This window comes from Theobroma cacao, chromosome 5 (genome assembly GCF_053813885.1).
Source record: "Theobroma cacao isolate CCN51 chromosome 5, ASM5381388v1, whole genome shotgun sequence".
In the NCBI taxonomy this organism is placed as follows: domain Eukaryota; kingdom Viridiplantae; phylum Streptophyta; class Magnoliopsida; order Malvales; family Malvaceae; genus Theobroma; species Theobroma cacao.
Window position 1 is genome coordinate 29,889,696 of NC_142643.1, and position 72,089 is coordinate 29,961,784.

Consider the following 72,089-nt stretch of genomic DNA (forward strand, 5'->3'; position numbering starts at 1 on the left):
TCCATGGAGGTTGGAAGCAACGTGAGATGGAAGAAGAAGAAGAAGACAAGCTGCTGGAAATTCAAGAAGTTGCTAGAAAGAGAAGATATTTATAGCCCAAGCTTATCCATTCCCTTGAAATTACCAAATTGCCCTTCCACAAATTAGCTTATTCTTCTCCAATCTTTTATGCAATCTTTTTGGTCTTTTGACACTGGGACAAGGTCCATAATGGTCTAGACATGCTCGGGTTCATGAAAACTTAAAATTCTAACCCGAGGTGAAAAATGACCATTTTGCCCCTATCGTGAAAATCATCAAAATTTTGGTTTCCTTTCCATTTTACCCAAATTTCACCATCCATTTATGCCTTAAGACTACTTAGGCCATAATATTGTTTAAAAATCTTACTTTTATGGGCTTACTAAAGAAATGACGAAATTATCCATGATCAGGGATATCGCGTATACTTCCCTTTACAAGTCTATAAAGGTCAAGGTCTCACACAAAATGTCCAACGGTCCACATGACTATGTATTGTCAACGAATAGCCACTTATACGAAAAATGATAAACTCTTGGTTCATTGTCTCCAAGATAGTTTTACAAGGTCTGCAATTAGATGGTATGTTAAATTGGACAGAAATCAAATCTAATCTTGGAAAGACCTTGTTAGAGCTTTTATAACTCAATATAGGCACGTCATAAACATGGCCTCAAATAGACTTTCTTTGTAAAGCATGGAGAAGAAAACCACAGAGAGTTTTAAAGAGTATGCTCAGAAATGGAGAAATATGGCTGCGCCAGTTCAACCACCTTTTATTAATAAGGAGATAACAAAGTTGTTCATCATATTTTGCATACTTCATATTATGAAAGGCTAATTGGCAATGCCACCAAAATTTCGTTGATATGGTAATTTCATGAGAAATTATTGAAAAAGGTATCAAGCAAGGTTGCTTTAAACTTTTTATGCACATACTGGGTAAAGAACAACCGAAATATGGTGACGAGATGCCATGGGTATATCTAGGACCATTTGGCTTGAAATGGAATAATTAGAAGGTCATTGAGTTACTTGTCACTCGTACGTCCCTTACAAAGAAATTAAGTTAAATTCTTAACGCTTATGCTTAAGAGCTTAGGGAAAGGTTTTCTGAATAATGGGCTTTTATTCTATACCATTTAAATAAAAATGACATACATGATGCATTCTCATTGTCATTTCTTTCTTTGTTTCCATATCTCTTCAAATTGTCATATCCTTGTGTACTTTAAATTTTACCCATCTTTAGGTTTCCCAACAATGAATATCTGAACAATAATGACAAAAACTCTAGATTCGATTTTGAAAAAAATACATGTGTTGATGAGCTTGATAACAAAAATAACAGTGATAATTGTCTTTTGTTTCATGACTTGCTAAGGCTAATTAAACAAAAAGAAAATTGATAAAACCTTATAATAATTTGGAAGATGTAGAGAATAGAAAAAAGAAAGAAAGAGAAGAACGAAAAAAAATAAAGCATCCTTTGTTTCATAGTTATCTAGAATTTGCTTTTTAGTGTAAGTAATCATATTTGATATGAGAAATGGCCATCTTTTATTTTTCTTTCAAAAATGAGAAATTATCAATTTGCTACCTCTTTGAGCTTATTGAATTTTTTAAAATATACTTTACTCAAGGATCACCCTCTATATTAAGGGTTAATTATAAAGGAAGACCTTGAAGAGGCATGAATCCAATCTTACATTAAGGACAAAGAAAGAATACCCTATATTAAAAAGGCAAAAACAAAGTAATTTGAGTTCTACAAAAAAAAAAAAAAAAACTTGAACTCAACCCATCAAAATGGGAAGATGTGACAAATAAAGAATAGGGATTGATGTCTTAGAGAGAATCTTTCTCACGACAATAAAAGATTTTTGGTTTGAATACCTTCAAAAACACATTTTGGGCCTATTTATCCACTTTTTCAAAACTCCTAACCCTAGCTTACATTACATACTTACAAAGTCTGTTTTGATCAAGTATGGTTACTCATGTTGAAACGCCTTTTCTTAGAAAATTTTCAAGTAGCTATCACGGCTTTGGCCTTTTTTTCCTTGCTAAAGTTATCATTTAGATGGGAAAAGTTTCAAATTCTTCTAGTGGATGATGGAACAATCGATGAAATTCTAATAAAAAGAAGAAAAAAAAAGAAGAAAATTTAAGGAGAAAATTCGAAAGTATAGTTTGAACCCAAAAAGGATTTCTAAATTGAAAATCTGAAAAGGCAACTTAGGTACAAAGATTGATAGCATGGGGGCAGCGTGATGTGCAAATGCCACAAGATAAGAGCAAAGGTCAATTGGAAATGTTCAAAAGGAATTAAGTACATCAATAGATATTTACTTTAAAGGACCTCTAGAATTAGCTTGTTCATGATTGTTCCTTTATTCATTACTTGGATATTATATGTCTCGTTAAAATCTTGAACCTTTTTATTTCATTTTTATTTTTTTCATTATTTAAAATAAAATTATGCTTTTCCTAATAATCCTATAAGTTCTTTTTCTCATGAACCAAGACAATTTGTGATTCATCATATTTGTCACAAAAGTTTGAATTATAATGAATTAAATAGACATAACAAACATAAAAGACTTTCATGAGATTTAAGGGTGACAAAAAGTTCAAAAATTGAATCCAAAAGGAATTATGAAATTTCCATTTTGAAAAAATGGAATAGATGTATTGAAGAAAAGATCAGATTATTGAATAATGTGCTGAAAGTGAGTTGACAAGAGGTTGAAGATCATGAAATTCTAAAACCTGCAAAAAACCATGAACATGGATGCCTGACATCATCCTAGCAGTTAAACATTTGCATATCATGATGGGTTGTATCACATGCATTCAATTGATGATATTTGCTTAAGTAACTAATCATTTTAAAGTTGTGTAGCCTCATTTAGAAATAAGGAGCTCTTTCAAGCATTTTAAAATTACGTAGCCTCGTTTATAAATGAAAAGCTTTTCTGATCATTTTAAAGTGGTAGTAGTCTCTTTTAGAGATGGTGAGTTTTTTTCAATCATTTTAAAGTTATATAACCTCGTTTAGAGATGATGACCTTTTTTGATTATTTTAAAGTTATGGTTAACTCTTTTAGAGATGAGATGGAAAAAAAGAGGAGCTTTTTTCAATCATTTTAAAGTTATGTAGCCTCGTTTTGAAATGAAAAGCTTTTTCAATTATTTTAAAGTTGTATAGCCTTGTTTAAAGATGATGAGCTTTTCTAATTATTTTAAAGTTGTAGTAGATTTTTTAGAGATGATGAGTGTTTTCCAATCATTTTAAAGTTGTGTAGCCTTGTTTAGAGATAAAAAAACTTTTCCAATTATTTTAAACTTGTGTAGCCTCGTTTAGAGATAAAGAGCTTTTCCAATCATTTTAAAGTTAAGTAACCTCGTTTAGAAATAAAAGGTTTTTTTCAATCATTTTAAAATTATGTAGCCTCGTTTAGAGATGATGAGCTTTTTTAATCATTTTAAAGCTGTGTAGTCTCATTTAGAGATGAAGAGCTTTTTCCAATCATTTAAAGTTACATAACCTCATTTTGAAATGAGGAGTCTTCCAATTATTTAACGCTGCCTTGTTTAGAGATGAGAAGCTTTTTCAATTATTTTAAAAGTTGTGTAGCCTCATTTAAAGATGAGGAGCATTTTCCTGGTCCAACCAAAATGGTGTCTATGTCTTTGCACAATGCTTGATTCTCAAGAAATGTGCAAAGAGAAGTAGTTGTAGACACCCCATTTTGTCTGGAATGTCTCACCAAAATAAGAAAATAATAATAAAAAAAAAGATAATGATGAAGATAAAGGCACAAAAAAATTGAAATTAATTTTTTTTTTGAAACAGAATAAATTGAAAATAGTAAGATTAAGATCCTAATCCTGCAAGTTTGGAAATTAGAATTTTAAAGAGGAAGAAAGTCCTGATCTAAGATCAACACAAAAATGGATGGCTATAAATACCCCCATTCATCAGCCTAGAGGGGGACACTGTGAAGAAACGAAAAAAAAAGAAAGAGGGAAAGTGGCATAAAGGAGGAGGGGATGAGAAGAACGATCTTGTGATTTTTTTTATGGTGAAATTTTAGCTTTAGGTTTTGGAAAATTTAAAGGTTTCCATTCTAAGGGAAAAAGAGAAAGAACAAAAAGATTGAGAAAAAGGAATAGGCTATTGTTGATAAAGAATATAGACGAATAGGAAGCTTTTAGATCGATTTTAGGGAGAGAAGAAAACAAAAAGGGTGAAGGTAGTGAACAAAAGGAAAAAAGAAAGAGAAAAAGTGAAAGAGTGAAAACGAAATCCAAGAAAGAAGGGAAAAGAAGAAGTGAAATAGGGTTTGCCCTAATCCAAATCCAACACAAAGCCCGTTTCAAGCTTGACTAAAGGCCCGATCAATGTTTTGGGTCTCGAAAATAGAGTCTTAGTCTATGTAAAAGGTATGGGCGTCTCATTTACTTTTTTTTTTATTTCTGTTCATTATTTTTAAAATTAATAAAATACAAAAAATATAAATAAATAAATAGTTAGGGGTTTCTCATTTACTTTTTTTTGTTTTGTTCATTATTTTTTATTTTTAGTGTTAATAAAAATAAAATATAATAAAATAAATAAATTTTTTTAGGTTATGATTATCCTAGATTGATTTTTAGTCATAATAGTTTGGAAAAGAAAAGAAAAAAACAAAATAAACAATTTAAAATTATATAATATATACATAAAGTTGTATAATTATTTAAAAATGAATCTTTTAAAGGAAAATTTTAAAAAAAGTTATGATTAGTAATTTTCGTAAGTATTTCAAAGTAAGAATAATTATGAGACCTCGCCATAAGTATTGGTTGGTAATCTCATAATTAATTTTTGCAAATATGATTTATTTATAAATAATTATTATAGACTTAAAAGATAATAATAAATAAATATTAAAAATTTTTGCAAATTAAATTATAAAATTAAATAAATATATGTGTGTTCACTATAATAAAATTTCAAGAAAATTGTAAGTAACAATTTTGAGAGAATTTTTGTTACGACCTGGAACTCCCATCGAGCCCGTGACAACCGTCGCGAAGCCTCGACAGACATTCTTTCCCCGAATACCTTTCGAGACTTCGCAAGGCTTTTGTACCAGTTTTTCCATTTCTCTTTTTTTTTTTCTTTTTTTTAAAAATAAAATAAAATAAAAATATTAATTAAAATAATCTATTTTAATGTAAAACAATAAATATATGTATATTTTTGAAACATCAAAAATTAATTTTTTGCACATAAAAACAAAATAAATTTATACATACTGTAATATAGAAAACTGGAGTATGCAATTTAAATTACAATGACACGTGGGCCCCTAAATAACTGAGAAGGTTTAAGTCTATAACCTTACTTTCTAGGATGCAACTCCGAAATTTACTTCTCGATGCAATTGACAGTCTACTGCCTATTCTGAGCCTGAAAAATGTATAGAAAGAAGGGGTGAGATTATAAAATCTCAGTGAGTAGATAGATATCATCAAAATAATCTAAAACCGAGTAATAGGAGACAATTAAAATAATTCATCCCAACCCATATAAATAATTGGATTTCATCCAATTACTCAATATGACTTATGTACTTTTCAAAAACTTGGCCCTTGCTAAAAATCCATTCTCGGGGATACCTCGCGAAGGCATCTTACTGAGACCGCCAAGGCTGTTTATTGTCACACATACAAACACATTTCACCTCTGATAACACAGCCGTTCTTTGGTGTTGGTTGAGTCCCAATTTCACGTGGTGGCTAGCGTGAAGTGTACTCAAATCCTACCTCGGGAGTTATCCTACGTGCCTCTCCAATCAAGGTAAGCTCAATAATTAGGAACCGTGCCCCTCTAATTAGGCTGGCCCACGAAACCCCCGTCACTATAATGCCCACTTTATAATCCATCAACCAATAAAATCACAATAATATGACATGGCTCACTTAACACATTCAAGGCAAATCAAAGCAGTTCACATATTCTTTAAATCATAAAAATAACCAGTCATACCCATATTTATCATAAGCCATTTAATGTAAAATTATGGATAAACTACACAATCATAGTATAGGTCTCCAATTACTCTATTTTTGAAATCATTATTAAATTTTTAAAAATTTTATAAAATTATTTTATAAAATCTCATTTTCCCATAAAACACAATAATTTTCCAATTAAACCATTTTTCCATAAAATCACACAATTAAATAAATCTACTCTAGATAATTAAGACGATAGTAAGTTTACTCACTGTACTAGGAGTAGATATACTCCTATTCTCGGTCCTCGGGTGTAGTCTTTTACCTGTATCAAATAGCGCACCACCTATCCACAATACATGACACAAAAAATTTAATAATTTATGTCAAATCAATATATATTATTTCAGGCTCTTATCTATGCGTATGCATTAGATAGGCTGTGAAATGTTTGAACAATCGCTTAATCACAGTGTCCGACCTAACTCGCCTATACACGATGTAAATTTCTAAAATCTCCAATTCAACTCCAATTCCATCCATTTCAATTTCAATTATCCAATTATATCCACAATACCTCAATGACTGTGAATGTGGTCTAATTTATCAGTTCGGACCACAAATTACGCTTTTACCCCTAGTGGATAAAAATTTTAATTTTTTTGCACCAAAAATTCCCATTTAATTTCCAACCTCATAATTCATCATTTTTCCATCTAATTCTCTTAAAATAAAGTCAACCTCATCCTCACACACCATTGGCTAGATTCGGCCTAGAGAAATTCATGGAGAAAATGAATATTTTTCTTGTTGTTTTACTCATAAATATGTTAAACTAACACTAAACACTAACATAGTTCAAAATCAAATTAATCTAACAACTTTCTCTCTCTAAACCCATATGATCATATTTGAATCCATCATCAAAACACATAATTTAACCATGGAAAATAAGGAGAAATGCATGAAAATGATAAATCTTAAGCTAAGCTTGAAAAATCATACCTTTAAACACTTGATTCCTTAAAAAATCACACTTTTTCTTTGAATTTTCTCACTCTAGGGTTTGTTCTTATTTCTTTCTCTCTCCTGCTGGTTTTGGCTGACCCTCCCAATGAAGAATTCTGAAATTTTCAAGCCTTAATAAAATATTTTTATTTTATTTTTTCTAGCCATCTTTTTGACTTTCTTTTTTTACCACTCAATCCTCTTCACTTATCCATGTCTTCCATGAAATTTTTAGACTTTTTCAAAGTTTTGGTGGAGTAAATTTTTAAAAATTACACTTTTACCCCCGTAAAGTGAAAAATTACATTTTTACCCCAAAAATTGAAAAATTGCCCATAGACATATTTTTCATCCCTTATACTCATACCATTCTCCAATTTGTCAAATGTGATCTAAATTCTCTCAAAATCTCAAATTTTCTTCGCGAGTGGAAAAATTACGATTTTGCCCTTAGATAGTGAAAATTTCGGTTTGACTCCGAATTGATCCTTGAACTCCGAATTACCATTTTGAGTCATCCCTGAACTGTGAAACTCTTAATTTTATCTTAAAATTCCTATTTGAACTAGTTCGAGGCTTAATCGACTCAATGGTATCATTAGGGGTAATATCGTCTTTTAACGATTTCTCGAACTTCCTAAATATACAAACATTCTATCGAGCATGTGAATGACATTATAATTATTTTACAAAGTAGGGTTTGACAATTTCTACGTACGAAAATTTTCTAAGATTTTGCCAAACGTATTTGCATGATAATAATAATAATAATAATAATAATAATAAAAGTTGAATAAAAGAACTTATAAATAAAGAAATCAAAAATAAGTAAAAGTTCTCTTATGATGAAATTTTGAGAAGGTTATAAGTAATAATTTCGAGAAAATTTTTAGGTGAGAGATTTTTCTTGATTTATGCCATAAGTATTGGTGTATTCAAAGAACATTTTGATATCAAAGGATTTTTATGATTAAATAAAATAATGGTTAAGGAAAATTAATTTGAATATCAAAATAAAGGTCAATTACTAAGGCTAAAATAGATATCGCATAGTTAATTCAGTACCATTTTAAGTGATCATTGTAAGGGAGCTAATACCTTCCGAACTTTGTCTATTCTGTAAACTAGAATCTATTCTTTTTAATGAATTTAAGTCAAGTATAAGACTTCCCTAGAAAAATATATTCATCTAGGTGGTCAATCACACCTAAATAAAAAAGATTGATGACGACTCCTATTATGTCAAATAGTTGAGTTTCAAGACTCAAACGTTATGACACATGATACAATTAAAACATGATTAAACGATTAACACAATTTAATTGTTAATACGATTAATACATGATTAAATTAAAATATATACACTTAAAATATAATTTTATTAATCAAATTTAAAATCAATAATTATAAAAACAATGATAACAAGATAACAATATTATCAAATATAACAAAATTCAACATAAATAGTATCCATAAAATCCATTATCATAATACAATAATCTTTTACTACTAAACTTAAAAAGGTTGATAACAGTGTCCACTTACACAGGTTAAACACAATTAACATAATTAATTAAACAAGTTTAAATATGTCTTAGACATGTTTCGACAAGATTAAGATACAAAACACATAAGATTAAACCCAATCCTGTTTAACTCCATATCTTTTCATGTCATGCCTAAAATTAATATGTCTATTTTTTTAAAGTATTTATCACATTTAATACTTATTAATTAATAACTAAAACATATATTTAAATGGTAAATAATAACATAATTAAATCAACCTATTGAATTGGGAATTGTCTCTTTGATCAATAACCAATCTAGTCTAGTCTAGTCTGCTTATTAAAACAGTGGGCAAATCCCTCACAAGGTAGGATCCTCCTCACATTTATAATTACCTTGGGTTAAGCATGATAACCCAAAACACCATACCTTTAGTTTTGATCAAGTTGCAAAGAACTTAGTTTGAGATTGTGTTCGAACAAATAGGGATGGTTAGCATCTCCTGTAACAGGGATGAGATCAACCTTTAGGCTTATGTGTTAAACTTGGTAATTTATGTCTTTTGTATTTTAATCATATCATGTAAACATAGAGTATTAACAGTTACAATGGATAAACACGAATACAACACGATTAATTATTCATGTCAGGATCTAAAAAACATACACAGATACATTTAATAAACATACAACACAACATGGTTAACACATTTATTAAATGTGTTTAGTTAAATTTTATACGACAAAACTATTAGTGTAAGCCTTGCAAGCCAATCGATTTTGTGCTTGTAAAACACTATATTAATTAGTCATAGTTCATGTTAAATACATTATTGATATTTTATATAATGTATGAGGTATTTCTTTATCCATGAGTTTATTTATAAAGAGTTATGAGAGACTTATGTAGATAAAGTCCTTGGAACATAATGGCCTTGCAAAGAAATTATAAAGGTTATAATTATGAGATTCTTATGCATCAAAGCCTTGTTCCTAAATATGTTCCTAGTCATTGTATTGTCAAGAATAAAGGCATTGACAATGCTCAAAGGCTGGTACATGCTAAGCCTCCTTACTTTAGAAGTAAGCAATTGATCTCATAAGTTGAAGTATGTGAGATACTTGGGGATAGTATGTAGGTGCTTGTTAAGGAACAAGTTTACTAAACATGACCTGCTATGATAGTTTCATTTGGTATTTCACTCAAGTGTCTATGGAAATACTTTCATGTGTCAGTAGTGTAAGTAATCCTTAAACTTGTGATACCAGGTCATCTTGTATGTGAATTGTCATGCTTTGATTTCACCTCTACGGGTCTGGAGATGACCAAATGTTTAAATAGGGTGCTTTTGGGTATGGCATGAAGCATGCGAAGATGAATGGGTAGTCCAGAAAGGATTCATCACCCCAAGTGACTTGAAGGGGACATATCTCATTTGCTCCTGGCTTATATTGATTAAAAGTCCTTGGCCAGGGCAATCTTGATAGGTCAATATAGAAACTGTAGGACTAATATGGATAAGTTAGAAAGCAGACACTGAGCTAGACTTTCTATCTATTTGGGATATATGATGAAAGGATCGAATTACACTGAGATATTGTACATTGAAAGGTTAGTCAAATCATATTGACTTTCTTGACATTTGGGTGGTCATGATGTATTGTTAGATGCCGCTCATGATCTATAAATATAAATATAAATTCTTAATTGAATTAATTTATATTTATTGCCAACATGTTGGGAACCTAACGGGTCACACACATAAGGTGAATTGTCGAAATTAATTTGAGTTCAATTGGATGTGATCTAATTGATTTTATAGAGGTTTAATCCAATTAAGTATTGGGTTAAATCAAATACGATTTGATGGAGTATTAAATAAAGGCTCAATTAGCCCAAGACATATTATAATCCTTATTGGTTATAAATTAGGTTAATTAACTCTATAAAAGAATCCCTTAGCCGCTTCTTGAAGAAAAAGAAGAATTCTATTTTATTTTCTCATGCGTTGAGATAGGATCACAGCCAAAAAGAAAGAAACACAAGGGAGCTCAAAGTTGAGAGTTTGCTAGCACAAATTTCGACTTAGGGATTCACACACTCTTAGTGAAGAAATTTCGGCAAATCACTATGTGGATCACCATTAGAGGCAAGACAACTATGCTCTGTGGTTTGATAAGTTTTAGTTGATGTACAAAAGTTAAAATGAAAAGCCAAGGAGGACTCCACCAAAGAAAGTAGACTTTCAGGTATGTCAAAATTTCTTTTGTGATTTTTCTAGATTAGTTTCAATTAATGTGATCCATGGCTTTGGGGAATAAATTTTAATAATATTCCGCTGCGTATGAGTTATCTTAGCATTATTTAAATCCCCAACAGTGATATTAGAGCCTCCTTTAATTGATTTAATCTAGTTTTATGTTTAGTTGTTGAAGATTACAAAATTTGTTTTGTTTATATGTCGATTTGATGCAAAGTTTGAAAAATTATTTATAATAATTCTGAATGAATTTTTTCAAAACTAATTTATGTTTTAAAAAGGCCTATAAAGTCTTGATTTATGGATTTAAAATCTAGATTTAATAAGTCCTTAAAGATTTTATAGATTTGTTTTAAAAGAATCCAAATTTGAAAAATCTGGCATCATAACATGATCTGTTTTGGAAATTTTTTTGAGGGACTTAGAGAAGGAGTTTGAACGTGATTTTTGGAGGGTAGAACGTCAAGAGGATGATCTTAACCTCTGAAAATTTACAGTATTTAATTACCTCGTTTGGGTGGTGATCTGATGATGTTTCTGCACAAACAGTTTGCTGGAATTGTATTCTTGTGTGACAAGGACTTGCAAAATCATGGCTATTTGTATTCCGAATTTACTGAGTTTTTGAGAGCTTTTTGGCATGATGTTTGGGGCATGGGATGTCTCTGAATTGGTGCCAAAATCGCAGCAAACAATGGAGTATGGAGCTTCAAAGGATTTGGGACAGCACAGGTGATGCAGACCCAATAAAATTACACTAGCTTGTGCTATTTCTTCTCTATATAATTAAGAGTTGTACTAATTTGGTTGTGACCTGAATTTAGACTCCTAATTGTAATGGAATATATCCTAAAGAGTTTAGGATTGCTCCAAATAAGATTCTAAAATCAAATTGGCAAAGAAATAGGACTCTTGGCCATAAAGATCTAATTCTAGTTGGACTAGAATTGTAAAAATTGAGGACAACAAGGATTAAATTTTCTAATAACATTAGAAAGCCTAATTGGATTAGGATTCCTTTGAATATTAAATTTCTAATATGATTAGAACTCCTATTGAGAATAAGGGTCAGATTTAAATTTCATAGTCCTAAAAGGTTTAGAATTACAAAGTCTATGCTTAATTGAATTCCTAGTAGGACTAGGATTTCTAAATTGGCACAAGACATTTAATGGGACCTAGACATCAAATTATTTGGATTAATATCTTCAAAGGTTGAGTAATATTATTGCCAAATGACATATGAGATCTTCAATTTGAATTAAACATAAGTTTTATATGTTCATTATATGATTATGAATGTATGAGGATGATTATGGACTTAGACCACTATAATGTGTTATGGATGGTTATGGTTGAATGTATTTGGTATTTATTTTATAAATAGGGAGTGTGTGCCCTGCCTTTCCTCTATTTTATTCAGGAGTTGTAAAATTCTCTTCTCAGCTTACTCCCCTCAAATGTAACTTGAGGTTTCTTTACATATATGTAATTAGAATTTATAGGATTAGATTAGGAAGAAAATTTTATAATTCCAAGATTGAAGGACGAAGGTGCCAAGGAGACATGAAGATTACAAGACTACAAGATATGATGATATGTGTATGTAATCCCTTAGGATTTGACCAACTAATTACCTTCGATGGCTCAAGGAAATTAGATTAGATAAATTCCATAATCATCCTAGTAGTATGCATGTGATAGATTTATTTTATGCAATATTATAAATGCTATGCATGCCAAATTCGATGAGACCTAAATAACAAGATAAAAGCAACAACAAAAATCCCTCATTAAAATATTGAGTCACATGTTTCACATGATTAAGTTGCCTTCCACCATATAACAAGATAACCAAGCTACCTTTTTAATTGGAGACTTGTTGAGTCACTCAAGGTCAAACTTTTACATGGGCACGTTTGAGTTATTGGTGGGTCTTACTCAACTAAAACTGTGTGGTTCGGATGTGTCACACTTGACCACATGGTCTTAAAGGCAGGGTTAGGCGAAATGCATATGATGCATTTATACAATGAGTTGTCACCTAACTGATTTGGGAGTTACATGTGGATGCAATTGATAAGCTACGTTATCTACCCAATTAGGCTTATTGTGATTTGTTGAGTCACTTAAGGTTGCAATAATTCGAAAGAGGTCCCAGCCCACTAGAAATACCTAGTAGAGATTTTCGTATAATAGTAAAGGCTATTTTTACGAAAAATTAGTGGGAGAATCAATGTAAGATTTAATACCTCGTCTTAAATTGATTTATAACATGAAAGGCTAATACAAATGCTTTTTCTATATTTATAGAATGTTATAATGGGTATAATAATTGCTACTTTGCTTGGCATACTTGATGTCATCAACCTAAAATGTTTGGACTGGTATATCACTTTGAGAAAAGTTCTCAATAAATGGAAGGGTGAAATCTTGACAAGTAAAGAGATAACTTTAAATATGATTGAGCTTAATCTTTCTACTGCCAATCCTAAATCTTGGATAATAGATTCAAGATGTGTATCGCATTTATGTACTGACATAAAGGCTTTAAAGTATAGTAGAAAGCTTGGTAAAAATGAGGTAGTCCTAACGTAGGCAATGGTGCAAAAATTACAGTAGTTGTCGTTGGGACTTGTGATCTTATTTTACCATCGAGCTTAGTGCTGGAGCTAAAAGAGTGCTATTGTGTACTAGCATTAACTAAAAACATCATTTCGGTTTCATACCTAGCTAAGAATGATGATTTTGAATTTAGTATGAAGGGCAATTGTTGCACTGTCATTCTAAATAATGTATTTTATGGATCTGCAACATGTCATGGAGGACTTTATGTTATGGATCTTGATAGCCCAATGCTCAATATAGATGTCAAGAAAGCTAGAAAAGATAATCCAAATCAATCCTACATCTGGAATTGTAGACTTGGTCATATCAATGAAACAAGGATAGCTAAGTTATATAAACAAGGTTATCTAGATCCATTTGATTATGAATCATATAGAGCTTGTGAATGTTGTCTCCTTGGTAAGATGACTAAGACTCCTTTTACTGGAAAGGCTGAAAGAGCAGGTGTGCTCCTAGGGCTAATACATTCGGATGTATGTGGACCCTTAAACACACCACCCAGAGGAGGTTATTCATATTTCATTACGTTTACAGATGACCATTCTAGATTTGGTTATGTGTACCTAATGAAGTACAAGTCTGAAGCTTTTGAAAAGTTCAAAGAGTTTAAGGCTGAGGTTGAGAAACAAATTAGGAAGAGTATTCTCACTCGTAGATCGAATTGAGGAGGAGAATATCTTAGTCATGAGTTTCTAGATTATCTAACGGAACATGGGATTATATCACAATGGACTCCATTTGGAACTCCACAACACAATGGAGTGTCTGAGAGGAGAAATCGAACCTTGTTGGACATGGTTCGTTCCATGATGAGTAGGGCAGACCTTCTGATATCCTTTTGGGGATATGCCCTAGAGGCTGCTGCTTACCTTCTTAACAAGGTTCTAACCAAATCGGTTGATAAGACACCATATAAGATGCGGTATGGCAAAAGGCCAAACTTGTCTTATACAAGGATTTGGGGATGTACGGCTTATGTAAAGCATGCATCATCTGATAAGCTTGCAGCTAGATCAGACAAATGCAAGTTTGTAGGGTATCCTAAATAAACTATAGGATACTATTTTTACAATCCCACCGAGCAAAAGGTATTTGTCTCGAAACATGCCACTTTCTTGGAAAAGAGTTTTTACTTGAAAGGATTAATGGGAGTAAAATAATTCTTGAAGAGGTTCAAGAACCACAAACTAACATCCCTTTGGAACCTGAGTCGACGGTTGAAGCATTGGATGCTCAAACCAACACTCAAGAAACACAAGTGCTCCGTAAATCTATGAGACAGAGACAAATTCCAAAGAGATATAGATTTATGATGGAAAGAGATGCTTTGCCAATTGACAAAGAGCCTACTACTTATGAGGAAGCAATATCTAATATTGATTCTGATAAGTGGCTAGAGGCCATGAAATCTGAGATGAATGCCATGCATGTCAACCAAGTATGGACTTTGGTTGATGCACCTGAAAGGGTAAAACCCATAGGATGCAAATGGGTCTTTAAGAGAAAGACTAACATGGATGGTGATGTACAAACGTACAAGGCTAGGTTGGTTGCTAAAGGTTACAACCAAGTTGAAGGAATCAATTATGAGGAAACCTTCTCACCTGTGGCCATGATTAAATCCATTAAGATTTTGCTTACTATTACTGCATATTATGATTATGAGATATGGCAGATGGATGTAAAGACAACATTCCTTAACGAGAATTTGCAAGAGGAAGTGTATATGACACAACCTGAAGGTTTTATATCCAAGGAGAATCAGCATAAAGTATGCAAACTCCAAAAGTCCATTTATGGGCTAAAGCAAGCATCTAGGAGTTGGAACATTAGATTTGATGAAACTATTAAAGAATATGATTTCGTCAAGAATCTTGATGATCCATGTGTTTACAAAAGGGTAAATGGACAAGCAGTTGTATTTTTAGTACTTTATGTTGATGATATACTATTAATAGGAAATGATATACTGATGCTACAGACTGTCAAAATCTGGCTATCCAAAAAATTCTCCATGAAGGATTTGGGAGAAGCGGCCTATGTTCTAGGAATAAGGATCTATAGAGATAGATCAAAGAGGCTGTTAGGATTGTCCTAATCCACTTATATAGACAATGTGCTAAAGACGTTTAGCATGAACGAGTCCAAAAAGGGACATTTGCCTATGTCACATGGCATTCATCTCTTAAAGGATATGTGTCCAAAGACACAAGATGAGAGGATGAAGATGGATAGGATACCATATGCATCGGTTATAAGATCCATCATGTATGCCATGTTATGTACTAGACCAAATGTGGCGTATGCTTTGAGTGTCATGAGTAAATACCAATCAAATCCAAGTGAAAATCACTGGATTGTTGTGAAAAATATCCTTAAGTACTTACGAAGAACTAAAGATGTTTTCTTGGTCTATGGAGGGGCTGAACTCCAAGTTAAAGGATATGGAGATGCTGCATTCCAATCTAATAAGCATGACAATAAATCGCAAAGTGGATTTATATTTACCTTAAATGGCAGTGCTATTAGTTGGAAAAGTTCCAAGCAAGCAACAACTGTAGATTCTACAACCGAGGCTGAATACATCTTCGCATCTGAGGCAGTAAAAAAGGGAGTTTAGATCAAAAAGTTTGTAACTGAACTTGGTGTGGTTCCTAGCATTGTTGATCTTGTAATTTTGTACTATGACAACAATGGAGCCATTGCGCAAGCAAAGGAACCAAGGTCTTATCAATGATCTAAACATGTATTATGACGTTATCACTTGATCAAAGAGATCATTGGAAGATGTGATATTAATATAAAGAGAGTACCCACGAAGGATAACTTAGCTGACCCTCTCACCAAAGTTTTGTCCCAACAAAAATATGATCGCCACTTGGAAGGCTTTGGTATTAGATACATGGGAGATTGGCTTTGGTGCTAGTGGGAGATTATTAGTGTAAGCCCTGTAAGCCAATCGATTTTGTGCTTGTAAAATACTATATTAATTAGTCATATTTCATGTTAAATACATTATGGATATTTTATATAATGTATGAGGTATTTTTTTATCCATGAGTTTATTTATAAAGAGTTATGAGAAACTTATGTAGATAAAGTCCTTGGAACATAATGGCCTTGCAAAGAAATTATAAAGGTTATAATTATGAGATTCTTATGCATCAAAGCCTTGTTCCTAAATATGTTCCTAGTCATTGTATTGTCAAGAATAAAGGCATTGACAATGCTCAAAGGCTGGTACATGCTAAGCCTCCTTACTTTAGAAGTAAGCAATTGATCTCATAAGTTGAAGTATGTGAGATACTTGAGGATAGTATGTAGGTGCTTGTTAAGGAACAAGTTTACTGAACATGACCTGCTATGATAGTTCCATTTGGTATTTCACTCAAGTGTCTATGGAAATACTCTCATGTGTCAGTAGTATAAGTAATCCTTAAACTTGTGATACTAGGTCATTTTGTATGTGAATTGTCATGCTTTGATTTCACCTCTACGGGTCTGGAGATGACTAGATACTTAAATAGGGTGCTTTTGGGTATGGCATGAAGCATGTGAAGATGAATGGGTAGTCTAGAAAGGATTCATCACCTCAAGTGATTTGAAGCGGACATATCTCATTTGCTCCTAGCTTATATTGATTAAAAGTCCTTGGCCAAGGCAATCTTAAAAGGTCAATATAGAAGCTGCAGGACTAATATGGATAAGTTAGAAAGTAGACACCGAGCCAGACTTTCTATCTATTTGGAATATATGATAAAAGGATCGAATTACACTAAGATACAATACACTGAAAGGTTAGTCAAATCATATTGACTATTCTGACATTTGGGTGGTCATGATGTATTGCTAGATGCCGCTCATGATCTATAAATATAAATATAAATTCTTAATTGAATTAATTTATATTTATTGCCAACATGTTGGGAACCTAATGGGTCACACACATAAGGTGAATTGTCGAAATTAATTTGAGTTCAATTGGATGTGATCTAATTAGTTTTATAGAGGTTTAATCTAATTAACTATTGGGCTAAATCAAATACGATTTGATGGAGTATTAAATAAAGGCCCAATTAGCCCAAGACATATTATAATCCTTATTGGTTATAAATTAGGTTAATTAACTCTATAAAAGAATCCCTTAGCCGCTTCTTGAAGAAAAAGAAGAGTTCTAGTTTATTTTCTCATGCATTGAGATAAGATCACAGCCAAAAAGAGAGAAACACAAGGGAGCTCAAAGTTGAGAGTTGGCTAGCACAAACTTCGGCTTAAGGATTCACACACTCTTAGTAAAGAGATTTCGGCAAATCATTGTGTGGATCACCATTAGAGGTAGGACAACTGTGCTGCTGTGGTTTGATAAGTCCTAGTTGGTGCACAAAAGTTAAAACGAAAAGCCAAGGAGGACTCCACCAAAGAAAGTAGACTTTCAGGTATGTCAAAATATCTTTTGTGGTTTTTCTAGATTAGTTTCAATTAAAGTGATCCATAGCTTTGGGGATTAAAATTTTAATAATATTTTGCTGCGTATGAGTTGTCTTAGCATGATTTAAATCCCCAACAAAAACATGATTAACATGATTAAAATTTATATGATTTATAATATGTTTACATGATTAACATGATTGATACGATTAACACACAATTGATACAATTAACATGATTAAAATGCTTAAATTAAAATATGTACAAGTAAAATATAATTTTATTATTCAAATTTACAATCAAAAATTATAAATATCATAATATTTATAAAATATAATAAAATTTGAAATCAATAAATCTTAATTATCATAAAAATATTAGTATTTATATGAATCAATAAATAAGTCTTAACTGTACACTAAATGTGTATATATGACACGATTAAATAAATAAACAATAGATGAATTATAAGCTATACAAGATACACGATAACATGATTAACTATTTGTATCTTAAACGTATCTTAGATGGATTTAATGGGTTTAACACAATTAATACATGAAATACTATTAACCTAAATTCAAACATGCAAAATTATGTATCATGTTACCATATTACATACAAAAGTACTAAATCTACGTGTTATCGTGACTGGCTCAAAGCTATTTACCCACTTTGAGTTGGATCTCTAATCCATAGCTAATATTCCATGTTGAGAATAAGGAATAAAGAGAATATGACAAGAACTACTATTTTATCAATTTTTTAACTTTCTAATTCTTTAATACACATCTTTAACATAATAGTTATAAAATTTATATATGCATAAATAATAAGTGTAAAACGACACGCATTATACCCACTACCTCTCTCAACCCATGAGTTAAACTATCATTAAATCAATATCAAGACGGTTGAACATAAAAATATGTATGCCATTGCCAACTAGAGGTAATACGTGTACACTACTTGAAAGATGGAAACCTAAGAGAGTGAAGAGAGAATTCAGCAAAGAGTTGCCTAACAAAAGTAATGGATTTATTACTATATTAATTACATAAAACTCTAAATTAACAGTATAACAAGTAAACAATTTTAGAAAATGAGTGGTGTCATATGACACCACTCCCTCTAAGGTAGGTCCACCCTTGATTGTATATAATTTGTATTACAAAATATTTGTTAGGCAATAAGCTCTGGACAATGGGGTGCTTGTCATCATCCAAAAAGGAGATGGTGGATCCATATTACTTTTTATGACAATAAACAAGTGGAGGGAATCAATTGACTAACTCCCCTCAAAGATATCCTAAAGATACAAAAGTAGATAAGTTAGTTGATTAATGTAGTCAAAATCAAACTCAACTGATTAATTAGATTGATTAAATCCAAAATATTCTATTCAAAAAATGACTAAGTGTATATCAAATCACTTAAGAATCTTGCAACATTTCCATTAAACCAGACTTAATTAAATAAAACTAGATTGCAATTGATTTCAATCTATTAAATTAATAAATAATATTTTCAAAAAAAATATGCAATTGATTGGATTTAAACCCCTAACCTCTTCCAGTATTATTAAAATATAAACCATTAGATAATACCTTTTTATCAAGCATTTATCGCATTTAATACTTATTTAATAATCAAAACATATATTTAAATTATAAATACTGAGATAATTAAATAAACCCATCCAATTGAGAATTTGTCTCCTTCATCAATAACCAATTTAGTATTTGTTTGATTTGATTTGATTTGATTTCTTTCAACTTATCTACTTCTTAAAGTAGAAGTAAAGTTAAACAAAATTTTGAGAAACTTAAAAAAATAGATTTTTTTAAAACAAAATTTAAGAAAAAAATTTTAAAAAAAGCTTTAGATAAAAGCTTTCTCTTATATTTTTTTGAAATTACGTCATCTTTTACAGAAATACCTTTTTCTCTCAATAACATAAATATTTTTTATGATAATTTTAATCAAATTAAAATTTATATAATTTATTTTACCAAATAATTTATCGAACAAATTTAACTTAATTTAAAAGTTATTCTATTTTATAAAAACTTTATGATAACTTTTAAATTAAAAAAATTAAATCAAACAAGTTCCTAATCTAGTGCTAGCGTAAGGCTAAGGACTACCTAACTCACTTTGGAGTTGAATCTCTAATCCGCAGTTGATATTCGAAACCCGAATAAGGAATACAAGTATATGACAAGAGCTACTATTTATCAATTCCTTTTATAAACTTATAATTATTTAATAAAAATATATAACAGATTGGTTATTATAAAATTTATATATGGATAAAAGATAAGAGTAAAATGACGGGCATACCCACTACATCTCCCGACCTGGGCGGTTAACCTATGATTACATCAATATCAAGGTGGTTCAACGTAAATATAGGCATCCACAGAGCTTCTAGTGGGCGCCACATTCTTTAATGGGGCTCGCGTAGCTACAGGGCACAAGCATTCTCACCCACCCCCACGTGATAACCTTAATCATTTGTTTTTCCAAAAAATTATTTTATATATTGAAGTTGTAAAGTTTCAAGTAAATCACAAATTTATTTAAAGAATTAATAAATTATTATAGTTTATATTTATAAAATGAATTAATTAAATATATTTTAAATAATTCTTAAATAAATTAAACGAGTTTAATATATTTAAAATACGAAATTTTCATCCCATAACTCTGTTGATATAATTAAAACAAGAACAATGATTACTTTACACCCAAATTCGTTTAACTCTATATCATAATTATCTTGTCATATGCAAAATTATCAAATCTAAATGCATTGTTTAAAAAGAAAAACAATACAATCTTATGCTGCTCATTTCCATGATAAAAATATATTTAATTTGAGTCACATGAAGATATGTTGAGAGTGAATTATTAAATAAATATATGTCTAGTTATATAAATTATATTGTTTAATATAATAATAATAATAATAATAATGCAAAATGTTATTTTAGATGAATGCTTGAAACCCAATGACTTGTTGTTTGATATTATGTAGCGTTTGGTACTGTACAATGAAATGTGATTGCAAGCAATATGATTACAGGGAAGATAACATTGTAGTATTTAGTATATAAGTAATGTAATGATTAAAATGCAGAGAAGATAATATTGTAGTGTTTGTTTTACAAGTACTTTATAGGGTATGTAATGTTAATTTTCAAAACTACCAGTATATATTAAAATACAAATTTAACATGTATTTTTTTATTGTTAATTTTTATATAATGTTATTTTTTAAAAATATTTTTAATTAAATATATTTTATTTTTCATTTCTTATTGCAAGTATACATTTTATTTTTATTTTTAATATAATTTCTTATATTGTATATTTTATTTTTAACTTTTTCTTTAAAAGATAATTTTTTTTATTTCTTAATACGTTTTATATATATACATTAATGTGATAGCTTCATTTCTTATAATCAATAATAAATTGGCAACAAAATACTCAACAGATTGTGACTAATTTTTTTTAAAAAATGATTGGTAAAAATATTCTTAAAAATATTATAGAGTGCAATGTAATGTGATTACATTAGTTTTAAACTGTAATCACATTACATCCATTGGTTGTAATGTGATTGCATTACAATCTTACATTGTAATGGTATGTTACAAAACAAACACTGCAATGTAATTTAATTGAGCACATTATAAAAAATCTGACTATACATTCCTCGTACCAAACGCATCCTTAAATACATGAGAATCAGAATCTAGTGGAAATAAATTCTATGGTGTAATATAATAACATAAAATCTGAATGTAAACCGATGCATAAAACCTTTGAGATTAAATTTAATTAATGAAAATCAGAATGTAATGGAAGGGCGAATCCTTCCCCTTCCACAGCCCTATCTATCTAGCTGTCCTATGCATTCTTTTTGTCTCATTTATATCTAAAACATAGCCATACATGGAAATGAGGTACGACCTCGCCTGTGGACGAAAAGGACGTAGGTGAGGGAAGACAGAGAGGATAGCAAAATAATTAAAAAAAACGTGGTAATTGATTTGTATTTTTGGAAGGAGAAAGAATGGAACAACTAGAAAAGGACATGTAAAGATAAGAAAAGAGACAGACGGTATCGAATGATAAGAGGATGAGTCGCTGGAGATGCTTTACCGGTCGCGTGCAACGGATTACTTTCTGTCTTTTCTTTTTCCTGATTATAGTTATATATGATATGATATTTGGTCCAAGGTGGTCCTTCTCCTTCCTACTTAGAAAGCATTAATAATAAATAAATACAAGACAGAAAGTGAAAGGAATTGGGCAAAATGGGAAACGTATCTCTCTCGTGATTCCGTGGGCAGCCAATAACACATATTGGTTGCCTCCCTCCCTCAAGCGGTTGGTTTGGGTCTTATAAATTGCAACTCGCAAGCCACAAATAACAAGGATATAATTACTTCAATTTGTTTCTATTGTCTGCTTCTGCAGAGACAAATGGGGAAAATGGCAAGTGAAGCGTTTTTTGTTGTTGTTGTTGTTGCTGCGGCTGCGGCGGTAGTGTTGGCCAATGCGTTGCCGGTGAGGAGCGAACGTGGGGGCGTGGAGAAGGATGAGGTGAACATATGGCCAATGCCGGCGTGGGTGAGTCACGGCCGCGGCCATCTTTACATGAGCAATGATTTCGTGCTCTCCACAGAGGGGAGCGGCTATGGGGATGCGTCTGGGATACTCAAAGACGCATTCCACAGAATGCTTGCTGTCATCAAACTGGATCATGTTGTTGATGCCAATTTTTCTGCATTGCATGATCAACCTCTGCTCCAGGGTTTGCGTATAGTTATTAGCTCTCCAAAGGACCAGGTTCCTCCTTCACTCTCTTTTATTATTATCTATTTCTATTGTCTTCACCCCCTTTTTCCCAGAAAAATGATCACTTCACCCCTTACCCATTACCCATTTTTAGGATTTCTTTTTTGTGCTTTCTGTTGACAAAAGAAAATTAAAACTAAAAAGAAAAAGGTTTGAGATGACATATATTCGAATACAAATTAAAGTTCTTTCCTTGTCTGAGAATGTTGTGTTGTACACAAGACACAGGTCAAAGATTTATGCTGCAAACGCTGATAACGAAGTTATAAGTTACTATTACGATTGGTGGAGCCTTTGATTTAAGACGGTGATTAATGTTTATTTGATTTGGAGTAATTCCTTTGTGGTTTTGGTTGCAGCTACAATACGGCATTGATGAGTCGTACAAATTGATGGTCCCGTCACCAGAAAAGCCAGCTTACGCCCATCTTGTGGTAGGCCTAACCAATCCTATTTGTGCCATCTTTTCTTTCATTTATTTATTTTATTGTTTATATTTTTGGGAACTCTTGGATGAAGGGATGCACTTATATCACATATGGTTGAGCTAAGTGCTCAAAGTGCATTTGTGTCATCCACTTAAGTCATAAGTCATTGCAACAAACACCTACTTAATAATTTCAGAATCACCCCCTCCTTCTGTTTCCTTCAAATCGTTCATTATTTATGTTAAGTCAGTATCGTTGGGTGACCGATTTGACAAATCTTTAAGCTGTCAGGAAATGGCTCCAGTTTTATATTTACGTCCGAGCAATGTAATTGTTGACTTTTAACTTGATATTCTGAGGACTTTCATTGACCTTTCTTAAATTAGTATTTTATGGATTGCTACTCCATCACATCATATAAAATCACTTACCATAGCCTTATACACCAACTTTATGGGTGTGTTTTCCGGAAGGATTATGCCTTTCCAGTACCTTTTCTTTTCTCTTTCACAAGAGGCAAATTACAAGTATCTACCCAAAGGTTAGGCTTGATATGAGGTTGTGTGCTAGACAAAATTCCAAAATATTGGTTGTTTAAATTCACTAGTTTATTTGAATTAACCGCTAATTATAGAATCAACTCAATCCTGTTACAAAACAATGCAGGCGCCGACGGTTTATGGTGCTTTACATGGCCTTCAGGTTAGTGCTAGTATAATTCTTGTTGCTACGTTGTCATTGTTCTTGACTTTATTGTAAATTCAAAATTCTTAGAAATATGTGGCTTGTCATACAACGTTGCAGACATTCAGCCAATTATGCCATTTTAACTTTACAAGCAGGGTCATTAAAGTTCACATGTCCCCATGGACTATCATTGATCAGCCAAGATTTTCTTACCGAGGCCTCTTAATTGGTGCGATGCTTCACTTCTATAGCATGTTTAAGTGGTTCATGGTCTTGATTTCCTTTGAAACTATGATATCTATTTTTGACTTACATTGAAATAATTAGGGGCTTATTTATGTTATTTTGCTTTAGCTGTTAGCTATAATTAAAATATATTGTTTTACTGCCCATTTTGGCAATTCTATATCTTCAGCAACCAGCAAGATGAAAGATGGAATAGCAGTTAAGCTGCCGATCTTCATGGGTTTGAGAAAATTATACCAAGAAAAGTCTTTTTTTTTTATCCTGTTTTCTGTTTCAATACAATGTTTTGACTTTTTTGATGTGCAGATACATCTCGTCACTATCTGCCATTGCCAGTTATTAGGAAAGTTATTGATTCCATGACCTATGCAAAGCTGGTATGTAATGCATTAATAACAAATTTCAACTGGAATATTTTTCTCCTCCTGATTGTTTTCACCAAGTGGAGATTTGTTTAATACAACAGAATGATATTAAGCCTAAATGCAGTAACTGCTTCTTGCTTTCACACAGAATGTATTGCACTGGCACATTGTAGATACAGAGTCTTTTCCTTTGGAGATACCTTCATATCCCAAATTGTGGAATGGTGCTTATTCAACTTCAGAACAATATTCAGTGGCTGATGCTGCTGAAATTGTGAGGCATGTGATTTACCTCTTTCTCACAGGATTCAAATAATAATTACTACTCTGATAACTTTGATTCTTTTTGATATGTTTATTTTTAATCTTTGCAGTTTTGCTCAAAAAAGAGGAATAAATGTATTGGCTGAAATTGATGTTCCAGGACATGCTCTCTCATGGTAGCATAGGCTTTCTCCATTTTTAAAGCATATTCTTCTTATTGCTAGTAAATATGCTTTATTTCACAAATAAGCATTACTTTATAGTATATGAAGATGCTAATTTTTGTGCCTATCATAAAGGTTTGGAAATTTTAATTAGTGCTCTTTAAAATGATGGAGATATCAGGCTCTAATATCTTATTTAGTGAATGAAAGTTACAAAAAGTAAAAACTTAAGCTTTCTGATAATTGAGCAAGGACTTTAGGCTGGTAATTTAACTATGATTACCTTAACATAGGTACTCTTGAGGTGGAGAATGCTGAAGAATTTATTGAGGATGCATGGTACAAAATTGTGCGCAATGGATAAATTTACAGTTTTAGGTTTGCAGAATGCAGAGGAGAGTTTTCTATAGTGCGAGGATTATTGATACTGGCTCAGATACAAGGAGGGGTGGGATTTGAAAGAATATGTGTTGTAAAGAACATGGAAATTATTACATAAGCAGGAGAAGAATTGAGCTAAGAGAATTAAGGTCTAGGTAAGTTTGTAAGTTTCAGCTATTTAGAATGCAAGATAGATAGATAGATATACAGCCCTTAGATAAATCTTAATAATAATTACATGGGAATTTTAGGCCATATAATTGTTGGATATTTGGAAAAGCCAAATGAGAAGAATATTCTTGATAACTTACTGCTATAGTTTTTAATTGTAGTCCTATGGTTCTTGAACTACTAGTAGCAATATTCTGGTAACTTGACACTTTTTGATGTCACAACTTCCCATCTATGCTTTCTTTCCCCAAGAAGGTGAAAAGAACTAGTGAAAAGCACACTTCTAGAAAGTGCATGATCTTGAAATTTCTTTAAAATTAGCAATGATTATGGGTTACATCTTTCCTTTTTTATTGAAGAATGAATGCTGGCTGACAGTACTTGCAGCAACAACCAAATGTACTTGCAGTAAGCTCAGCTAAATTAAGGTCATTTTTTTTTTTTTTTGTAGTTTACTCCTTTGTCAGAAGTGATAATGATGGGATATGATCAAAGTTATGGAAAATTGATTTTGTTTCTGATGGTTAATCAAAACATCAAGGCTGGGGATTTAACTATACATTAGGGAAGGTTTTTAGGTGGGAAAATTGAAGATCATATTTAGGTGTAAATTGGGAGTTTCAGCAGCTGATATTTTGCAACTTTAGATCCCCAGAACATCCAATGTGCTAGTGGCGGTATTGGTTGTTCCTTCTCTATTTTAGCTAGTATATGGAAGTTAGAGGCTACTTCTTCTTTGAGCTTCTCCAGCTTTGCATTTGCTGTCAGTTGTTCTCATGATAGCTAGACTCAACAACTCCCTAATCTTGGGTAGAGAGAATTGTTGATGAATCCTGCTTGTTTTACCACATTTTTCCTTCACTAGATAACTAAAAAGTGCATCATTTCATCTCTTCTAGAAGAAATAAGAATAGTTTCAATTATCTTATTAAAAAGTCATGGTACAACTTAAACATAGAAGGAAATTCTAAGACCAGGACAAGCAATTTGAGAGAAAGTTGCATGCAATAATATGTGGTTTTCTTGCCAATTACTACAAGAGAATTGAAACTAAACAGCAATTGCTCACAGCACCACCATCAGTTTTGTCAAATGTTCCATTTAATTATGAAGATTGATGACCCAAATTATACTAAAATATATTTTCAACAAACCCAACTATCTATGTGGTTTCGATGACCCAAGTTATAATAAAATGGTAGCTCTTGCATATTAAATATATTCAAAAATACTTGTAATATAGATGCAAGCAACAAACACAAATATACAGATATTGCAAGATGGAAGTCATGGAGTGTGTCCAAAAATTATTTGCTGTATATTGGCCTTCTCTTATATTGTTTGGATTAACTTTGGTTTTAATTCTTTAGGGGGACTGGTTATCCTTCTTTATGGCCGTCTAAGGACTGTCAGCAGCCACTTGATGTCAGCAATGAATTTACATTTAAAGTAATAGATGGAATTCTTTCAGGTGATCTCCCTACTTTCCCCTCAATTCATTACTTTTATTATGAAATGACTCAGCATATTTTCTTTCTTATATAGAACAACATGAAAGGAAATTCAACTAATGACATTGGAATTTTTGTTTCAGATTTCAGCAAGATCTTTAAATTTAAATTTGTTCACTTGGGAGGGGATGAAGTTGATACAAGTAAGTTAAATCATACTATCTTATAATTCCTACTGATGTTATTATCGATATTGTCAATCATGCTAATTATTACTTTTGGTTTGAGGCTTTTTTTGGGATAAAATTATTTTCTTCATAAAAATCTTTGAGGTAGATGAAGGTAACCTTTTCATAGGAGTACTTAGATATTCTTGATTTATTTTGTTGCATACTTCAAACTGTGTTCTTAGCATTTCTTGAAGTTGTTGCTTTCTATTAGCATAATTCACATCAACTCATTTCAATTGCTTTAAATGTTCAACCAGAATGGAAAAGGTATTTTGGTCAAGCTTATGTTAAAAGTCTAAACGAACATTCTGTGACCTAAAGCTGCTGCATGATCCTTATACCCCAAATTCTCTGATAATATATGACATCGAAAATATAATGTTTTCTCAAGTTCTTGTGTTTGGCCCAAAGCTGTTGACCCTTTGTTCCAAGCTGTGGTAATGGCCCCAAAATGAAAAAAAGTGAAGAAAATGAGAAATTAACAAAGATGGTAAAATGGAAAGGGTTTCATTCTAGATATTTTGGGTTTTTATATTCTCATGAATAGTTTCCCTAAGTGACAACTTTGTAAGGAACCTAGCCTCTATATTATGTATGTTGATAGATTTTGACTTCCTAGTGTTGGGATAAGCTGTGCAAATCAGTATCAAGTGTAGCGGATATTTAAAATTTTTCCCTCAAGCAAGATCAACAATAGTTGTTTAATATAAATAAATCCTAACTAGTTGGCAGAAATTTTTACTTTAAAGCCTTCAATGTTGAAATCAATAGGCAATTCAAAAAAGATGTTGAAAACTTCTCCCCACAGAGTTAAGTTGTTGCAAACCTTAAGTTGTCCAAGCGTCTAGCTTCTAATGGTGATCTACACATACTTCAAATAGAATAATACCAATGGTGGTTAGGGGTTTGCTTTTGCTGCTAAATTTAGTGCTAGTTAGGATGAGGCTAACCAGGTTTCTCACTTCCCAAGGGAAACCAAAAATCAAAAATGGAAGAGGAAGAAAAGGAGAAGTCGTCTATATTGAAGGATACAACACCAAAATTGATGCCTAGGGTATCACACTAGAAGCCACCAATATCCAGGGATAAGGGGTTGCTTGGCTGCTGAAATCTCACCTCTCAATTCTCAATTGCTTCTTAGGGTTTTGTATGCCAATTGCAATGCCTTAAAATTCCGCATAAATATCTTATTCATAGGCAAATATGCTAATCCTATTCCCATTTTTCCTTGACAAAATTGAACTTATTCAATTAAATCCTTGAAGTCTATATTATACCTCTTTTCAATTAAGTTCAACTTAATTCCCAATTTTATATTTTTACATTAAAATCCTTAATCTGTGACCCATTAGGTTTTGCATATGGTGGCAATAAATATGCATTATAATTAGTTTGATAAGGGATAGGTGAATCAATCATATTGCATTTTTCATCCATTCGGTAATTGATTAATTCATATTTATAAGTCAAGATTAACATCTAGAATATGCCATGACTATGTAAATATTTAGAAGAGTCAAAAGAGGTTTGACTAAATCCTTCAGTACTCAGTTTATCAATGTATTTTAATCACTTTTCATCTAATACCTTGATAAGATATAGAGCACAATTTAGTGTCTACTCTATGTCTGTCTTTATCATTCTAGATCTTGCAATCTTTTTAACTCATTAATGATATTAAAAACTCATTTTCGAATCTTAATTCAATTTTGGCCAAAGATTTGATTGAGCTAAGTCATGTTAAGAGTCAATGGGATATCTCTCTTAAATCACGTTGGCTGATATATCTTGTATCTATCATTTATATATTTTCATATGGTTCATGTTATACTTAATGTATACTCTATTGTATATCCTTGGTTAGGACTACCTAGGTTAATATCACAAAATATTAATCCCCACATAAGATAACTTGAAAATTTTAAGTCTAAGGATTACTTTCAAAACTAACACATGATAATGTTTTCATAAACACTTGAGTGATATATCAAATAGAATTCTCATAGTGGGTCATGTTCAATGAACTTATTATTGTAACAAGCATCCTTATATTAGTTTCAAATATCTCAATACTTCAACCTATGAAATTAATTGTTTACTTCATAAGTAAGAGACATAATATATGCTAATTTCTTAGGTTATATTATTGCTATGTCTTGATAAAGTATTGACTAAGAATCGTTTAGGAGCAATGCTTTGATACAGTGAGTATTTCATAATTAGAACATATTATAGCGGATAAACTACATTGACCTCCTTAAGTTTTTGACCATAATTACACGCAGGTTCATTAGTATTAAAAATGGACAGTCCTCCCCAAAAGAATGTTTTTGCTAGACACATAAGTCTTGCTGTTAGTCAACTGTTGATGTTTCCGTTAATTTAATGATGGGGAAATATTTTGAGGACAATTTTTCTCTTCATTAATTTTAAAAATTACCAAAGTATATAAACTAATTTTTCTTTTTTTTTTCAAAAAAAAAAAATCTCTCTACCCTACCCTTCCTTTCTCTTAGGCAAGTCAGCGGCTTTCCCTTATGCCGCCGGTCACCCAATGGTCGGATTTGGCCGTGGAATGCCAGACCCAACCAAATATCCGCAGATCACACTCCTTTGGTGGAGCGCAATCTCAATGCTCCCCCTCCCCTAGGGGAGCATCTCTCAGGCTGTAGCCACACTTCCCCTCCCTTATGGGAGTGCCGATCGGGGGAGAGGGGAGCACGGCCAGATCCAAGATCGCACTCCCCTAAGGGAGTGTGAACTGGGGAGATATAGCTGGATCTGGCATTCCACAGCTTGATCCTGCGGCAAGGTGGCTGACTGGTGTAAGTGAGCACTGTTGGCTGGCTTAAGAATAAAAAATATAGTGAAAAAGGAAAAAAAAAGAAGGGGGGTATTTTAGACATTTCACTTTTACCCATTAACGCTGTTTACACGTTTGGGGTGGACTGTCCATTTTGAATATTAATGGACTTGCATGTAATTACGGTCAAAACTTGGGTAGGTCAGCGTATTTTACCCTATTATAATTCTTATGCAAAATATATTAACTTCAACGGCTTTATCACCTAGACCTCTATTGAGTAACATGACAATTAACTGAAATTCTAAACTCTCTCTAGACTAAGCTCTAAGGTAACCTCTTAAGAGGTAAAAAATTGTTGCTAGCACTCTCGTCTTCATAGAATGGTCTCTGGTTCATCATATCAATATCAAACAAGTTGTCTCCAGAACATAGCTTATGAAAGAGGGCAAGAGGCACATATCTTATGGACTTATTCATCATTTTCTAAACATTATTCTTCACAATATGTTTTATATAATTTTAAGTTTGTCATTTTACATTTATATCTTAACAATTTCAGGTTAATAGTTTATTGATCGGACCACTTGTATTTCTAATTTCAGGTTGTTGGACCACAACTCCTCATATAAGCAAATGGTAAGAAGTTTAATATTGCACAATTGAATGAAAATGACTATTTATTCTGATTTTTTGTTTATTCTGCATTACAAACTTTATGGAAACTAGTTTTAAACCGGTGCGATGCATGAACATTCAAATATATATATCAATAATTTCATTTAGAATATAAGTTATCAAATTTATAAAGAAACCATAATTTATATATCTCAATTTTTTTTTTCAATTTGGTATATCTCAATTAAGTAAGTGAAAAAATTGACACTGAAGATAAATATGTAACTTTTATCTTATTTATTATTTATAAAATCAAGTAAATGTCATGAATCTCAAACTTTTTTCAACAATCGATTCTTTTAAATTAACATAAACTTGGTTCCATTAGGTCTCATACTCTTCTTGGTTTTCATTGAGAAGAACATTCCATGTGATTTTCGTTGGGTTTTGATAAGTTTTCATGCATCTTTTGCATTTCTTCAATTGAAAATTTTGAAACCATTTCTTTCGCAAAAAATTGGGGTTTAGGGTTTTGGAAAAACTAGTTCAATGTTGATTAAGTCTTTTAAAAGTATATTTTGGTTCAAGTTGATAATGACACTTGAAAGTAAGCTTTGTTCAAGTTTGTTCAAATTTTTTTTTTAAAGTATATGTGCCATCATGTGAAAATAAAACCAAAAATTAATTTAGATGTGAAGATGAAAGATAAAAATGTAAATTAATTTCTTTTCAAAACAAAATGGAGAAAAACTTGATGAGCTAACATAAAAGACTAAAAACTTGAAAAGTAGAAACATTTTTGTAAATACTTTTTTAAATATTTTTTTCATAACAAACCATAATTAATTTTCATGTAGTATTTTAGTTTAATAGCTAACGTAGTCCATATTAGAGGTGTCCATCAATCAAGCCTCGCTTTTCAAGTATCAAGCCCAAGGTTGGTCTGACTCGTCCATTTATATACTACTTTATTATTAATGAATAAAACATTATGTTATATTATTATTTTAATATTCTAAAATATTTTTATAATTAAAATTATAGAAAAATATAATACTTATTAATATAATTATATACTCGTGTTGGGTCGGGTTGGGCCTGCTCATGGGCTTGATGAGCAGTTCAGCTCATAAACACCTTTATTCATAGTTTATAATTTATAGTTTGAAAATGTCCATGTGTCATGTTGGGTCTCCCTTTTCAAACAAAAATTTAATATTTATTAATAAAATAAAACAGTCAAGTTGGGCTGGCTTGGCCTGCAGGCCTAGGTGAGTAGCTCGGCCCATGGACACCTTTAGCTCATAGTTTATAGTTCATAATTGAAAAAGAAACTTTATTGTCAAGATTAATATAATACATAATAATTTGACAAATATGTTGATGAAACTAATAGAAAAGATAAAAACTTGAAAAGTAAACATTAAACAATTGAATTAAACACAAATATTAGAAAAAAATTAATTAATCAACCTTAAACACAAATTTTTTATTGATAAGTAACCTTAAACACAATTAAAAAGTAGTTGACCAACGAAGAAACAAAGAAATTGATCAAATAAAAAAAATATTTGAATAAGAGCATAAAAAAAAATGTATTGAGGTCACACTCTTTTGGACCTAAGCATAACTAATATCCAGCACAGCTAAATGGAAAAAGAGCATAAACCAAATGAAAAAACAAAACTCACAGCAAATCTAAATGTAACAGTAGTACAAATAAAGCCAAATGGAATGCTTTATGAAACAAATAAATGGAGCAAATATTTATTCACAGAAACAAAAAAAAAAAAAGAGAAATAAAATGCAGAAAAAATAGTGAAGCATACCTTCAAACCCATATTCTAACCCACATAGTGGAGTCCTATATATAGTAGTCAAAATAAGTGTACACGGTAAGAATATTGAAGATTTAAAACGGAATAAATATAACTAATTTAGTTGGAATATTTTATTTTTATTTAATATGTATCAAGTTAAATCAAATTCGCTAATGAGAGGACATATAGCACATATTCAAGCTATTTTCATGTCAGAAAGGTAGGGCATGCACATAACACTTTTTGTTTTTGCCAAAAAGTTTTGTCTTATATATATATTTATATTAGATGTTACTACTGTTCTTTTTCAAAGATTTATCTTGCTTATTGTTGTTCTCAGATTGTCCACCTAGGAAAATTTGTGATGCCATTGAATGGTTGAAAGAGAAGGTTTTCTGTCCATATCTTTTAGTAGTTTTTGATGTAACATTATTTTAGCCTACCTCAACTCGTGGGAAGAGTCTTAGTTTGTTGTTGTTATAACATTATCTATTTCATCAATTTCCTTTGCGTTCCTTTGATGCATTCAGTACCACCTAAAGCTGCCATTGCTTAAATTACTTCATACTTGTTCTGTTGTTGTTGTTGTAATTACTACATGAACGTCATACTTCTTAACTTCTTTTATTTAATTCCATATGATTCATCGTGGCATGATATTTATTGTGTTCCCAAAATCTATATCATCTAGAAGGCCTCTTACTCTCTTTGCTGGTTGGTTTGCAGGTTAAAAAAGAATGGTATGAATGAATCTCAAGCATATCAGTACTTTGTCTTGCGAGCACAAAATTTAGCTTTGTCCCATGGATATGAAATTGTTAACTGGTATTCATCCTCTAGACTATTTAGTCAGACAACAATTTTTTACATCCTATTCACGTATAGAATATAACAGGGAGGAGACCTTCAACAACTTTGGCAATAAATTGAGCAGGAAGACTGTGGTTCACAATTGGTATGTCATACTCTTTATAACTCAAACCTGGAGAATTTTTTATGCATTATGTCATTCTATAGACCTGGTGCGGCTTCTTTTTGCAAAGAGAGCTTTTTTCAAAAAAAAAAAAGAATTCAAAGCATGTTGTCTGTTTTTCTTCCCCTTCGTTGCAGAGAAGTACTCTATAGTTCTATACTGTATATAAAAGTAGTTTTAAGTTGAGAAGTTTTTGAAGACAGAATACCATATTGCAACTTAAATCTACCAAATGGAATTTATCATTTTATAAGGGTAAAATTATGCAATTAGTCCATATACTCTATCAAAGTGGTGGATTTAATCCCTGTACAATAATTTGTAAAAATTGAGCCCCTGTATAATAATTTGTAAAAATTGAGTCTTTGTACTTTCCAATTGACAATTGTTAACGGTGTTAAAAATTTTCTATTATCTAATAATACCATGTAGGAAAAATAGCATTAACAGTTTAATTGATAAAATCTTGTGCACCACCAACAACAAATGTGTATGAATTACAATAAGTATGTCTTACTACACTTTTATGTGGGGATGTAATTGAGTTGAGCCAAGTCGTTACAATGCCAAGCTTGAGCTCGGCTCAATCTTGATCAAGTTATAATTTTTTCCCTCGAGTTCGACTCAATTACTGATTGAGCTACTTAGACTCAACTCCATTAGTCTTGACTATCATTAACGTAAAGTAAGAAACTTAAAACTTGACTAGGGCTCAAGTTTAAATTCAAAACACAAAAAAAGTTAAAATTTAATAAGTAATATCATATTTTATCTATACATAGATAATACTCTTCCTATTTCAAATTGAATATCCACTTTTCAAATGGCACAAAATTTTAGGAATAAAACATGTTCTTTACTTTGCCGCTTTTGTCCTTAAAAGTTGTAAACGTTAGAGGGGATCACCTGGAATTAGTATTCAAAGAAGGGAAGCATTGGAAAAGTGTTTTTCATTTTGAAAAATGGATATTATTTTGAAATATCCTAAAATAGTAAAGTAGACATTTAATTTAAAATGGAGTGCATATTAAAAAACATGAAAACTTGATGAGTTTTGCAAGTCACATGAGTTGTATATTGTGCTCGAATTTGGCTTGAGCTATTACTTCAGTGGTACCAGCTTGAGCTTGGCTTGATAGTGAACAAATCAAACTCAAGTATTCATCAAATTGAGCTTGAATAGCTCATGAGTAGCTCAATTTGCTGACACTCCTACTTTTATGGTTTTAAAATTTCATTTAAAATTAATAAAGTTGAAATATTGTTTTCCAAATACAAAAAGTTATTAGAAGTTAGTAATGTTGCTTGTGTAATATGATTCATGTGCAATTGCATGTAGGGTATCTTGTAGACTGAGCAAAGCATGGGCATGTTTTTTGAGCCATGACTTGTTTCTTGGGGCAGGATGGTACTGGAAGCCTCAATTCTTATTTGTGCCCTCTAGTGATTGTTAAAAAGGGTCTGGTAGATGGTAGTTGAAGCTTCTGTGCATGTGCATTTTCTTCTTAACAAAAAAAAAAAGAAAAATAATAATAACAATAAAATTAAAAAGCCTTTCTGCGTGCATTTTATTTTCATTATTTCCAGCAACTGTTTAAAACTATGGATTGTATCAACTGGTTCATCAGGAATCAGTTACTTATCCAGTTCAAAGCACACCTGCCGACTAGATTAGGTCAAGGGCCTGTTGGAATTGGCATGGTCAAATTAACGGACTGGTTTTAATTTATAAAAATCAAATTTGATTACAATTTTACTTCTAAAATTTTTTTGGAAGTTGGGTCATTTGAACTATGATCCTCTTAATTGTTATAAAACAATTAAAACTTGAGCTAAACAATCATTTTTATTGTTAGCTTTTTAACATGTTAATACCTATGTCATCTTGTTCCTAGGACAGGGTACTACTAGATAACTTAATTTTTAGTTGTACCCCCATCCATTGACATTAAAAAGGGTCTAGTAAAAGGTGGAGCCTTTGTGCATGCATTATATTTTGCATTCTTATACAGCAGTTGTTTAAAAAACAGATTGGACGAGCTGGTTCTATCAGTTGAATTGGGATCAATTGCTTGTTCTGTTTGGAACACAACCATCACCTTATATATGGTCAAAAATCTGTAAAAGGTTGAACCGGACTGGATTGGTTTGATTTACAAAAATCAAATTTAAACTGCTTTTTAGAAATTTTATAAGTTGTAAGGTGTGAACTCTTACCTCATTCAATTTTTAAAGAACAGTTAAAACATTCGAGCTAAAAAAGCATTACTCTCAATGTTCTTGTCAAACCTATTGGATCTAGAAATGGTCTCCCAAATGGTTATTTGTCCAGTCTAACTTTAGAAACATTTAAAATTTTAGATTCCTTGTTTATACTGCATATAATTTACTTGGAGTGATGGCATGTCAATGCTGTAATATATATTGCTTGATCGAAGATTTCAGGTGGGTTAAACTTTTGCTTAAGGTTTCTTTGGCAGGCTTGGTGGTGGTGTTGCTCAACAAGTGGTTGCATCTGGGTTAAGGTGCATTGTAAGCAACCAGGACAAATGGTACTTGGACCACTTGGACACTACATGGCAAGAATTCTATGCAAATGAGCCTCTCACAAATATTACAAACTTGAAGCAACAGAAATTAGTTATTGGAGGGGAGGTATGCATGTGGGGTGAACGCATTGATGGTTCCGATATTGAACAAACCATATGGCCACGTGCTGCAGCAGCTGCAGGTATTTAATATAATATCTTAACATTAGATTTCTTGCATACTATGTTGTTCTTGCTATACAAGAAATACAAATACCCTAGATTCCACCATTCTAAGGTGGAATTATTAGGTCAGCACCTGGAGCTCCCCTATGCAATATTGAGTATCTTCAGTTCTCAGAGGGAAAAAATGTTTTTGAAAAACATTTTACATACTTTCTTTCTTATTCCATGAACAGGATGAATTTTATTAGATTGGGGAAATACTTGTTGTTTAGACTACAGGAAAATGAACAACTACCAGTACATTAAGGTTTACGCAGGAAAGTAACTGCCAAGTATGATAGGTCTTTCCATCCTTCTGTTCTCTTCTTTTTACCCCTATATAGCTAGTGCAATTTTTAACATGCACTCTTTGTTTTTTAAATTATGACTAAAAATGCTGCCATGAGTTGTTTGAAATTCTGAAAAAATAGAAAATATTTAAAATGGTTTGGGGATGTGATTTATGTCATAAGCTTCCAAGCAACCAATTTCAACGACTTCTGGACAGTTAAATAGGCTGTAGGAGTCATGGGTGGGAATATATGGTGGGGCTGAATCCATTTTAGTAGAGTCATCGTCCTATGTTGCTTGTTATGTCTGCATATGAAGTTAATTTCACTGGCTTTTGTCTCTGTTGTGCTTAAAGGTAATTGTAATTAGTGCTTTATTATCAGAAATTATTTCTGGTTAGAAGCACCTTTAAATTTTATTGTTTAATACGGGATGAAATTATGCTTTATTTTTTGAAAGAATGCCCTTAGTAACATGGCATAGAGACTCCTTATTAACTTTAGTTTTAAATTCTATTGAAAATTCAGAAACCTAAACCGAAACTGAAGTATTGTCTTGATTTTCATCCCCCTAACCACATTCTTCCTTTCCCTATCGAAATTGAAGAGCGGCTGTGGACACCCTATGACGAGCTGGCAAAGGATCCAAGGCAAGTAACAGGAAGGTTGGCACACTTCAGGTGTTTACTGAATCAAAGAGGAGTTGCAGCTGCTCCATTAGCCGGACAAGGCCGTGCTGCCCCTGAAGGTCCAGGTTCTTGCTATGTGCAATAATTTGCTGAATCACTTGTTTCAACTGATTCCTGGTTGTTAATTAGGCATTGGACTGGAATAACTCCCATTTCTGTCTCCCTTACAATAATAGCCAATAGGGGATGCTTCTGGTAAAAGGTCAGATAATTCTATCAATGCAAGTCTCATTTTCCAATATGCAAGGAGGGAAAGAATGCACCGGGTGATGATCTCTAATAAAGCAGAGTTTGAATCTCTAGGGCTCATGATAAAGGCAAAAAAGATCAAACCGTCGAATGCCACGACCTTGTAAAAATATATATATAATTTAAGAATTGATTAATTATTATTTATTTAAATGTCATTTGTTATTTTATATGTACTCATGTGACGTAAATACGGTGTTAATGGAGATGGTTAAAAATACGAGATTTTTCCTAAGTATCATGTTACAATTGTGGCACACTTATTACGTGAGTGGGAAAGAGATTAGGTTATCAAAACATGGGTGGTTTACCTCCTAAATGCATGTGGGACCCAAATTCTATCTCCCTAGTAATATGAAAGAACATACATATTTTTAGTTCTTTATCATGTTTTGAGTTGTTTTCACTTGATTTATGATGCTAATCTCGAGTAATCCTTAAATCATTATTGGATGAAATTTTTATTTTTACTTTACTGTTCCCATCAAGTAAGTAGAAATAGAACGCAAAAACTTATTCCAAAATATAATCTCAGTGTTTAACACTTCGCCTAGCAATGGTTCCTTAGCAAGTGTTGGCTCTCAATGTAAAGACTCGTAAATGATTTAGACCCTAATCAACAAAACATAAGAGAATTTAGAGAAAGCGATATTTACATTTTAGCTTTCATATTTATTGCATTTTTACATTCACTTCTAAGACATTCAACGTTGCTACTAAAAGGTCCAACATTTTCCTACATTAAATTTTATTTACATTGCCAGCTTTGTGATCAAAACAAGAATATGCCCCAAACTTCACTTTCAAAGCAAAGAAAAATAGGTGATTCACAAAACTGTCTCACGATCTACCACGTTCCCATCATAATGTAAGACATGCTTGTACAGATGATCCCAAAAGCTGACAATAATACCAATGTTACTCAAGTTGGCATCGTTTGCAATCTTATATGCTTATACTTTTGTTCCGCGTTGAAGCGTCTTGCACTTTCTGTAAACCCTTTTGATAAAAGAAGCTTCAGTGCATCAACTCCCTCTTGCAAAGCAGTATCAATCTTGTCCAAAAACAAAGGCAAAGTACACAATGAAAATGACACTCCAAATTAGTATTAAGCTTAATCCATTTAAGTTTTAAACAATGTCTTTATCCTAAAAGCAATGCCTTTGGAAAACTAGGAATCAAATTAAAGACCAAGGGATCAACGAATAACAGGCGGAACGATTCAAACCCAAAATATGTTACAAAGCAAGGATGCATATGCAAAAGGAGATACACACCAAGGATCATGTAAACCTATATATGAGAATCTTTGTGTGCATACGTCTAAATGGTTTCTTCCCCTAATCTACATGTCAATAAAGAAGGCATACTTCACATCAACAGGGTGACACATCACAATGCTAGAACCCTTTTCCTTCATCAGTATCAAAATTATATTCTCACACTTTGAATGGAAAAAAAAGCTCTGGAATATCAGTTCGCATTGCAGATACATATTTAACTCAAAATACTTGTTTCAATTATAAGGAAATACTTTTCCTGCAAATTTATACCAAGAATTTTCAATGTATAGGACTATTGTCCTTGAGTTCATAATTTTTGGAATAAACCTTTATTTTCACCAGATTAGATCCAGAATCGACCTGCTGGGGCCAAAAATGGCCCCAACAGACCGGATTAAGCTGGCTGGCGCTGCATTCAATCCAGAGCAGACCAGCCAAATGGCCTCAATTTGAACATATTTGGCCAAGCCGCCGCCAAATAAAGCATTGGCAAGGGAGAGCTGGCCAGTTAGCAAAGTCTGGCAGTGGTGAGCTCACTGGTGACAAGGAAAAAGAAAAGCAAGGAAGTACAAAAAGAAAAATAGAAGAACTGAAAAAAAGATGTTTTTTAAATGAATTACCTCTTGCGCATATTAACTTTATTCAGCATATTTAACTGATTATTTTGCCAACTAAAACAAATTTTTAAGGGAATATTCCAAATCCTGTAACCCCCATGGCTTGACTGCACTAAATTTAGAGCACATAGCCTTTACTAAAAAAGCAATAAAAGTAGGTGGGATTAATTATATTTTTTTTTATAAAGTTTAAGTGCAAAATCAGGTATTATAATAAAACTTTTTCAGAACAAGATGTGAACACCTTAAAAATAAGTTAATTATAGTCAAGCATGATCAAGCACTGTATTAAATCTTACTCGTTCTCGAGCTGATGCATTAAACTTTTGCAGCAAAAATGCCTTAGGATCCATTTGACCAGGCGGCCTACCAATACCTAACAAACAAATCATGACAATTAAACTATTCAATGAAGAAATAGAGCAGAGATGAACTAGATCAAGTAATATTGGATTTCAAACTAACCAATTCGTAGCTGTGCAAACTCTCTGTTCCCACGAAAATGATAGATTACACTCTTCAACCTAGTAAAATAATCAATACTGAGCTAGTTTCCACAAGCAAAAGAAAAGCATTTCTAAAATAAAGAAAAACAAAACACACCACAAATACATAAATAAATATACAAGAATAGCCCACATCTTGCAAACTAAGAGAACATGGACATATACCAATATAGTGGCTAATACATTCAGAAATTTACTCCTCTTTCTCCTCCTTTATTTTTCTTTAATTGAACATGACATAACTTTTCAAAAAATCGTTCATATTCATTACATATCAATCCAATATCCAAGAATATTTTGTTGATATAAGGGTGTTAAGTCACATTGATTTGCTTGACATTTGAAACCTTACCGTTACAACTAATACCAAACAAGCACACCTTTTGATGCTAAAATGAATGATGCCTTGCAGTTAATAAACTAGTTGCAAAACTAGAACGGTTAGATTCAACAACAAACTTTGAATCAAGATCATTACAGTGAATATTAGACACAGATCTTAAAGACTCATATTACAAAGATTTTAATAAACAACAAAATCAAAGAAGCATGCACATGCACCAGCAGTGGCTATAGACATCTATCTGCACAAACACATGTTTGAACCATGTTGAGGAAATGACAAGCATCATTTCATTCAAAAAGCAACATACTGATTTTGCACCACTACTTTAGGTCCAGCAGCACAAAAACGTCAGCAGTAACCAATTCAGCAATTAAAGAAATGGCTTAAACAGTATTGACATACTAGGTATTGGAGACTGAGAACAGGGCAGAACTTCACTATCTTGCAGCCTGTTACTGTCTAGCTACGCTATGGTTGTGGAGAAGAATGTTGAAAACCTCAAGACCAATGCTAACTAGGGCAAAGAACAGACTGATGGCTGAGGCCTAGGCTCAGAACTAATTACCTCAAAGAGAGAACCACTTTTAACTAACAAGTTTTTTTTTTTTTTACTCGATATGATTCACCTAATGATATATACCATAGACATCAACGTCTTTGCCCCCTATTGTTCCTTTCCTCTTAACCACTTGAGGTGGGGAGCAAATGTTTAGCAAAAGAAATAGTAGAGGTTGAAACATTGCTTGTGCTGCGACAAAGCATTTTGTAAAGAGATAAGGAGAGGACTCAAGAAATTCAATGCAACTCTATATATAATGTTTTCTTAGGGTTAAGTACATAATATTCTCTATTCTTACCCATTATGGCTTCCGTGACCACCTTTGTTTTGAAGACGAAGCACTCCACATGGTAAGTCCATGTCATCATGAAACTACAACAGGAAAACATTACACGAGCAACTACGAAATGTTATCAATTATCTTTTGTGATAAACAAAACCATAATGAAGTATCAAAACCTTGGAGAGACATAAATGCCAGGGAATGGAAAACTTACCACAATCACTCGATTAAGGGGTAGCTTGTAGTAAGCTGCAAGTGGTCCAGTCTACAATTAATTTGCAAAAGAGAGCACAAGTTATTGCTAGTATGATGTCTATTAATGAAATTTCACACACGTATCATCGAACTACAGTCAATAACTTTTTAACCACAAAATTATTAGACATTTATCCTCCAAACAAATGATACAAAACAATCTACTGAGATCCTGACCAAACTAATTTACAAGTTTCCGCAAAAAAGATAGAGATTTACAAGGAATGGAGGAGTTTTTTCAATTCCCACTACATTAACCACTCCACCTCCCCCACAAACTCTTTTTCTTTTAAATAAATAAGCCTCTTTAAATTACAATCTTTAATCAGGATGTTTAACCCATATAAGTTGACATCACTTTATTAAAGTGATGAATTGTTATTGTTTGCCCTTTCCAGCTTAACTTTTAAGGAAGATTATTTGTTAACTGGTAACATCAGAGAATTCTATTGCTCACTTATTCTACAACAAAATGGAATAAATTTCACACTTCTAAATAAGGTCTTACTTGTTGAATTATTTGTAATTTCCCCAAAACTCAATGATAAAACAAAGAAGCACATAAAAGGTGCAATGATGCAGCGATGCACCAAATAAGCCATGAACGTTGCAGCTCAAAATACGAGAGCTCCTCCTTAGAAAACAAAAATTGAAAAACTTGATGGCAAAGGGATTGGCTACTGATCCATCAAAAACCGGATATAGGTGGAAAGGCTGCAAAAGCCAAATACTTTTCCAATTTGTTGTGCAGAGTTAAAAGCTAAACATGTCAAATGACCAAACAAGAAGCCTTGTGTCTCTATAAAAATCAAGATTGTGACACTGAAATGTTAGGCATTAAAGAAACCAATAGGCAAACAAAAGTAAGCCATTGAAAATCTTCAATTAAAAACAATGGAAAATAAGAATGTTCAATGATTATCCTCGATTCCAGCCCTGTCTTATAAATTATGAAATATTGCTAGTGCAGAAGGCATTTTTTGATTGTTTCTTCATATATCAAACATGAAAAAAGCAAGTTAACAGTAGCAAACAAATTTAATCATTGTTATATGGTTCTGTATTGTGATTTTAAGAAACCAATAATCGCAGGAATGAAAATGCTTTGAACATGCTAAACTAAGAAATAATATGTTCAAAGCGCTCACGGATTCACCACTCAAGTTCATGTAAGTTTGAGGCTTAGCAAGGAGAACAGCTGAATCACCCACAAAACCTGATAGTCATCAAAGAGCAATGATATTTCACATACACAAAAAAAACAGAAATTCTTTTAAAAAAAAAAAAAAAAGAAAAGAAATTGAAGAAGATGAAAGACCTTGTCCAAAGATAGCCTTGCAGTGAAGGGTATTCATTTCAATCCCTTGAGTTTCAGCAAATTTGTCAATCATCTCGAAACCCACCTGCTTCAAGTAAAATGGGAAGTTAAATACTGTTAAAAATGCTAAAAAAAGAAAAGAAAGAACTATGAGAAACTTGGCAATGTGCCGTACATTGTGTCTAGTTCCTTTATATTTATCGCCAGGGTTACCTAAACCCAAAAACAGCCATGGCCGTGGAGCACCGCTACAAAAGCATCGCCTAGTAATCATCTCTGTTTGATCATGGAAATAGTCTATGAGGAAAAAGAAAAAGAAATTATGAGAAAAAACAATGGGAGAGGGACTTGGAATGAGGCAGAGACCAAACGAAGGAAAACAACGAAACGTGCGAGGGAGAAAGGAACCTGGGAGAGGCCTGATTTCCCCTTTGCCACGCGGCTCGACGGCTAGACATTTCTGGCTGGGAAATGTAGGGAAAAAGAAAGGTTCGGTATGCGAAGTTCAAAAATTTTTTCACAAAAGTTTTTTATTTTTTTTCAAAAAAAAATTATATTGTTGACCATAAAATGTTTTTTCACCTGTCTCCTCTGAATCTCTAAAATCCATCACACTTCGAAAAATAGTATCCTCTTTTCGTGGGAATGGATGGCAACGGGTATCTATTATAGGGTACTTGTGGATATCTGATCTAGTTATATAAAATTAAGATATTTTATAATTAAATTTAAGCTAGATTCAAGTGGTAATTTCATTATCCGCATCGAGTTGGATACCATCTCTTAAATACTCAATATTCAAATCCGATTATGTTGATTTTTGAGTTTCTTAGATACCCGAACCTATACTTATTTATAAATTTGTTATTATTATTTATATAACATATAATAGATAATTAAATTAATATTTAAAACTTTACAAACAATTCATTTTGTTAGAAATTCACGGATAGATAAGAAATATAGTCTGTCAAATTATTAATGTGATGTCATTAATATATTTAAATTAAAAAATTATTAAATTATTAATTATGTTTAAATAATATGAATATTATATTACATTACAAAATAATATAATTATTATTATTATATATATATATGTATACTTTTAATAAAAACATATTTATTTTTTATTTTATGTTAATGTTAAAAAATTATAATTTATAAAATTAATAATTATAATATATATATCGTTATTTATATAAACTTATAATATATATATTAAAGAGAAGTTGTCAATTGTGAGAACTTAACTATTTTTTTAATTTCATGTAATTAAGGATAAACTCATATAATTAATTAAATTAATTTATAAAATTATAATTATTAATTAACTTGTAATGTCTTTTAATATATATACTCTATATATTGTGTTAATTTATAAAAAAATATAATTACTATTATTATATATATACTTTTAGTATATACAATTTAAATATAAACATATTTCTATTTTGTGTTAACTTTAACAAAATTATAACTTATAAAATCATTAATTAATAATATATATGCCTTTGTTTAGATAAGCTTATAATATATATACCTAAAGAGAAGTTGTGAGATTAGAATACAATAAAACCTCTATAAATTAATACTCGATAAGTTAATAATCTCAATTATATAATATTTTTAGTCGATTCTGACTTGGGACCAATGTGGTAAATTAATAATTGGCTAAATTTATAAGATAATGCATTTGAAAAAAACACATAGGTCTCACTTGATATATAATTTAATAATCTCCTTATATATCAAAATTATACATATACATGACTCAATTAAGAGACTTTTATAAAATATAATTTCAATGTTACTTGTTTCTTCTTAAAATTGATGTCTTCTTAGACTTTATCTCTAATTTTTCTTAGTGTATTAAGAAGCTCTGACGTAATGTTCTCGTATTGTAAGAAAAATTATGCAATGTGATTATTGCTTTGATTTCATCTTTGTGTAAGATAGGTTCCAGTATAGAACTATCGTCTTTAATTTCATCTTTTCTGTTATTTCTCATGGCGTTCTTATTAATTTGCTCGTTACAAATAATAATAATTCGTAATTTAGTAATTAAATAATATTCGTATAATCACAATTCACAATACACAATATATGTATTAAGTTCAATATTTTGAAAAAATTAAAAAATACCTTGATAAACTAATTATTTATTAATTTATGTATAAATTAATAAATTATTAATTTATTGATTAAATAATGTCTTGATTAATTAATAAATTTTCATAGTCCCAAAAGTATTAATTTATAGAGGTTTTACTATAGTTTTGGAATATAGTTTTTTTTTTAATTTCATGTAATTAAGGGCAAACTTATATATGTAATTAAATTAATTCATAAAACTATTATTATTAATTAACTTGCAATGTCTTTTAAGATATATACTTTATATATTGTGTTAATTTATAAAGAATATAATAATAATTATTATTATATATATACTTTAAGTATATATACTTTAAATATAAACATATTTACTTTCTATTTTGTGTTAATATTAAAAAAAATTATAACTTATAAAATTATTAATTATAATATATATACTTTTGTTTATATAAACTCATGATATATATACCTAAAAAGAAGTTGTACGATTAAAATAGTTTTGGAAACTAACTTTTTTTTTTAACTTCATGTAATTAAGTACAATTAAACTTGTAATGTTGTTGCCTTGTTATTGTAAATTTGTAATGTTGTTTAAGTTGTTATTTTAGTATTTATTTTTAATTATTTAAGTTGATGTTTGAGATATTTGTTTTTTATTATTTAAATTTAAATTTAAATTATTGTTTAAATTTTATTATCCAATTACTTTGTCCTAAGCATACGAGAAAGTATATAGTTGACAATTAGATTCGACCACATGGTTAAAAAGATTACTAAATTATATTGACAGAAAGCTATGATTGTCGAAAGTGACAAAATGAACTTCCAATGGCCAAATTAAATTAAGAAAGACTGGTAAAAGGAGCCAAACAACTAGATCTACTACCGTTAGCCATAGAATTAGAGACAGAGGGGAAAGGGCTAGTAATGCCCCCACCCTCCAAAAATTTTAAAATTTTAAAACATATCTTTATTTTTTGAAATTTTATATTTTGCCTCTACAAAAATTTTAAAATTTTTATATTGTACCTTTAATTTTTGGAATTTTATAATTTTACCTCTATAATAATTTTTTGTTTGGTGAGATATCCTACAACAATTAGTCAACAACTAATTTTAATAGACTTAGAACTTAAAAAAAACCTATTGCACTAGAATTATTTCCAAACCCCACTTCCCCAAAACCTCACAACCACCCTTTTTTGTTTTCTTTTCTTTTTATCAAATAGAAACAAAACTCAATTTTCATATCATTATAATTGGTAAGTTTGGTTTATTCACTCTTAGCACATCTTTGGACCCTTAGAATGATTTCGAATCATTTGATATTGAAAGTATTTGCAACCTTGAAAATAAATATTACTTGATGATTGTACTAATCATGATAAAATGTATTTAAGCTATCAATTGAATTTATTCAAGCTTGACATTTTTCATAAGCAAGCTTTAAAAAATATATTCGCACTTTTTGAGCTATGTCAAGTGTTGATGAAGACAGCAATATCAAAAGTTTACTTCATTGTTAACAGATTAATCCAGTTTGTCTTGATTCTTCTAGTTTCCACTGTAAGATTAAAGTGTGCATTTTTTGCTATAAAACTTATTAAGAACAAAACTCGTAATAAAATATCAAATGATTTTCTTAAAAAATTGTTGATTATTCTCATTGCAAAGAAAATCATTCGAGGCTTTGACATTGATTCGGTGATAGATGCCTTCAACTCTATTTCTATGAAAAATAGTTGAGCTCAATTAATGATGCACAATCTCAACATACAATAATTATTAAAAAATATCTTTATTTTGTACTTAATACATAATTGGAGTTATTTGTGTAATTTTTATATAATTTTTTTTCATTTAAGTTACTTTCATTAAACTATTTTATAGATATTGTTTTCGCCTCCCTAAACGTGAAATCTTGATTCCGTCATTGCATAGAATGACGCGTCATTGGCTCAAGTCTAAGCAACTCAATCTCTTTGTTGCAAGGATGTTATGGAGCGCCACTAGCCAAATCTAGTCATTAGTAGCGTTGCTTGGTCGGAGACTAGATTGCGTCATTCACCCATCATCAATTAGTTGTAGGGCTGGTCCTTGGGTAAGGCCACTCAAGCAAAAGGCTTTAGGCTTCAAATTTGAAAAAGCCTCATTTTTTATAATATAATATAATATAATTAATTATATAAAAAATATATAAAAATTAAGATAATTAATAAAATATTTACTTATTCTCTAATTCCTAATATATTTTTATTTTTTGTCACTGTCACACCCCTATTAATTCTTAACTAATTATTTCATTTTTTATTAAAAATATGTAAAAGTCAAAGATAATTAATAAAATGACATTCTCTCATTTCTCAAATTATATGCCTAATATATCTCCATTTTGTTTATCACTTTCCAATTCTTACAATACTATTAATTCTCAACTATTTCTTCTATTTCTAATCAACTAATGGTAATATTTATTTAATGATCTTCAACCTGTTATTTTTTTCTCACCTATTTTTGTTATTCCGATCAACTAACGTAATATGTATTTAATATTTTCAACAACTATTTTTCCTTATATATAAAACCAATTTTTTTTTTCAATTTATAATATCTATTTTTGAATTCTTCTTGCTCATTTACACTTTCATCCTTTAATTTCAATTTTCCTCCAAAAAATACGTAAAAAGTTTGTTATGCTATAACTTTCATAAAGCAATGAGCCTCATTTGCGGCTTGCAATAAACATTCAACAATTAAGTATTATTATTCTAATCTTTGCATAGTTTTTTACTTTAAGTTAGAGTTTGTATTATATTGTTATATTGTCATATTGTCTTTATTTTATGTGATAGTTGATTTATTTAAATTAGAAATTTTGATTGTTGATTTTATATTAGACATGTAAAAAATATAAGATAATTACAATAACTAAATATTTTATATACTTCATAATAAATATTTGAATATATCAAATCGAAAATATGAATCTGGTTATTCAAAGCTTAAAAAAGAAAAATTGAAAGTTTAATACAATCTCAAAAAGAGCACTTAGATAAATTTTTTACAAGTAATAAAAATAATGAATTAGAAATTATTAAAGAAATATTAGAAGAATTCGATTATAAAAGTTTAATTAGAAATTTTGCATCTCAAAAAACTAGAAGAATAAAATTTTAATAATTTTTTTTCTTAACTTCAATAAAAAAGACCTCATTTGAATATTTTGCTTTACGCTTTTAAGATTATTGAGCCGCCCTTGATTAGTTGGTGAGGAAGAACAAAAAAAAAAGAAAAAAGAAAAAATTATAATGAAAACATTATTAAAACTTCAATTAATTAAAATAAAATAAAAATAAAAAATTTAATTATAATGAATATAATTTTTTTATAATAAATTATGATTATTTTTATAAAAGGGTAAATCAATCTTTTACATTTATTCCTTTTATGCTATTTGGCGGAATTGCGTTTATGCTTGACATTTCAATTTAGAGGTTTCAAGGCTGGTCTTGAAAACAATAGTATTTGGTTTGAACTCTATTTTTGATAATACCTTTGATAGGAAGTACTTTTTTTTTTTTTATAAGTGCTTAATTCTTGATGTATAATCTCTTTTTGAAGTAGCTCAATTGCATTCATTTTATATAATAATAATAAATGACACAGAGCATGTTTTAACTTAAATTTTGTACAGAGTTTTGACGTGTTAAACCAATAAACCAACTCAATTGTTAGAACACAAGATTTCTTATACTTGGAATGAAGTTTTTTTTTTCTTTGGGGTATGAAATAAAATTCATTCCACGTGATAATAAGAGAATAAAGAAACCTTAAATGATTTAAATGGAGGAATAATGTCATTTGCGGCAAATAGTAGTAAATTGACAACTTCAAGTAACACATAGGGTGTGTTTGGTTCACAAAAAAAATAAAGTGAGAATGGAATAATTATTCTGTAAGAATAGAATAAGAAATGAATAGTTATTATGTAGTTTGATTCATAAGAATAAAATAGGATATAAATTATTATTATTATTATAAATTATTCTATTGTTTGGTTGGCAGGAATAATTTTAAAAATAACTAAGGAATAAGTGATAAATGAAAAAAATATAATTTATTATAATTTTTAATTTTTAAATTAAAAATATTTATTATTTTAATATTTTATTAAAAATACTAATAACATTGTTATTTAAATGTTTATATGATTATTTATTTTAATTTACAAAATATTAATAATCTATATTTCATTTAAAATGTTAATAATTTATAATAAAAACATTAATTTTATTATTTTATTTTATTCTTTATTTGTAAGATATTTTATTATTAAAATTTTAATTTAATTTTTAAGTTTAAAATATTAACTTTTTATAATTTATAATTAAAACTTAATCTTTTTAATTTCAAATTCATTTTAATTTAATGAGAGAAGGAGAGAGGTAGTTGGATAGAGAGAAAGAAATTAAAAAAAATGAATAAATTGTATTTTATTAAAATTAATTAAGGCCATTTTTGTTCACTAAATTTTTTACTTTATTCCTTACATCTTGAAATAGCCAATACCAAGAAAACCTTGGTAGTAGCTATTCCCCCATCTCCCTCAATGACTATTTGAAGGAATGGTCATTCCTTCCAACCAAATAACATATTAAAGAAAGATTAAGAATAGGTGGAATGACTATTTCATTCCCCAACCAAACATGCTAATGGTCCCAAGATATTAAGACTTGATCTCTTAAAGAAATAAAACTTTACTAAAATGATTTTAGTAACTTACCTAATTTGAAGAGGGAACTTTTAGCACTAAAGGTTTTGAATCACTATTTTCAAATTATTTGCCTAATAATAGTTTAAACAAACATATAAGATCAATAACTTGAATTGAACATATGTTTTATTTCATTGTTTGATTATGGATGTATGGATGGTCATATGTGATGATTATGAACTTAGGCCTATTGGATGTAAATGAATGTATAGTTATATTTTTTATGGTATTTTTGAAATAGTTATATTTTACAAGTTTCTAAAATTCTCTTCTCATCTTACTCCTCTCAAATGTAATTCAAATTTTTTTTTCTAAATTATGTAAAAGTTATATAGTTTATAAAAGATTAGATTAGGATATAATTTTATGTAAATCCCAAAGATAGAAGACGAAGGCAAAATGGAGAAACCAAGGGAGTTATGACCAAGGTTTATGAAAACCTATGAATGCAATTACCTAAGATATGACCAACTAGTTTTCTTTTGATGGCTCGAGAAAACTAATTTAGATAAAAGTTCACAATCATTCAATAGTATATGCATTTAATAGACTTATTTTATGCAATTTTTAAATGTTATGCATGCATGATGATGAAACCAATAATATGAATATGTTAAAACCTAATTGTTAGTGTAGAAGTCTCAATAACAATATACTAAGAGGGGGTGAATTAGTATTTATAAAAATTTCTTTAAAAAATCTATTTATCAAAATCAAACCTTTTTCATTCAAAAATGTTTTTTAACACCAAAAACAAATTTCCAACAATAAATCACTAAGTATGAAAATAATGAATCAAAGTAAAATATTTTTCTTGAAATAAATGCTAGCTATGAAAGGTAAAGGAAAAATATTTTCCTAAAAGAAAAACAATAAATCAATATAAATTTATTTTCCTAAGTCAAGAATAAACAATAAATAATAATGTGAAAACCAAAAAAAGACACAAACAATTTATAGTGGTTTGGCTTTTTCGATGCCTACATCTACTCCTTTGGTAATCAAGGAATTTCAATCCACTATCAAGGATACTTGCTTTTTATTGGGAAGTAATAACCTTTACACAATCCATAAAGAGATTCTTACTTTTTCACAAGATTAAGCGATAACCTTTACAACGGCTTTTTATGGGATCAAGTGATAACCCACACAATCCACAAAAGATTCTTACTTTTTAAATGGGAAGCAATACCCTTACAAAATAGCTTTTCAAGGTTAAGCTAGGACCTTTACAAGATGTGTGTACAAAGGAATAATAGCAAGGATTTGCCTCACAAAGGTTGGATGCTAAAGATTTTAGCTTGAGTGTAGTGAGAGAAGAAATTGCAGCATGAGTAGAGCAAAGATTTGACTTTGAAAGCTTGATGGAATAAAAAAATGCTAGAGAGTGAAGATAAGCTTATGGGTAGTCTTTCTAGGGTTTGAAGCTTTGGTTTAGGTCTTCTCTACTTCAAAAGGGCTCAAATGAATCTATTTATAGCTGAGGTAAGATTTTAAGCCGTTAGACACAAGTTTAAATCAAATCTGGTAGTTGCTGAAGCTTGATGGTTAACTACAATGCTCCTAAAGTTGATTATGTTCTTCAAATTTCTCAATAAAGGCTTCCATAGTCGAGTATAAGCTTTCTCTAGTTGATCCATTTCTTGAGAATGTGTGTTTTGCAATTCTAGCCTTCTATAGTCGACTACCACTCACTCAGGATTGACTATGGCTGTGTGATCTTGACTTTTTTTTACCTTTGACTTGCTAGGGTCAACTATACTTTCTTTATAGTCAATTATAGTTGTGTAAAGTTGACCTTTTTTTTTTTTTTTTTACTTTTGACTCATAAGGGTCAACTATTCTTGGTCTAGGGTCGACCATGTCTATTCAAAACTTGATTTTCTTAATCTTTCTAAAGTAGGGTCAACTATAAACACTTTAAGGTTGACTATAACTTCATAATCTTCAAGTTTTGCATTCTTTCAGCCTTTAGATTGACTTGAGCTTCATTAGAATGGATTCTTGACTTGTATCTTGAGGTTTCCTTAGCCTTTTGGTGCTTCTCTCCAGCTACTTTCTCATTGCCTTGTACTTATATTCAAATAAACATTTCAAGGCATGTTTGCTCTTGATTTCTTAACTGAAAATGCATTGTTTGAAAGCTTGTAAGATGTTTTATAAAGATGCATGGCTTTTCAAACAATTTTTTAACCTTAGGGGACTAAAAATGTAATTGAGACAATTTTAATGCTTGACATTAAGTTCAAGAAGACATGTGATTTTTGTCAAATCAAAACACGATGTAGTTCAAGTCTAACACCAGTAAATCAATATACATACTTAAATCCCTCATAAATTATATTAAGTACACGTTGCAAACATGGATTAGCTACCTTCCATGTTCATTGCAAAAATCAAAGTTCTTTTATCGTTAGTTTGTTAAGTCACTCAAGGTCGACTTTAACAAGAATATGTTTATGCTATGATAGTTGGTCTTACTTAACTAACTTATATGAATAGAATGAGTCACTCATAATCATATAATGTTAGAGGCAAGCGTTAGATGAAACATATAGGATATGTTTTGACAAGGGGTTGTCACCTAACAAATCTAGGCATCACATTGTATATCATATTTGTTAAGTCACTCAAGGTTGTGGTATATTAAATGGGATCTTATCCCACTAAGAATTAGGAATTTCTTGATTTAATAGTATGGGATATTATTTTGAGTAAAATAGTGGGAGTAACTAATAAGATTATTGCCTTGTCTTAGTATTGTGCAAATGCTTAATATTTATATACATTCAATCTTTGAAATTTAGCTTGTAAAAAATGAGTAACAACTTATTACTTCATAGCATAATAGATGCTAATATGCTCATAAAATTGAACTTTTTGGATTGGTATTGCAATGTGAGAATAGTTCTCGAGCACGAAAAGAAATCGTATGTCTTTGAAAATGTTATTCTTTAGTCCTTTCTAAGGACACTCGCGATGAAGCTTGGGACGCCTATCAAACTCAGAAAGATGATGATGATCAAGAAACATATGTCATGCTTGCTAGCATGACCCTTGAATAACAGAAACATCATGAAAACATGGATGCTCAAACTACGATTTTGCTCTTAAAAGAATTGTTTGATAAGCAAAGTCATATTGAAAGGTATGAGACATCAAAAGATTTATTTTGCAGTAAAATGGTAAAAGGTAGTTCTATTAGTGCTCATTGCTTGAAGATGCTAGGCTATATTGAAAAGCTAAGGTGTCTAGATTTTGTCATGAACCATGAACTTTGTGTTGACTTAGTTTTATAGTCTTTACCAAACAACATTTCACAATTTGTGATGAACTTTCATATGAATAGATTGTAAGCTATGTTGCCCAAATTGTTGAATGTGCAATACACAACTAACAAATCCATCAAGAAAGAAAATAGTGTGTCATTGGTCCATTCATCTTTCAAATCAAAGAAGAAGCCAATAAGGAAAAAAAAGGGAAAAAAGCAAAAGATATATTGCCAAGGCCAAAAAACCTATTGGCGATATTGAGAAGGATAAAAGGAAAAATGTTTGCCATTATTACAGTTAAAAGGGCCATTGGAAAAGAAACCATATAGTTAATTTACCTACCTTGAAGGAAAAGAAGATTACTAAATCCTCAACTTAAAGTAAAATTAATGATTAAGCATATGACATCTATTGTAGGTATGAGATACCTAACATAGCTCCCATTTATATGATAAATTACAAAGGCTAAGGAATAGTAGATAGCAAAAATGATATCCTCATTCAAATCGCATAACTTGTAAAGGTTGGTGCATGAGCTTGCAGGGACCATATTCTTTAAGAATTGGGCTATTTTGTTTCGGGAACCATGAGGTTGTTTTCATACTAGTTATTTTGAAACTTTATTTACATGTTGATGTTTTATGAAGTTTTCAATTTAGAATTTAGAACAATGATTGTTATTCTCTAAATTATATTTGAAAATTGTATATATCTCATAAGTTGGAATTGAATATGCTTAATATTAAAGTTATTTATTGATAGACAATCTATCAATGACGAACAAATATTGATTTCTTAAAAATTGTTATAATACTCCTAAATATGGTTCCAAGCAAATTAAGTTGACAAAATGTCATTTAGGATATGATAGATACAAAAAATGATTTTGTCACACTTTAATGGTTTGGGATTGCATAGTTTATATGCATAAAATTTGTGGCATATCCTCAAATGTCTATTAGATATCACCCTGCACAAAAGTAAAGATTCTTTGTCTTAAAACATGCTATTTTTTAGAAGAAAGAGTTCTTGCTAGGAAAAAATAGTAGGAGTAATGTAATGCTTGACAGGTTTAAGAGATATAAAATCAAAATCCTATGGAACTTAAGCATATGAGTAGTGCATCAAATGCTCAGTCAAAAACTTATAGTAAAACTCCAAATATCAAGTAAGATACATAAAGATTTAGAGGAATGAGATTTTTTGTGAACTAAGAATTTACTACTCAGAGAAGATGAGCTTATTGAATATGAGGAAACAATGTCTTGTCTTGATAAAGCAACAAATAGGAACTATTTAGGAGTAATGCTTTAATGCAGTGAGGATTTCATAATTATAACACATTTTACTATGCAAAGCATATTTACTCCAAAGACTTTATCTTATAAGGAATATGATAGGGTATTATTCCTAAACCATGAGACTAACATATGTTATGTTTCTTACTTGTGAAGTAAACAATCGATTACATAGATTAAAGTATTGGGATATTTGGAATTAACAAATGGATGCTTGTTACAAGAAAAAGTTCATTGAACATGACCCATCATGAGAATTTCATTTAGTATATCATTCAAGTATTTATGAAAATATTCTCATATGTTAGTCATGTTAGTGATCCTTAGACTTGAGATCACTAGGTTATTTTATGTGGAGATTTTTACACTTTGAAACTAGTGTGTTACCTGTGCATTGCTTCAAAAAAATGTTATTTTATGAGTACTAATTGTGAGAACTATTTGAAGTGATGTAAAGAACTTTTTATATTAATAGTTATAGAAGTTAAATAAAAAGTTGGAATATGAGTACAAAATGGTTTAAACTACCAAAGTAGTAAGTAATGTTCACAAAAAATAGAATAACATATTTCAAGCTTATAGACAAATGAAGTGTTTGAATATATGCACATTAATGTTACAAAAAATTGCCATAAATTGTTTGTTGGGTATTACTTGTTTGTTTTGCAGTGCTGCTCTTGTTAAGAAAAATTAAAGGCAGTGTGATTAGATAAGTCACATTAAGTGTATCTAGCTAAAAGCTACAAAAAAGTGTACGTAACGTGCGGGTCCAGAACCTGACCGCTAGAAATGAAAAATTTAGGGAGTTGCCATCAATCTTTTTTATCTAGGTGTGATTGACCATCTATTAAATTTGTTCTATTTGACAGAGTGTTAAATTGATTTTAGGTGTATTTAAAGAAAATAAACTGATCTGTGAATTTTTAGAGTTAGGTTCAAGAGTACGGTTACACATAGGGAAGGATTAGCACCCTCGTGATGCCCGTTCCATGAACGGTACCATTTAATTATATGTTATGCTATTATAGCCTAAACCATTGATTTTATTCTTATGTTTTCTTAATTATTATTTATTTACTTTATTCTTTATTTTATTAGCAAATTAAACATTTTATTCGATTTTACGAGTGTGAAGTGTACGTGATACAATTATGAAATGCATAGCATAAAATCCGGATAATGCCAAACAAAAAACTTTTATTGAGGATATTTCTTGAATCTGCCTGTCATATGGGTGGGATCCGAAAATATTCTCTCACCTAGAGAATTACTCAAAAAACTCACATTCGCAAGTTTAACGAATAAATCTCATCATCGAGGTAGTCGTTTACAAGTAAAGACAATATTTTCGTAAATATAAAAGCCCTCTTTCCCATTTTTTTTCTTATTTTTTCTCTCTCTAGGTACGATTCCTCCACCTTCGCTCTAAAACCAAACCCTAAAACCTCTCATTTCCCTCTCTCCCCTAAGCCATATCTCTACCGTCGCCTAGAAAAAACCTCCTTTTTCTCCCCCAAAACTTATTCTTTCCCTTCCGATCAAAAATAAAAAATAAAGAATGCCAAACCCTAAAACCTTCCCTCAGTTGTCCTCCTTGTTTTCTTTTTTTTTTTTTTCCGATTGTTTTTGCTTTTCTTTGGTTTTTGTTTTTGTGTTTAGTTTTTTATTGTGGCTAGAAATTTCTGCTGATAGAGAGTAGGATCTTTTTTTTTTTTTGGTTCTAGGTTTTCAGAAAATAAGAATTGTTTTTAGGGTTTTTGTTTTGGGTTCTTGGTTGCTAAGAATTTTTTTTTTTTAGGTTGGTTGCTAGATTTTTTTCTTTAGAAAATGAGGATTTTTTTGTTGAAATCTAGCCTCTCTAGTTTTTCTTTCAATCTGGCCTTCTTTGAAATCTAAAATTTTGAGGGTTTTTAAGAACTCGATTGTCTAAATTTTTGGACAATCAGAAGGTGAAATTATGCTTCTTCTGAGCATGATATCACAGATAAAGGCCTTCAAGTCAAAGAAAATCTATGGAGGTGGCCCAAATTCTACTCCTCAAGGGGCATTGAATGCTCTGTGCAAGCGTGTTTCTTGAAGTGTTGACTATGGAAGCCATGCTTCTCAATTTTTTTTTCATTGTGATTTATTCATTTTATTTATTATTTATTATTATTTTTTATTTAAGAAAGAAAAATAGGTGCCTACAATTGCCTTTCTTTGCATATTCTTGAGAATTAGGAATAATGCAAAGACGTAGACATCGTATTCGACCTATCTTAAAGTAAGTTTGATTTAAGCAATTGAAGTTCCTAAACTTAATTTAGATTTGACTTATCTCAAAACAGGTTCAATTTAAAAAATCTTAGAATTCCTAGACTGAATCTACGTTCGTCCTATCTCAAAATAAGTCCAACTTAAAAATTAATATTTCTAGACTTGATCTAAGTTCGACCCATATCAAAACATGTTTGATTTAAAAATTGAAATTCCTAAACTTAATCTAGGTTCGACCTATATCAAATAGGCTCAACGTAAAAATTGAAATTTTTAGACTTAATCTAGGTTTGACCTATATCAAAACTGGTTCGATTTAAAAATTAAAATTTCTAAACTTGACCTAAGCTTGACCTATATCAGAACAGGATCAATTTAAAAAATCTTAGAATTCCTAGATTGAATTTAGGTTCGACCTATCTCAAAGTAGGTTCAATTTAAAATTGAAATTTTTAGACTTGATCTAGATTCGACTTATATCAAAACAGGTTCAATTTAAAATTGAAATTCCTAGACTTGACTTAGGCTCTACCTAAATCAAAACAAGTTTGATTTAAAAATTGAAATTCCTAAACTTGACCTAGGCTAGACTTGTATCAAAACAAGTTCGATTTAAAAATTGAAATTCCTAAACTTGACTTAGGCTCAACCTATATCAAAATAGGTTCAATTTAAAAATTGAAATTCCTAGACTTGACCTAGGCTTGACTATGTTAAAACAGGTTCGATTTAAAACTTGAAATTCCTAAATTTAATCTAGGTTCGACCTATCTCAAAACAAGTTCGATTTAAAAATCTCTAATGCTAACTTAATTGGATTAACATCATTTTTAAACTCATATTGGTGTCAACTAAATTTGGCTTCGAATCTCATGTGCCAACTTAATTAGGCTTAAATCCTTTCTTCATTGGTTGTTTTATGAAAATGAAAGACTCAAATCCTTCCATCAAAGTTTTACAACCTTAACACTTTAGGTTGGGTGAATTTTCACTTTTGAAGCTTGGAACATGCATTAATTTTGATTCTTGTTTTGAAAATGATCATGTGCATGGCTATGCATGTATGCATAATTGAAATGATAGAATGCTTTCATGTTTATGATTCATTAAGGTTCCTTGAACCTTCTCTCGCTTCATCCAACCTTTCCACTACAACTTTCAATCATCTTTGTTTGTGCTTTTTTTCATTGGTTGAAATTCTTAATTTCTCTTAGGCGCACTTTCTTTTGACAATTGACCTTTTTTCATGTTGAGGCTCTTTTTTCTTTTTACCTCATCATTAAGTCTTTTATTGAACAACAAATGTAGTTTCTTGCTTAATTAGTTCATTTTCTTACCAATCATCATTCATTTCCATGACAATTATCATGTGGAATTATGTAATGGTGGAAAGCAAGGCTTGAAATAAAGAAGGAAAGGATAGTTTCATATATATAAAAGTGTAAATAACTTAAAAGAAGGAGAATTTACAAAGCAATCATTAGATCTTTCAAATAATGAACAATAAGACCATTTAGAGTAAACAGTATGATCCTCTAACTTCAAAAATTATCCTTGATTGATGTCTTGAGCAAATCCGAAGATTATGGATTCCATGACTTCTCCTTGTTTTGCAAGGTTGACGGACTCCATCATCAATGTGTTTTTCATACTCAATTTGTACTTCATCTGAGCAAGCATCTTTAGATCTACATTCTACATTTCTCCTTTTGGTTTCAAGCCGCCCTTTGCAGGTTTTCAATATGAGCCACCTCTTTTGGATTCGAGTCGCCCTTTTCGAATTTTCAACACAAATCCCTCCCTTTTTTTTTTACCTTTTTTTAGGCATAATATTTCTTTACCACATCCGCATTTATTGGATTAACCAAGTCTCATTCATCCATGTCAATTAAAATTAATGCTTATCTTGAAAAAGCCTTTTTCACCATATACAATCCTTCCTAGTTCGGCATTCATTTTCCACGAGAATCATTTTGGTTATGGAATATCCTTTTGACGACTAACTCCCCTTCTTGAAAATGCTTAGGATAAACTTTTTTCTCGTATGCTCGCATCATCCTTCGTTGGTATATATGGCCATGACAAAGTGCCGCGAGTCTTTTTCTCTCAATCAAATTCAATTGTTCATAACGAGATTGGATCCATTTAGCATTTTCCAATTCTGTCTCCAAATACAACAAGTCACATAAAATCTAACTATTAAAGTCCAAAACAATAACCCAAATACATGAAATAAAATGGCCCAAGAGATTTACCTTATCTAGGCTTGACAAGAACCCCATAAACAATAGGCTCAAAAACACATGGGCTTGGTCTAAGAATGAGGCCCATTGGTTGCAAATAATCGAGCCTTCAAAACACATCGTTTGGTGCTTGTTGTAATAGCTTCAGAATACCCCCCAAAATGACATCATTTTTACACTAAAACACCTAAACCATAAGCATAAAAGCCCTATTTTCTTCCTCTTTTCCATTTTCTCTCTTATTTTTTCTCTCTCTAGTTGTGACTCCTCCACCTTCTCCCTAAAACCAAACCTTAAAACTTTTTCTTTCCCTCTCTCCCTCTAAGTCGGATCTCTACTAACAACATAGAAAAAGCCTCCCTTTTTTCCCCCAAAACTTCCTCTCTCCCTTTCGATAAAAAATCAAAAATAAAGAATGCCGAACCTTAAAACCTTCCCCCTCCCCCCCCCCCCCCCAATGTCCTATTTGTTTTTTTTCTTTTTTTTGTTATTTTTTTATTGTTTTTGCTTTTCTTTGGTTTTTTTTTTGTGTTTAGTTTTTTATTATGGCTAGGAATTTTGGTTGGTAGAGACTAGGATTTTTTTTTTGTTATAGGTTTTCAAAAAATAAGAAACATTTTTAGGGTTTTTGGTTTGGATTTTTGGCTACTAGGGATTTTTTTTAGGTTGGTTACTAGATTTTTTTTTTTAAAAAATGGAGATTTTTTTTGTTGAAATCTGGTCTCTCTAGTTTTTCTTTAAATCTGACCTTTTTCAAAATTTGAAATTTTAAGGGTTTTTAAAGAACCCGATTGTCTAAATTTTTGGACAATCAAAGGTGAAGTCATGCTCATTTTCTGAGCATGTTTTCATAGATGAGGGCCTTCAAGTCAAAGAAAATTTGCGAAGGTAACCTAAATCCGGCTCCCCGAAAGGCATTGAATGCTTTGTGCAAGCTTGTTACCTGAAGTGTTGATTATGAAGGCCATGCGTCTCAATTTTTTTTAATTGTGATTTATATATTTTATTTATTATTTGAGAAAACAATAGATGTCTACAAAAAGAACTATGCATAGTATTGAATTGATAATCATTCTTAAACAAAAAATTTTTTAGCAAGCCTGAGTGGATCTCAATAGATTTTCTTGGACACCATCCTACCTCAAAATAAAATAGTAAATATATAAGAAGCTAACTCTAATTTGTATTTGATCAATAGTAAGTAGAAATAATGTAAAAAAAAAAAAAAACAGTTGGAGTTGAGGTTTGAAAACCAAACTAGTAAATTAGCTATAGTATTTTTATTATATAATATTGAATCCAATAATATGTATAACATTATGAAAATGTCCCTACATTACATGAAATATCAAATAAGAAAAAAATTATCTATATAGGTAAACAACACATTTATGGTAAATATTGTATGGTACTACATTTTTCATGATGGCGTAAGTCATGACAAAATGACATGCCATACTTTCATCATAGTATAATAATTTTGTTGTATTATAGTGATGAGTTTATATAATATATTAATATGATGATTCTAATAGTGATAAGCATGTATGTGACATACAATCTCTCTGGCTAGGGTTGTGCAAACGAGCAGTTCGGTTAATTCGGTTACTGGATATCTAATAACCGAACTAACTGAACTCTTATATAAAACTAACCGAAACCGAATCGAAGTAAATTACTAACCGAACTAATCGAAATCGAGCTAACTTGGTTAGTTCGGTTCGATTACCAAAAATCGAACTTAATAATTTTTTTTTAATTCCTGTTTGCCTTATGAATTTTCAGGCCCATTTTACTTTTGAATGGACAGGCTACCACAAAGCTATACAATTTATAAGTCTAAGGTTTTAAGACAATGGCTTTTAAGCTTGATGTGCTAAAACAGAGTTATGCATTGATTCACAATTGGGTTAAGAAAAAACAAGCAAATAATAAAATAGGATTGTGATAGTATGATTTACAACACCGTAATTGCTTCCAAAATAATAAGATATTAATGATCTAGAATGTATACAAGTACACAATTGTAAACCTATACGCAACAACACAAAGGCATTTACCTATAATGACAGGATAATCAATTCAGTAACCTTTTCTCAAAGGAGAGCGCCATGAATGGGAGGGTGCGATGAATTTCAGCTCATCCAGGTTGACAAACATCACAACCACACAGCTGAACATCAAACAACAAACAAACTGAAACAAGAGGGGGTTCTTTCGTTCAGTCTAAGCCATGTTTCAGTAGATAAAGAAATTCCCTATGAAGGAAACACGTTTGCCTGTTCAAAGAGGTAGAGATGCTAGCAATTCTTGTAAGTAACTTGTTCAAGTTGTGGTCCCCATCTGTTCAAAACCAAATTAAACTATCATCAAGAAATATGAAAAAGAAGAAATAAAAAAAGAACTCAGAAAATGAGCTAAATTGGCAACAATTTAAACAAACTTGAAGCAACAAAAACTCTCATTTCGTTCCTCGACAACTACAAACAATTAATGTCAACCATCTCACATTTGAAACACAAGAATACATAAATAATCATTGGATACATAAACAAACTTTATTGATGGTGGCAGCAGAATAAATAAAACTTACTAGTCACTTGATGAGGGAAAGGCAGTCGGTAGCAACAAGAAACCGAACCAAAAATTAGAGACAAACTTGGACTTGCTCAAGATGAAGGCAAAAACCAGACACCAGAAAGGGCAATCGGCAGAAATTAGATTGGGCGAAAGTGAAGATCGGACGTTGACGGATGACAGCTGGCAGAAACCAGAAAAGGTTAGAGACGAGAGTGGAGAGTGGAGAGTGGAGAACTGGAGATGGGAGATTGGGAGTCACGAGAGATAAGACGTCAGAAATTAGAAAGAGGAAGTGGGGATTTAGTTTAAGAATTTTTTAGGTAAAATTTCAAAAATATCTTTCAGTTAGTTTGGTTAGACATTTTTCTAATCGAAATTGAACCGAAGTAATTACACTAACCGGATTACTTTAACCGAATAAACCGAACAGAAAAAATTGAACTCATTTCGATTCGGTTCAGTTATTCGGTTCGGGTCCTATTTGCTCACCCCTATCTCCAACACATACATATTTTAGTGTTTTAATTTATTTCATATTTTTTAATTTTGAGTAAAGGGGGGAAAATGAAAGAAAAATGTGATTGACGTGTACATCTCTCTGTCAATCAATCATTCTTGAGCCCTATGTTTGTTTCCACACTGAAACCCTTTTTTCCTAAAACCACTCTTAAACCATTTGTCCAAAATCACACCCAAACTCTACTTGCCACCATATATAAATCTTAGAAAAAAAAATTGGTGGATTAAATTTTTTTTCTTTTTTTTTATCAAAAGACCAAAAAATCACCAAAAAAAAATCATTCACTGTTACCTCCACCACCCACAACTACTAAGCCACTGTTAAAATCCAAATAGAAACAAACCTAGTTATGGCGAAACTCCACTAACTAAAACCAATCTCACAATTCTTAGATAAAGAAAACAAATAGCAACAAAGAACAAAAAATTGAAGCTTTTCTAAATAAATCAAATCTCACCTTTTGTGAGTTGGGTAGAATTCACATCTTCAAACTGCAAAAACTAGAAGCAGAACAAAGAAGGCTAAAAACACAAAAAGCAAAATCTAATGGCAAGAGATATAAGTAAAAAAAAAACCCAATCGATGATATGCATTACATTTACAAAAAGAAAGAGGAAAACAAACATAGAATAGACACTACACCATGCTTTATGTCTTATTAGGTATATTGGATGATGAAGTATTAAATTACATTGATAGATTAAGCACTAAAAGGTTAAGTTGAATCTCTTTAACTTTTCTTAATATTTAGGTAGTTATGACACATTGCTAGATGTCAATATTATTTATAAATATGGATTAATCAATTATGGAATTCATGATGAATGGAAATTGTTTAATTCATTTAATTCTTATTGGACTAGGATTATAGTGCATATTTATTATCAACATATTAAGTGCCCGTTTGGCTTGACTTATTTTTAGCTTGTTTACTGCTTAAAGCAAAAGCTGAGCCAAATAGGATTTCGTAAAAAGCTCTTAAAAAAAGTAACTTTTTTTTAAAGAATAAAATCTAAAAAAAAGCTTAAAAATAAGCTCTAATTAGGTGCTTTCTCTTCTCTTTTTTTTTTTTAAAAAAAAAACACACCAGCTTATTAAGAGAGTTATTTTTTCCCAAAAAGATCCTTCCTCTCAACAAATACTCCCTCCCTCTCTCCCTTTCTGTAAATCATCATTCTAAGATTTTTTTTGTTCTTACAAAAATTTAAAAAAAAAAATCCAAAATTCAAAACTACATTAAGGTATTATTTCTTTTTTCCTTTCTATTTTGTTTTTCATTTTATTTTCTATCATTTTTTTTGTACTTTGAAAACTCTTTTTATTAGTTGATATTTCTCAATTTATTGTTTGATATGACAATTATGTGATGTTTATTCATTCTTAACTTCTTTATGGTGTATATAATATTTGATGATTATGATTGAAATAATTAATTAAATAGGTCAATGGTATTGAGATAAATTAGATGAAAATTGAGATAATATTTTGTGACACCTAGTACCTTTGTATTGTGAAATCTCGACCTTCATAGACTTGTAACTAGAAGTAGACGCGATAACACGAACCAAGGGTAATTTCATTATTTCTCATGGTGAGCTCTTGGAAGTAGTTTTTTAATGTTATTACGGTCTAAGTAAGCCTAAGGAATAAATGAATGATGAAAAAATAAATGAAGAAGATAGAAACATTGATAATTTCCACAATAAGGGTAAAATGGTCATTTTACATCTCGGGTCTAAACTTTTTAGGTTTTCATGAACCCGAGTATATCTAGACTATTATGGACTTTATTTCAATGTCAAAAGAGTAAAAAGGTTACACAAAGGATGGGAGGAAGACAAAGTGACCTTGTTAAGGGCATTTTGGTAATTTACATGAGGAATTGGATAAACTTTAGATATAAATATCTAAGTTCCAGCAACTTTCAGCAGCTTTTTCTTCCATCCATCTCTTCTTTCCATTTCATGTTTTCTTTACCCTTTATGGGAAGAAAACCTTGAATCCTCCATAAATCTCTCATAGAAAGTCCAAGTTTCATGTTTTTGCCCACTCCTTCATAGGGCTTATCATGCTGTTCCACTTTTACACCTCAACAGCCTTCAAAGGTCTTTCTTTAGTACATTCACTCACCAGCTGGACGTGTAGAGAGAGTGTGTGTGATTTCCCTTATTAGCTTGAAGAATTTTGAAAGAGAATTCAACTACAAAGACCATCAAGATGAGTATGAGTTAGGGTTAATCTCTTTAGTTGTTGATAATGTCTAGTAATTAGATTTGTGAGTGTTTTATTGTTGAGGTTGTTTATTTATTTTTAGTGTGACTAGAGTAGTGAAAATAATAGCCATTTAGTAGTAGTTGGAAGTTAGTTAGGGATGACTAGTAGAACTTGATTTAGGAAATAGCTTTTGGAATGGTATTAATGCCTAGTTGGGTTGATAGCAATGTTGTTGTGTGTGATAGGTTCCAACGAAACCCCACACCTCCATTCGAAACATTAATCAAAGTTAGAGCCCACCAAAACATCAACAAAGACTAGTGAGTGAACTTGCATTTCAAAATGTTTTGAGAAATGCCTACATGTTTAAATAAATAATTTGAAAGTTTTATTTGTTTTTGCTTTAAAAATATACTTGGGGAACAAGCCCTTGATGAAATGTTTCTATCTTGTGAAATGTGTAATATGAATAGTTCATGCGTTCTCACATTATATTGATAGGTATATTATGCTTTGGATGCTCCTTTTGTGTGATCATGAGAACCCAGCTATGTGCGGTGTGGGAGTGCACATGAGCTAATGATGACCCAATTATGTGCGGTGTGGGAGTGCACATGAGCTGATGATGATGATATTGCATTGTGCGTGTAGAGAATGCACATGAGCTGAGTGTGGCGGGATGGTATGTGTAAAACCCAACCCTATAAATACATGTCATGACATACATGCACTGAGTGACATGTTATTATGCTAGGAAAACACCTAAGAAAAGACGAAACCCCGATATCGTACCTAACGGTACACTTGAGTTGATTTAACCTCGAACTAGTTCAAATAGGAATTGTATGATGAAATTTAATATTTTATAGTCCAGGAATGACTAAAAATGATTGTTCGGAGTTCGAGGGTTCATTTGGTGTAAAATTGGAAATTTTGATGTTCAAGGGTAAAATCGTCATTTTGCCACCTAAGATAATAATTTGATCATGGAGTGAAATTTTTGATCAATATTAACTATTTGGAGTATAATTTAATGATAGGAAGTGAAAAAGTTTAATTCTTGTGATTTTTGGAGTGTAGGGGCAAAATCGTAATTTTGCCACCCACGGACAAAATTTGAGATTTTGAGAGAATTTAGATCAAATTTGACAAATTGGAGAATGGTATAAGTATAAGGGATGAAAAATATGACTATGGGCAATTTTTCAGTTTTTTGGACAAAAATGTAATTTTTCACTTTTACAAGGGCAAAAGTGTAAATTTCAAAAATTACTCCACCGAGACTTTGGATAAGTCTGAGAATTTTATCTAAGCTATGGATATGTGGGACAAGTGTATGGTGAAAATTTGGAAACAAATGGATGAAATTTTAAAAATGGGCCAATGGAAAAGTGACACGTGGTATTTTTTTAATGAAATAATATTATTTTAATGAAAAGTCAGCCCATTTAAACCCCATTTTAAGTGCTGGCCGGCCATAAGGAAGAACAAGAGAGGAAATAGAGAGGAAAGGAAGAAAAAAAAGAAAAACCAAAGAGAAACAAGAAAATTCAAAGGGAAATTCGTGGTTTTCGACCGTTTACGCGTCTAACAGTAAGATTTTTCGATTTTAGCTTGATTTCTACCTTTCCTATGCCTTTATTTCCATTTAGCATGCTTGAGGAGAGAGATCAAAAATTGATATCAAGGGCTGGACGAAATTCTAGGGGAAAGAAATTGAAATTTTAGGTTTTGATTTTTAGTTAAATTGATAGTTTTAGTTAGTTAAATGTGTTTAGAAATTAAATTGGGCAAGAAATCATTAAATTTTCACAATACCCACTCTTGGGTGGATGCTCAATGCTGTACAATGATGATGAATTGATTTTATTCTAAGGAAAATGAAGAGAAAATGATGAAAAACGATTAAACGTGATAGAAAAACAAAGTAGAAAATTAACCGAGTTAATGTCCCATTTTTTGCCGAATTTTTCAAGGAAGGGAGTGAGCTGATTTTTTTGTTTTTAGAAGGTTATTGGCTGATATTTAATGGTTAGAAATGTTGGAGAGCGAATGGGATGATTTAGAGCTAAAATGGAGCGCGTTAGCAATTTATCGGGCAAAGTACCAAAAATAGGTTAATACCACGTTTAAGCCGTTTTAGGCTATTGCATTTCATACCATGCATTAATATAAGATTTAAGTTAATTATATAGTGATTTAGCATCAATGTGATGAATTGTGTAAATTTTTGTAATGTGTCTAGGAGGAGAGCCTTCCGAAAAAGGCAAAGAAGTCGTACCCGACGAGTAGTGATCGGGGCGCTTAGAAAGCTTTTAGTTTGTACAAACGGTGAGTAAACTTATTATTATTGTAAATTATATAGAGTTTATTTTTAAATGCCCTTTATGTATTTTATGAAATGAAAACGAGATTAAAACGAGATTTTTTGATGTTTTAGGAATAAATGTGACAAATAAAAATATGTTGTATTGATTATGAAATTGAGTAATTGGAGGCTGCAAATTGACTTGAAAAATATATATTTTCCTAGGAATGGCTTATGAGAAATGAGTATATGTGGCTATATTTTGTGAGTGCATTGGGAAATTTATGTAAGTTGTTTTTACTATGCAAACTGGATAAATAAATAAAAGCTACGTTATACTGTCAAAATTTTATTAAAATTGGTGGGTTAGTCACTATAGTGACGGGTTTCCGTGGACTGCCTATTAGATGGGGCACAGTAAACCTAGTTATATAGTTACTTCGGTTGTAGAGGTGAGGAGGGTAACTCCCGGGGTAGTATTAGAGCTCATTTCACGTCGAACCCCCACGTGAATGTGTAACTTAGCCAACGCCAAGGAATGGCTAGTTTTAAAAATAAAAATGTGTTTCACGTGTGAATATTTTAACACCCTTGGCGGACTCGGTTAGATGCCTTGGCCAAGGTATCCCCGAGGATTAGTTTTGGCTTGAGCCTTGTTTTAATAAAAGACATAAGCCTTAACAACTGTTTTGGTAAATTACAAATATTTTATGGTTTAAGAAATAAATTGAAAACATTATGAAATGGGTTGAAATTTGTTGTTTAAACTTGTCTCCATTTTACTCGCCTTTAAATATTTATGATAATGTCTGTTTACTCATTGGGATTTTATAATCTCACCACCCTCATTTCCACCCATTTCAGGTTCAGTATAAACTGTAGATAGCTGATCTCATCGAGGACTACCATTGGATCTGCATTTTCCAAACCATAGGTTCACAGTCCTCTTTACTTTTGTTTATTCGGGGGCCATCTTGTTATTGTAAATTAAATTAAATATTTTGGCTTACTGTATTTCAGTATGTATAAATTTATTTAGCTTTTACGCTATAAAAATTATTTACGTATAACTCTATAAATATTGTTTTATAAGAAAATAAAATATTTCCCTTAATATTTCTTTTATTTTCTTATTATATTCAAATAACCGTAATTTCATTTTAAATGAAGATTTTAGACTTTTAAACTCATTTTGAATATGAATTATGTGTTTTGTACTTGTATATTACGTTTTAGCCAGTTTCGAAATTTTTGAGAAAAAAATGACCAAAATACCCCTGTGTGGCGAAAATTTTATTTTGATTGTTTTTGATCTAAAATAGTGTATATTCTCTAAAAACTCGATATTTAATAATAATTGCTCACAGGAAAGGAAAGAAACTTATATGTAAGCCTTGCGGGATTCCGGTTGGCATTTCGGATAATGAGTGTCAATCGGGACGTCGCGGCGATTGTCATGGGCCTGAGGGAGGTTCCGGGTCGTGATAATTCTATTGGTATCAGAGCTTTTGATTTTAAAGATAAGAGTTTTTGGTTTTAAATTGGTTTTAAAGTGGTTTTAAAAATTTACAATATCAGTGTGACCCCGGATTAAGTTAAGTTAGGTTGAATAGAATGCATGCATTTTCATATAGAGCCTAAAATTCCCTAAACTTGCTCGTTTTCTTTTATAGATTATTATTCCTCCTCGACGCGGACGCCCACCTCTCACTAGATCGGTTGGAAGGGGAAAAGGTCGTTCCCAACGTCGTCAGCTAGATGCTGTAGGGGAAGAATCGGCTACGTCTACCATTTGGACAGCACTTGCTGTTGAGCAGGCCGATAGTACTCCACCTCCTCCACCTCCTCCGCCACCTACGGGTATTCCCACCATGTCTACTGAGGCAGCACAGGCATTGGCAGCTTTCTTTACCGCAATGACTAGTGGAGCTCCGACTGGTCAAGTTCCACCTATAATACCACCAGTTACTCCTTTAGTTCCACCACCGGTACAAGATGTATCCATTTCCAAGAAGCTAAAGGATGCTAGACAGCTCAGTTGTGTGTCTTTCACGGGTGAGTTGGATGCCACTGTGGCAAAGGACTGGATTAATCAGGTTTCAGAGACTCTCTCTGATATGAGATTAGACGACGACATGAAGTTGATGGTGGCTACGAGATTATTAGAGAAGAGGGCTCGTACTTGGTGAAATTCAGTGAAGTCCCGTTCCACTATTCCTCAGACGTGGTTCGATTTTTTTAGGGAATTCGATGGTCAGTATTTCACTTATTTTCATCAGAAAGAAAAGAAGAGAGAATTTCTGAGTTTAAAACAGGGAGAATCTAACTGTAGAGGAGTATGAGACTCGTTTTAACGAGTTGATGTTATATGTGCCAGATCTGGTGAAATTTGAGCAGGATCAGGCTAGTTATTTCGAGGAAGGGCTCCGTAATGAGATTAGAGAGCGGATGACAGTGACTGGTAGGGAGCCACATAAGGAGGTGGTATAGATGGCTTTACGGGCTGAGAAGCTCGTGACTGAGAATATGAAGATTCGGACTGAGTTTGCAAAAAGGAAGAATCCTGGTATGTCTTCTAGTCAGTCAGTAAAAAGAGGTAATGACTCAACGATTTCAGATAGTACTACTTATGTTTCCATGACATTTCCTCGACCTCCATTTCCACCATCACAACAGAGACCTTCGAGGTTTAGCAGATCTGCTATAATTGGTTCTGGAAAGAGTTTCGAAGGTTCTAACCAATGCAAAAATTATGGGAATTATCATAGTGGGCTATGTAGAGGGCCAACAAGATGTTTCCAATGTGGACAGACGGGTCATATTAGGAGTAATTGCCCAAGGTTAGGACGAGCCACGGTAGTTGCATCATCTTCACCAGCTCACACTGATATGCAGAGGAGAGATTATTCTAAGTTACCACCGAGACAGGGAGTGACCATACGGTCCGATGTGGAGAGTAATACCCCGGCACATCCACATTCGAGACCACAGACTCGTACCTCGACAAGAGTTTTCGCTGTGACGGAAGATGAGGCACGGGTCCGACCTGGAGCAGTGACAGGTACTATGTCTTTATTTGATAAAGATGCTTATATTTTGATAGATTCTGGCTCAGATAGGTCTTATGTGAGCACCACATTTGCATCAATTGCTGATAGAAACCTGTCACCATTAGAGGAAGAAATTGTAATTCACACCCCTTTAGGAGAAAAGCTAGTTAGAAACAGTTGTTATAGAGACTGTGGGGTAAGGGTAGGCGAGGAAAAATTTAGGGGTGACTTAATTCCTCTAGAGATCTTGGATTTTGATCTAATATTGGGTATAGACTGGTTAACTGCACATCGGGCGAACGTGAATTGTTTTCGAAAGGAAGTTGTTCTTCGAAATTCGGAGGGAGCAGAGATTGTGTTTGTAGGGAAACGCCAAGTATTACTGTCCTGTGTAATCTCGGCCATCAAAGCTTTGAAATTAGTGCAGAAAGGGTATCCGACTTATTTGGCATACGTGATTGATACTTCAAATGGGGAACCTAAGTTAGAGGATGTCTCGATAGTAAGTGAGTTTCCTGATGTATTTCCTGATGATTTACCGGGACTACCTCCTGATCGAGAGCTTGAGTTCCCTATTGATTTACTTCCGGGTACCGCACCTATTTCTATCCCTCCATATAGAATGGCTCCGGCAGAGTTGAAGGAACTGAAAGTCCAGTTGCAAGATTTAGTGGATAAAGGTTTCATTCGCCCTAGCATTTCTCCTTGGGGAGCACCAGTTCTATTTGTCAAGAAAAAGGATGGCACTCTTCGATTGTGTATTGATTACCGTCAGCTGAACCGAGTGACCATCAAGAATAAATATCCTTTACCCCGGATAGATGATCTATTTGATCAATTACGAGGTGCTATGGTATTCTCTAAGATTGATTTGAGATCTGGGTACTATCAGTTGAGGATTAAGGAGCAAGATGTACCCAAGACTGCGTTCAGGACTCGGTACAGTCATTATGAGTTCTTGGTCATGCCTTTCGGGTTAACTAACACACCGACAGCTTTTATGGATCTCATGAATAGGGTGTTCCACCCTTACTTGGACAAGTTTGTTATTGTGTTCATTGATGACATATTGGTTTACTCGAGAGATAATGATGAGCACGCTGCCCACTTGCGTATAGTATTACAAACTTTGAGGGAAAGACAGTTGTATGCAAAGTTTTCGAAGTGTGAGTTTTGGTTACAGGAAGTGGTATTCTTGGGACACGTAGTATCGAGAACTGGAATATATGTTGATCCTAAGAAAGTAGAGGCAATTTTACAATGGGAGCAACCTAAGACAGTGACGGAGATTCGTAGTTTCCTTGGATTAGTCGGTTATTATCGGAGGTTTGTTCAGGGGTTTTCCTTAATAGTAGCTCCTTTGACCCGTCTAACTCGTAAGGGAGTTAAGTTTGTGTGGGATGATATTTGTGAGAATCGATTTCAGGAGCTAAAGAACCGGTTAACCTTTGCTCTCGTTTTAACATTTCCTGTTAATGGTAAGGGATTTGTAGTATATAGTGATGCCTCAAAGTTGGGGTTGGGGTGCGTATTGATGCAAGATGAAAAAGTTGTGGCTTATGCTTCTAGACAGCTAAAGAGGTATGAAGCAAATTACCCTACCCATGATTTAGAGTTAGCAGCAGTGGTGTTTGCTTTAAAAATCTGGAGGCATTACTTGTATGGTGAGCATTGTCGGATATTTACGGATCACAAGAGTTTAAAATATTTGCTCACCCAAAAGGAGTTTAATTTGAGGCAAAGGCGATGGTTGGAGTTGATAAAAGATTATGACTTGGTGATAGACTATCATCCGAGAAAGGCGAACGTTGTAGCTGATGCCTTAAGTCGTAAGTCTTCATCGTCTTTAGCAGCACTTCAGAGTTGTTATTTTCCAACATTAATAGAGATGAAATCTCTTAGGGTCCAGTTAAGAAATGGTGAGGATGGATCCTTATTGGCAAACTTCATTGTGCGACCTTCGTTACTTAATCAGATCAAGGACATTCAGAGGTCTGATGATGAGTTAAGAAAAGAAATTCAAAAACTGACCGATGGGGGAGTTAGTGAGTTCAGATTTGGAGAGGATAAGGTCTTGATGTTTAAAGATCGAGTTTGTGTTCCTGAGGGAAACCAGTTGAGACAGGCGATCATGGAAGAAGCCCATTCATCTGCCTATGCATTACATCCCGAAAGCACCAAGATGTATAGGACTATCAGGGAGAATTATTGGTTGCCGGGTATGAAGTGAGACGTAGCAGAATTCGTAGCAAAGTGTCTCGTATGTCAGCAAGTTAAGGCGGAGCATCAGAGACCAGCAGGTACACTTCAGTCTTTACCTGTTCCCGAGTGGAAATGGGAGCATGTAACTATGGATTTTGTTTTGGGATTGCCGCGGACACAGAAGGGAAAGGATGCGATCTGGGTGATCGTAGATCGGTTGACTAAGTCCGCTCACTTTTTAGCTGTCCATAGTACATACTCTATTGAGAAGCTGGCTCAGCTCTATATAGATGAGATTGTGAGGCTACATGGAGTTCCCGTTTCTATAGTGTCAGACCGAGATCCTCAATTCACTTCTCGATTCTGGCCGAAATTTCAAGAAGCTCTCGGAACCAAATTGAAATTTAGCACTACTTTTCACCCATAGACGGATGGTTAGTCAGAGAGGACTATCCAGACCTTGGAGGATATGTTACGGGCTTGTGTCATTGACTTTATTGAGAGTTGGGACAGACATTTGCCATCGGTAGAATTTGCTTACAACAATAGCTTTTAGTCTAGCATTGGTATGGCATTATACGAAGCTTTATATGGAAGGAAATGTCGTACTCCATTTTGTTGGGATGAAGTGGGTGAAAGAAAGTTAGTTAGTGTGGAATTGATCGAGCTAACTAATGACAGGATCAAGGTTATACGAGAGAGGCTAAAGGTAGCCCAAGATAGGCAGAAGAGCTATGCAGATAAACGGAGAAAAGACTTGGAGTTTGAGA

The 72,089-nt window shown here is 31.7% G+C and overlaps 2 protein-coding genes, 1 non-coding gene and 1 pseudogene across 8 annotated transcripts; 3 read left to right on the forward strand and 1 right to left on the reverse strand.

The window, feature by feature from the left end:
- The first annotated feature begins 9,017 nt into the window (after nucleotides 1–9,017).
- LOC148762542 (U6atac minor spliceosomal RNA) lies at nucleotides 9,018–9,145 on the forward strand. Its single transcript, XR_016026845.1, has one exon. It is a non-coding gene; the product is annotated as a U6atac minor spliceosomal RNA (small nuclear RNA).
- A 6,424-nt stretch (nucleotides 9,146–15,569) lies between these two features.
- Nucleotides 15,570–16,055, forward strand: LOC148762543 (secreted RxLR effector protein 161 pseudogene; annotated as a pseudogene).
- Nucleotides 16,056–22,270: 6,215 nt separating this feature from the next.
- Nucleotides 22,271–37,552, forward strand: HEXO3 (beta-hexosaminidase 3). Of its 4 annotated transcripts, none has more exons than XR_016026410.1 (15): nucleotides 22,271–22,726; nucleotides 23,095–23,169; nucleotides 23,830–23,865; nucleotides 23,968–24,079; nucleotides 24,266–24,316; nucleotides 24,403–24,473; nucleotides 24,610–24,740; nucleotides 24,836–24,901; nucleotides 26,812–26,912; nucleotides 27,036–27,095; nucleotides 30,531–30,564; nucleotides 33,090–33,188; nucleotides 33,259–33,318; nucleotides 35,804–36,067; nucleotides 36,987–37,552. XR_016026410.1 is itself a non-coding variant. In XM_088806775.1 (15 exons), exons 1-15 carry the CDS (start codon nucleotides 22,361–22,363, stop codon nucleotides 36,913–36,915), a joined length of 1,521 nt encoding a protein of 506 aa, XP_088662901.1. In that variant the 5' UTR covers nucleotides 22,271–22,360; the 3' UTR covers nucleotides 36,916–37,042. The 4 variants fall into 4 exon arrangements, 3 of the variants coding, with proteins under 3 accessions (XP_088662901.1, XP_088662900.1, XP_017977315.2); XM_088806775.1 differs by having other exon boundaries at nucleotides 35,817–36,067; nucleotides 36,908–37,042; XM_088806774.1 differs by having other exon boundaries at nucleotides 22,274–22,726; nucleotides 35,817–36,067.
- A 400-nt stretch (nucleotides 37,553–37,952) lies between these two features.
- On the reverse strand, nucleotides 37,953–43,046 carry LOC18598701 (Peptidyl-tRNA hydrolase family protein). Of its 3 annotated transcripts, none has more exons than XM_018122324.2 (9): nucleotides 42,893–43,046; nucleotides 42,660–42,781; nucleotides 42,485–42,569; nucleotides 42,315–42,382; nucleotides 41,126–41,176; nucleotides 40,927–41,000; nucleotides 39,683–39,741; nucleotides 39,517–39,593; nucleotides 37,953–38,371 (listed from the first exon to the last, which is right to left on the reverse strand). In XM_018122324.2, the coding sequence occupies exons 2-9, from the start codon at nucleotides 42,756–42,758 to the stop codon at nucleotides 38,240–38,242; spliced, it is 645 nt and encodes a 214-aa protein (XP_017977813.2). In that variant the 5' UTR covers nucleotides 42,759–42,781; nucleotides 42,893–43,046; the 3' UTR covers nucleotides 37,953–38,239. The 3 variants fall into 3 exon arrangements, with proteins under 3 accessions (XP_017977813.2, XP_017977816.2, XP_007028402.3); XM_018122327.2 differs by having other exon boundaries at nucleotides 42,660–42,760; nucleotides 42,893–43,038; XM_007028340.3 differs by having other exon boundaries at nucleotides 42,660–42,760; nucleotides 42,851–43,029.
- Between the last annotated feature and the right edge of the window lie 29,043 nt (nucleotides 43,047–72,089).

What these genes read in the sequence shown, in the direction of transcription:
- HEXO3 (XM_088806774.1), top strand. Translation starts at nt 22,361, where the DNA reads ATGGGGAAAATGGCAAGTGAAGCGTTTTTTGTTGTTGTTGTTGTTGCT. An exon ending in TTACCGAGGCCTCTTAATTG is followed by an intron (nt 24,080 to 24,265) that starts GTGCGATGCTTC and finishes CTATATCTTCAG; the next exon opens with CAACCAGCAAGATGAAAGAT. An exon ending in AATAGATGGAATTCTTTCAG is followed by an intron (nt 26,913 to 27,035) that starts GTGATCTCCCTA and finishes TTTTTGTTTCAG; the next exon opens with ATTTCAGCAAGATCTTTAAA.
- LOC18598701 (XM_018122324.2), bottom strand. Translation starts at nt 42,758, where the DNA reads ATGATTACTAGGCGATGCTTTTGTAGCGGTGCTCCACGGCCATGGCTG. An exon ending in TGAACTTGAGTGGTGAATCC is followed by an intron (nt 41,177 to 42,314) that starts GTGAGCGCTTTG and finishes AATTAATTGTAG; the next exon opens with ACTGGACCACTTGCAGCTTA. An exon ending in CCCTTAATCGAGTGATTGTG is followed by an intron (nt 41,001 to 41,125) that starts GTAAGTTTTCCA and finishes TTCCTGTTGTAG; the next exon opens with TTTCATGATGACATGGACTT.